This window comes from Scomber japonicus, chromosome 8 (genome assembly GCF_027409825.1).
Source record: "Scomber japonicus isolate fScoJap1 chromosome 8, fScoJap1.pri, whole genome shotgun sequence".
Taxonomy (NCBI): domain Eukaryota; kingdom Metazoa; phylum Chordata; class Actinopteri; order Scombriformes; family Scombridae; genus Scomber; species Scomber japonicus.
The window spans coordinates 27,845,089-27,917,177 of NC_070585.1; the positions used below are offsets into that span (position 1 = coordinate 27,845,089).

Genomic DNA, 72,089 nt, shown 5'->3' on the forward strand with positions numbered 1-72,089 from the left:
ACTAGCTTGTGAACATAGTGCATTTAGCAGCTAAAGACACAGATATTTCCCTCAGGAGCTGATAAAGAGCAAAAGTGAAGCTTTCGTAGAGTGAATATTTGAGTTACATTCATCAGGTGGACAGAAACACAATCCTAAGTAAATAGATAATGTTACTGCTGGATGTGGAAATAAGCTTGCTAACAAGGTCAAAATATCAACATAATGATTATTATTTGTTTATTGTTCTGATAAGTTTTTTTTCACAACTTGTTTCTGCTGCTAAACAAGCAATTAATGTGGGTTTAAGAAACAAATGTAATTTATTTGAATGTTTACTTGCTTTAATGCTGTCTAATATATGTCTTTGTGTAATCCATTAGTATAAGCGAATGAGCACTTTGATCATTTGTTCATATGTATTAATACTTTTTAATCCGCAGGAAAGAAAAGTATGAAGTTATTACAGCAGTATTTCTGATGTTTCATTGCAGGTCTATGAGGGTTTAAGGGATATAGCAGCAGGCTAGCAGCTGCAGTTTCTCGTGACAGGATTAACTCCAATGTCCAAAGTGGTAGGAGACCCTGAGGCAGACCCTGAACACACTGGAGGGACTATATATCTCTTATGGTCTGGGAATGCCATGGGATCCCCCCGGACAAGCTGGAGGACTTTGCTGGGATGAAGGATGTCTGGGTTTTCTTTCTCAATCTGATGCCACCTGTATAAGCATCAGAAAATGGATAGATGGACTATGTTTTAGGTGTGGAGGTGGATATGCATGTGGATGTCAGGGAATAGGGTCTTATTATGTTGATCATGGACAATCTTTAAGGAGCCTGAGTTTAATAGTTCTGTTTTGATTTTGGACTGAAGTGCATGATAATCAACACATTGTGGTTATGTGGCTTGTAGTATTTAGTCATTTGTAATTAGTGGGTAAAAAAGGCCTCCTGATATGTGCATAGTTATTCATTTGATGGTACATGTTATTACTTTCTGAGAACAAAGGCTCGTGCTCATGAGTTGTCAAAACTTTTTGCACTTATGCCTTCTCGACTCTATATTGCTCTCAGATGATAGTGCCATCTGTAGTTGTTAGAAGATTTGTGACTTTGCTGCACAGCCCTTTACAGAAACATATCTTTGACCCATTCAATTTCCGACCTTATGAATCAATTCAATATATTAGTCTCGTTTCTAGCTCCAGCTCCACACTGACACATCTGTTGGGCGACTTTGTAGAGAGCGTGTGTGTGTGTGGTGTGTGTGTGGTCAGTAAAAGTGATCCTCTGATTTTTTGAGTGAGGCTTTCAGATGTTGCTGCACACTTCATAGTCCCGTCTGTTTGCAAACTGATTACAGGCTTCAGATTGCTCTCTTTTTGTTTTTTAGTATTCTGGAGATTAAAGGCCATCACTGAGTGCATCCGTTCCTCTCATTTCACTTCCTCAGCCGTGAAATAAAACTTATTAAAAGTTTGATTTTTGCATACAAACTGTGACTGCTTGTGACAAGTGTTGTGAAGTTGTTTAAAAACCGGTTATTTTACGAAAGTTTTCACCTAACATTTATCTCTATGTATTATTGCTATAGTAATTCACCAAAACCCTTATTTACAGCATTATTATTAAACCATTATTAGTATTATATAACATATTTGGTATGCGCAGCCATGAAGTGAGCTAAACACACTTTCAATAAGGGTTTCATTCTAGAGCTGACCTTTGTATTATTAATGTGAGACTGTAAAAACAGGATTGAATCAACCACAGTAGGTTCAATAATACAATTGGATAGAGGTGAAATATCAATGAGATATAGACCAATTGTACTTTAACAATTACTGGGAGAGTAACAAGTAATTATATCAAGAAGTATAGGTTAACTGTCAACTAAATTAATTACATTGCCCCTCTGCAATAGCACATAGAAGAAATGAACAAATGTCATCAGTGGAAAAACAACAACCAACTCCCTGAGTGTAATTCAAAAATGTGTTGTAAACTGTGTCGAGTACGGGAAAGAAATAACTGAAAAGGCTAACAGTGGCTCAGCAGTGTAAAGTTACCTTGAGTACATTAGCCTCAAACAGCTAATGGCGTGCTTGGATATACTTCTAAAGTGATCCCAAACATACGAATAAGTGTGTTTACATGAACATGAGTATCCAGGTTTTTAGTCTTATCTAGATTTCAATCTTGTTTGGTATATGTTATTCATCTCAGTTCACTCTCTGTCTGAAATGGGCTGTTGTAGCTCCTGTTTCTTTAAGATAGCACTCTGTTGTGATATGCCAGCTTCTGAAAGTGGATCTCTGGCTTTTGACTTACAATGGAACGTATTTACATATGTACACCTTAAGTTTTGGACCTTTGACCATGGGCGTCTGACAACATAATAGTATGAAAATGACAGAACATCACAAAAAGCATGATTTATCCCCTCACAATCTAGTGTTGAGTCTTATTATCCAACACAGTCTTTGAGTATTTTCATTTCAAAGTTGTTGTGTTTTTAAAATATATTTCTTACATAACTGAGTTCATTCAATGCATCGACTTAATAATTCAGTTTTCAAGGTTTGTGTCTATGCAAGGCCTACTTATAGGTATCTTTTTAAAAATGTATTCAGGGATATTACTGAGTCCAAACCTGAGACCCGAGTGCTTTTGCTTTTAATCCTGATAATCTCAGGTCAGGTGTGAATGACTTTAAGTGATTCTCACCTTTAAATACAGGACAATAAAAGTGTTGCTCTTCTTCACAAGAATCAGCAGTAACATAATTTATAAAAACCTATGAAATGCATCACTGGAATTAAACGAGATATATCATTTAACAGGATGCAGATGCGAGCGATTAACTGTCTCAGTACAGCATCGTTAATGGACAGTTGTGCACACAGATGGGGGGTGATGTGTGCTGTGATGACCTCCTACTGTTGTACAAGGCCAGCTGAATGTCGTCTTCATCTCAAAGGAAGTGCCATAACCCACTCTTCTTGTTGTTATGTCTGACCTACATACACCCACTACTGCCAGCATACTTCATGCCGGGACACACAATGGTGAAGGTGCAATGAATCAAGCAAGGACACGCTGTGTGACAGACATGAAGCTTCTACACAGGTCATTGAGTAGAATAAATGAGGTGAGTGAGTAATCCTGGTCCAGTGGGTCTTCTGTGGACAATGCAGTGGCTCTTCACAGATACTACAGCCAATGAAAGACTACAAATGAATCGCTATCCACAAGTTACTTAAGCAGACGTTCAGTGAGTTACATGTTTGAAAAAATAACAGACAACACAAATGGTGTATGAATATGAATAATCAGAACAAAAATGTAGTGTAGGAGTTTCATTTAGTTCATATTTTCCATTTTAAAGGTGTAAAGAGTGGAATTACAATTGTAATTTAGAGCTTTTTTCACCTCTATTCATTGTCCACTTTTGACATTTCAATGACCCATGTCTCATTAAAAATTCTCTGTCTTTCAGCATTCATTCGCCCTCCATGCAGGCTGAGCAGTAAATTGCTGCAGAGGCGTTGATGTGCAAGAAGAGCCGGCCATCTTAATGGGGGACATGAGTGGGTGGTCTGCTCTCTGAGGGCCTTCTGTAGCCCCTTACCTTGCTATTATGACTCATTCAGCTCAGCTCAGTCACACTGTTCTCTGCTGGGTTTTTTTGCATGGCATTGAAACATGTTGCAGAATTGCCCAAATGGGCTTTTAGCCTCTTTTCTATGCCTTTTATCATGAACTGAAAAGTCGTTATTAACCATCAGCCTGTGAGATGACCATCGTCAAGATGTTCTCGTAGCTTTTTGGTACAATTACACCAGATTTTTTGAGGATGAAGGATATGATTTTGATTATGGTCAATGGCCCTTAATCTATGTGTAAGGGTCCTATTCAACAGAGCAGCTGGGGAATAACATCTTCTTGTCTTGCCATGTTTAAGTAATTTCCTCCAATTTCCAATCTGTCTCTTGACTTCTGTTGTTGCCAGCTCTGCTCATATGCTGTCAGGCTGTTGCTGTGTGATTATGACAGCGTTCAGTCCATGAACCTTGTAAAGTTTAACCTATAATTAAAAAAAAAAAAATCTTGCTTGTAAAAAGTTAATGTTTTAAAACTTTTAAACCTGCTTACAGTGTTTGCACCTGCAATTTTCAGCATTAGCAAGCACATGACTCTTCTAAAAATGTTGCCTTTTCTAGTCCCATAATGCTTGCTCTGAGTCATGTTCATTTTACAGTCCTATTTTTTGTGAGGTCACGCTATCCTTCAACTTTGTAAAGTACTTATTGTGTTTCTGTGTCACATGCTGCTGGTCTGTGCGTGCACCAGGAAACCAAGACAGACAGATATTACATTTGGCAAATAAATTCTTTCTGGTTTTAAATTAGATTATGAACAATCGGATACCCCCTTATTTTACTTTAACACATAACGTGACATTGTGCAGCTCTTCTAAACATTGTTTACTCGGGCAAGTGCGATGATGAAAATAGCAACAGCTCTTTTGGTGTAACATGCAATTATACAGTGATTTTGTTGGATATGCTGATTGTTTACTGCACTCACTGCATGTGTGAAGGCTACAGCAAACACAGGATTAGCGAGGCTTTGCAGAGCACCAGTCAAGGAATCGTCCTTGGTTGAGGAACAGGAGTTTGCAAGTTTAAAAGCTGTTGTTGAAGCAATCTAATTTGCACTGTAAAGCATGGTCACCTCATCCATTTATTTCACTAAGCATGTAAATAATGTTTGTACAATAAGTGTTATAATAATACACTATTAGAGTAACATGTATCCGTAAGGCAAAGTCATTTCTCTTTGCCCAAAGAAAATCCATTAAGAAGACTGTTTTCCAGAGATATAGATTTTAATATTTCATAACTGATGTAAATCACTCTTACACTGGAGACTCTTTTGGAGTGAGTGTGTATTCATCTCCCTCACTTACATAATATTCTGAATGCCAAACCTCAGTTTAATGAAATGAACATCGACCACAACTTCAGCTTGTAGAGTTTATTGAAGGATTAATCCTCGAGCTATTTGATAAAGCCATGCAGTATATTAATTACAGGTTTGTTTTTCGCCGACGTAGAGCTCAGAGCTATTTTTAGTGACCGAGTAAAAATCAACTAAATATGCTCTGCTTGACTTGACTTGGGAACACAAGAAACAATACGCACAATTGAATGTGTTAGACATTTCCATTGTGGTTTGAAATAGTATGAATGTATCCTCTTGCAAGTAGAAATGTTTTCAGGCTGTTCATTTTGAGCATCCTTCAGTTTTTGGACATTGTTCTCCACTATCGGTGATACCTAGGCTTGACTTCCATTCCCTGAGACACCTGATTGTCCCCTCCTCCAAACCTCCCTGACTGCAGATCATTGGCATAAACAGATAGGAAATGAAGGGCAGGATCTCGCCTGTAGTTTCATTTATATGTTAATCTATCTGTGGACCTTGGTTGGAATTTGAGTGATTCCAGCATTTGGTAATGCATTCAGCTGGACATATTCTGACAACAGTGGAAAGCCTATACATCCTTGTAGCTTAGAAGCAATCTATCATTTGTGGGGTTTGGCACCACGTCGGGCCATCCAGACTCCATTACTGTTCCATTTATTTAGAAGACTACATGTAACATATTTGTTGAATATAGAACAGCCGTGTATCTGTGGTTAACTTTCCTCATAAATCCACAGGACAAAATAGGAATTTTTCTTCATATGATTTACTATACTTTCTTTCCATTCAATTGCGTACTGCAAACTCTTAATGGCAAGTGTGGGGAGGAAAGAAAGAAGAGATTTTTCACCAGCCACTAATTCAAATGCAAGTCTGTTGAAAGCCACTGAAGGAGTAGTGTGATGGATGGAAGCTACTGCCTGACAGGAAAGGGGGAAAAAAGCTTTGGACTGCTTTAAAAATGTAGCATATTTTAAAAGGCGTTCAGCACTAAACAAAAAGTGGAGCTTGAATGCTGTCTATTCATTAATCTATGAAACACAATGTAACAATGTGGTATTGAACATTAAAATGTCACTGCATGTCATTATTACAATACATGTGCATGAGTCATTCCTGAGTTACATTTTGCATGTCTCTATTATAATATGTTTGACATGCTGTCGTGCTCACAGTGACTGATGTTTAACAGGTACAGTATAATGCCCACTATTAAATATCTATGTTTAGTATGCTAACATTTGCTAACTAGCACTAAACATATAGTATAGGTAAATGAGGATGTCATTACTTTTTCAAGTATTTAGTAACAAACCAAAGTATTAGACAAATTGAAATTCTGATCTGATGGTGGCGCTGGAGGAAAAGTTCAAGTATCACCAAAGTTACTGCAGTTTATCCAGAGGGGGACATGGAGGTCTAAACCTAATAGTTATGGAAATCCAACCAACAGTTTTGACACATTTAACTCAAAACCATAAATATCAACCTCATGGTGGCACTAGAGGAAAAATTTTGTCGAGTGATTATCCGGGAATCATGTTGCATTGCATTATGCCATGCTGCTTGTTGATGTTGAGATAGCTATGTCAAGGACAAGTGAAAACTGCAGGTGGCACTAAATGGAAATTCAGGGGATCATCAAAGTCATTAGGATTTATCATCTGGGGACCTTAAATATCTGCACCAAATTTTGTTGCAATCCATTCAGTAGCTGTTGTGATAATTCAATCTGGACCAAAGGGGTGGAAATAAATAGGAGGAAAGCGAACATAAAAAGACAAAAATTACATTTGTTTCCACTGTTGATGCAGTCCTCTACATTGCTCGTCTGGACCAATTTCAAAAAAGTACGGTGCAAAGTTTTGACCTGCATCACTCCCTCACCTTGTATCAAAATATCACACATATACCGGAACTATCTACTGTGAGGAGTGAACACAATTAAAAAAGAATCCATAGTCCACCCGCACATTTTCAAGGACAGCTGAACTTAAAAAGTTGTCTGTATGAAAGCTTTCTAGCTCTTTACCACAATTGGAAGGACAGATCTGCCGCTCTGCAGATAGTCCATCCTGCTCCCTCACTGGCTCCTCTTGGTCATTCATCGACAGACTCTCCCCTGGCTGGCTGCCATATTTCCTAATGAGGTCAGACTCCTGCTTGCTCTGCTGCCCTGATCAGCAATATGTGTGTCATTGTGTGTGTGTGTGTGTGTGTGTGTGTGTGTGTGTGTGTGTGTGTGTGTGTGTGTGTGTGTGTTTGTGGAGGGGAGTGAGAGGAATAAAGCAAGCAAGACAAAGAGAGACTCACAGAAAGACAGAGTGAATGTGTGTGTGACTTAGGAGGAAGAGAAACTAGGGGAAGAAAGAAAGTGTGTAGCATACTGTGTGTGTGCGAGCGCATTTGTGTGTGTGTGTGTGTGTGTGTGTAGGGGGTGTTCTCTCTGCGTTGTAGGTATTGACCTGGAATAGGGTTCGTGCTAATGAGGAGGGAGAGAGGGTGACAGAGGGATGTGAGAAAAAGTTCAGGGTTGCCAGGTCAGGCCTAATTCACATTTAGGGGAGTCCTGATTTGAAAAGTCATGCACTGGTTGTGCTGAATAGCAGCTACTTTCAGGGTTTGGTGTCACACACAATAGCTTGGCCAGTGATTTGAATGGTGGTAAGTGAATGTCTACAGCATGAATAGACACCCCAGCCAGCAACCATTACTAACTAATACTGTAGCAACTGTGTGGCAGTGTGGAGTTTCAACTATACAAATGTGACTCATTACACACCTGAAAAGAAAACCGTTGGATGGATGAAAAAGGGGGACAAAATGTAGCTATACTGTAGCTCTTTACCACAAGTGGTTGGAAAAATAAAAAGATTGGCTTACAGGTGGCACAAGAGAAAGACAAAAAAAAGGAAAAGTTGCTAACATAAATGCCATTTTAGGACTTCTCAGTCTTCACTTGTCAGATTCAGCTCTACAACTTTTTAAAGCTGTTTTTCTGGGCTTTGAAGTTGAATTTTAACACAGATAAACGTTAGCATGTAAACATAACAGTAAGCAAGCAGGGTGTTGGCTAACGATTTCCTATTTACACATTCAGTAAATGAGGAGTAGTATTAACATCTTGGTCTCCATCAACTTCAGAAGGAAATATCAGGCTCTTAAGTAGCTAAATGCTTCCTCTGTTAACAAGCTAGTTCCTCATTTTGTCTGCTGGTTAGCGGTGAGTTTATCAGAGCTCCACTGTTAACTATGATTACAACAGCTTTAATATTACCATTTAAAATAGGCCTAGGCTATGTTAACACACTAACATAGATAGATAGATACTTTATTGATCCTTCACAGGAAATTGCTTGGTTTCCAGTAGCTACATCCACACTTAAGACAGCAACATGTAACATCACATTGAAACATATCACTAACTATACAATGGAGAAAAAAACTAAAAATACCCCAAAGTTGTCCAAATAAAACAAATATATTTATATATTTAAATGTGATAAATAATAATAAAACACTCGGTGTGCATTTAGCAACATTTAGTAACATTTAGCGTGCTAGCATGTCAATATTACAGTGTTAGTATCAATCTGTAAGTCCAGCTCAGGCTTAAGAGAATTTGGTAATTAGCTGTTGATATATGTATGTATATTATTTGTTCTTTGAAAAAAATGTGTGTAATTTTTAATTTGTGCAAAATAAATTAAACTAAATTAAACTAAACTAAACTATATATATATATATATATATATATATATATATATATATATATATATACTGTCATGAAGTGTTGCACAAGTTGACATTTTGCACAGTTGAAATGTTAGTCATTGGCATTCATCCTCTGAGGACCAAAATAGAGCTGGTGACTATAACAGTATTTCATGGTAATTCATCCAAGAGTTGTGGAGATATTTCACATTAGTGTTGGACCAATAATGGATAGAACAGCTTTACTACCCCTGGAGACAAGCTGCGGATAATGCAATTGGAGTTAAATCATCTTAGAGCAATATTCTCTTTTATCTTATTGCATCTTTGTAGTTTTAGATGAAGAAAATTGATAAAGTTACATCTCAGTTTGGAGTTTTGTTGTGCTGTATGTAATGTGAAAACAGATCCAGTGAGGTATGGGACTGCTGATTAACATCTGCTGCAAAAGTCAAATCAGGTCAAATCTGTTAAGCACTCTTGTCAAAACTAATTTAAATACTGGCAGAAAGCAAGACAGAGCAAACAGATCACAAAAATTGAAGCCAAGAGGGCAGAGTCTGTGCCAGTTTTTTTTCTTTCTTTGTGTATGTATGTGTGTGTGTGTGTGTGTGTGTGTTCATGTGCACCATTGAACAGCATCCATTTGTGACATGTGACATCCTAGTCTTAGCCTGCTTTGTCATTTCAACATTTCTACCCCTGCTCTGTGCGCCAGTGAAACTCAGAGAATGTTTTTGTTTCGTGTTCACTGTTCTCCATCTGTCCCCGGGCCCCGTTACACCCAAGACTTTGATTTAGTCGACAAACGGTGTGTGTGCAACAGCAGCAGTGGCAGCAGCAGCAGCAGCCGAGCAGGGTTTTGTCCTGAGATGAACTCTGCAGCAGCCGTGCTGAGGGCTGCTCGCTGCTGACGGAGGGAAGAAAGGAGCGGGAGGGAGAGCAAAAGGCAGGGGAGGGCGAAAAACAGACAAAGAGGGAGCGCGAAAGACAGAGAAGAGGGGCATGACAAATAAGAGAAGGAGGGGGGGGGGGGGAAGACAGACTGAAAAATGAGAAGAAGAAGAAGAAGAAGAGGAGGAGAAAGATTTCCCAACAGAATAAACAACACATAAGTGACTGATATGGAGAGACACAACGAGCCCCAAAGAAGCAGAGCAACAGGAAAGCAGCATGAAAGACAAAAAGAAAGACAGGAAAAACAGGCGAAAAGTGACTAAAAGGGTCAAAGAGAGAACGACAAAGCCAAGAAAACAGACGGTGACAGGAAAAGCAAGAGAAGGGGGAAAAGGCAAACGGCAAAACATGAAGAATCACAGATGGTGATGGGGGTGGAAAAGCAAAAACAGAGGGAAGGACAGAGACCAGGAAAGACACATAAATCAAAATCAATTGATAGAGGGTAAGAGGAAAAACAAGACGGACAGTGAAAAACAAAGACAAATGTATTGAGTGGGAGAAACAGAGTGACACGAACAAACACAAAGAGACTGAGAGCAAGAAAGAAAGACAGAGCCAGGAAGAGAGAGAGAGAGAGAGAGAGAGAGAGAGAGAGAGAGAGAGAGAGAGAGAGCCAGGTAGTGAGAGGCTGTGTGAGAGAGAGCGAACCTTTGCCAACACTGTGAAATTTCCTCAACTCCTGGCGATAATAGCTCTGCATAATAAGCCGATTTAGCAGCTCAGTACCAATAAAACACCCAGGTGGTGCTCACTTTTCTCAGCTTGATGGGCAAACTCTGTGTTTCAAGCGAATCTGCTTCTCATTGTTTTGTTTGTGCTGTACTCATAATTTTCACCTACAGTAAAAAAAAAAAAAAGAAAAAGAAAGAAAGGAAGGGCTGTGGGGATGTTCACATGGTGTCTGTGTTAATTCCTGCTGAGATCAAAATGAACATAGTGATGCTGTTTTATTGATCTGTCTAACGGGTTTGTAAGATTGACTCTGGCTGGTTGAGAAATTAGCCGTAAAACAGATTTTTGTGGCTGATGCACTTCTTTATAAAAATAGAGGAGTTGCTCAAGGTTATATCTTGGGTCCCGTCCTTTTTAAAGAGTACTCGATTTAGCATTAAGCATTAAGATAAGAGAGATGCTTTCTTCTTCCTTGTCAAAATGTGGCACCTGCATCACCCATGATACAGCTCAACTGCTGAAACCTTAGATGGAGATTTGGGTGTAGGGCTGCAACTAACTATTATTTACATTATTGATTAACCCTCCTGTTGTCCTAGGAAAGGGAAGGAAGGGAGGAAGGGAAGAAAGAAGGAAGGAAGGAAGGGAGGAAGAAGGAAGGAAAGGAGGAAGAAGGAAGGAAAGAAGGAGTGAGGGGACAGGAAGGACAGAAGGAAGGAAGAAAGGGTCAATTTGACCCGGGAGGACGATACGAGGGTTAATCGGTCAGTTATTTTCTTGATAAGTTTACTAGATGTAAAAAAAAAAATGTGGATCACCGTTTTCCAAAGCCATCCACAAGTGTCTTATTTTCTCCCAACTATAAGATTCAGTTAACTGTCATAGAAGAAACCACAACATATTCACACATGAGAAGATTGAATTAGAGATGTTTTCCTTTTTTTCCCCTCTTTCTTAAAAAATGATTTAATAGCAGGCAGCTAATTGATTATTCGACTATTATTGCAGCTGCATTTGGGTGTCCAATGCTATTAGTAGCTAATGAAGCATCCAGCTGCTGGCTTCAAAAGTAGAGATGAAGAATGTGCTTCAGAAATCTGTTAAACTCACTTCTTCTTCTTTCTAACTCCACAACTGCAGACGTCTTTCATTTTTGGGGGGAAATTTGTAGTTTTTAGCCTTGACTGACTCAGGTGATGTCACTTGAGGCGTTAAATTATTTTGCACAGCTCCATCTGGAGACACAAAAGGCTTCATGGAATTCCTTTCACTTTGCAGTACTACTACCCCAAGACCTGTAAACAAGACTTTGATGTTTAAAATCAGTGGAGTTCCCCTTTCGCCGTGGCTGTTGTCGATTAAACTTGCACGCACAAGTGAATGAACGCTAGCTTAATATACTGCATTGTGGTTCTTAATTAAAGGTTTTGATGAAAAGATCTGTCAACTTAAAACTTACTATATAATAAACAAAAACATGTTCTTCCATTCTTCTACAGTGCTCTTTTTTCAATACTAGTGACAGCTGTGGTATTCATCATCATCATCATCACTGTACATAAACAAAAGTATAAAATGTATGATACTTTAGCTTTAGCTCATTTGGTGCAAATAAGACTGCCTTTCATTCATAAAAGTCTCCAAAGACAAAAAAGTATAACCACTGTACATATTTTACCAGACTTACCGGTTCTAAATTTCTCTCTGGCTCACCACGCTCAGTGCTGTCCTCGTTTGGAAATCTCTAGGATTAAGACAAAACCTTGGAAAATCATCCGTTTGTGACTTTTAGCTCAGAGATGGAATAACATCATAACATAGCTTTAACATAGCTTATTCACCATGTGCCTTGGTCACTGAAATATTGCCACAAGCATGTCTGTTCTTCAGTTCTATGCCTCAGTCGTCAATTTTACATCATCATCTTTTAAAATTCTATTTTTTGTGACTACATTTTATTTTACCCATTATTATTTGATATAATCCTGTAAACTGGACACTGCTGAAAAGGAGAGCTTGCTTTCTGTATGTATATAAATAAAGCTTTCAATTTGCAGCTGCTTCTCCCAGATTCCACTCTTCCACTCTCACAGATCATCGCTGTCAGGTGCAAACCTTGTAACTCCAATAGAAGTGAATTGGAGGATTATATGCTTCATGGGTTGGTAAAATTCTCTGACCTCCTGGGTGTACCAATCCTTTACTGAGTGGTGTGAAATCTGGATTTTCTTTATGTTGTAAACAAAACCATTTTTCTTACTTCCTCAAAAGCTGACATTTTTGGAGATACAAGGTTTGCATCTGAAAGGGACTGTGATGGAAAGAAAGCAAGCAGCTATGAAATACTGAGCTCTGGTTTACAGGCAGCTGCTTTTGTCTCACACCAGAATATCTCAGTCTGTGGAGCTACAGGCATTTCTTTGTGTGGAGCTTTGGTCCATTTATTGTCCTTGGCTTCAGCCGTAATGATTAACGATGCATAGTGTGACGGTGCACTAAAGCCAACTAACCCACGCTCAAAAGACCGGTGTGTTCAGTGTTTTGTCTCCCCACAGACAGACATTTTGACTTTAGATTTCACTGTCAGGTGGGTTACTTATCTTACACAGTGTTTAGTGAAAGTGGAACACCTGTGTGCATGTTGGGCCACTGTGTTGATATTCAAAGAAACAAAAAAAGGTTTTCCACAGAGGGCTGATGAAAGCTTTTCATCCACGTTCCTTGATGAGAGACTGTAGGGATTATGTAAACAGGAAACAAAGAGGAATACAGTATGCATAATCTCTCATTCTCCAGCTTTGTTGGCCATGAGTTGCTGCATTGTTGTTGAGCGGACACAGTTTTCAAAGCCGTCTGTTTTTTAAAGCACACGCTTGTCTCCAGATTTTGTATTCAACTTTTGAGTTGATGCTGCACTGCAATAGATAGGAAGGTCCCATTAAAGTCTTTTTGAAATGCCTCCTTTTGTAAAATTTGCATTCCTAAAAGTGCATTCAGGCCTTTTTGATAGATCTAAGAGCTGCTTATGAAAACACATGAGCAAAAGCAGGTCTGTTAAGCCACGTTTTAAATGCTCAGTTTGTGAAAGGCTGATGAACACCCCTGTCCCCACCTGCTGTACTACACTGACACAAATCCACACTACAATGTCCTTGTTCAACTCAAACTCTGCATGTTTGAACCGTTGCCAGTAAAGAGTGTAAAATTCAGCTGGTTGGCTGTCACAACAGCATCTGAAACCAACTTTGTGATTACCGTTTGTTGGCATTGTGGGAGTCAAAAACTTTATAGGAGCAATAACAAGGATTTATATTGCCCCGTAGCACAAAGTGATCATAATGTATCTGCAGGAGGATGATGCGGTTTTTTTGATCAATACCAATGACTCACTGACTACTTCAGGAGGTTTACAGATTTCTGGCTTTCAAACACACTTTCGGGGTTGTTGGGTTTAAAGCGCAAGTTACAAATGTAACTGTGGTGCTATGAATTATGGCTGATGAGAAGAAAGAGGGGTGGAAAACGGGCTCACATGGTCTCACAGACAAGAATAGATTCACCAAGCGGAGACTACCAGCAGCAGTTGTTGCAGGATATATTTGGATTTTTTCAAATTTATCTTATGACAGTACACAAATCATATCAAGTATGTTGTGAGACTACTGGTTTAATTATTTCTTGTCTCCATACTCACTGTGAAGTAACATTTAGAAAGCAACTACCTCCGTTCCCTAATTTCCTGTCAGTTCCTATGCTGTCAGCTGGCAGATAAAAGTACAAGAACAAAAAAAAACGTGTTAAAAAGAAAGAAGAAAGAAATTAGGCTTGGAATTTACAGCCCTTGTTAGATGCAAACATGCATTCAGAAGTCTAAGTTACAATAATCATGGTATTTTTAGTAGAAAGTCCCCCCCTTTCATCAGAGCCACAGTGGAGGAATATGTTGTGGTAGTGACATGCCGGTTCATTGCCAAGACAGAATGCATGCAATAAACCAGCATGCAACTGCCATAACAAAGCTACCCATTCAACTTGGCTAACTCAGACCAAGTGGAAGCTACCATGACTGAACCCAGTGCGGAAGTACCTTAACGTGCAATGCCAGTGGCAGCTGCTAGATGCTGGATCCAAAAAATCTCTGGCTCCAACTGACTCCCACTCCAACAGTGTCAACTTCTCTCCAGAAATAAAAAAAAAAGTCAATAAGGCTCCAAACAAGAGATTAATTACCAACATTTTGCAGTTAATTCACTCATTACCATCTTTAATCATTGCAGTTTTCTGATGTCTTTAGCTAGCTTACACTCCTCACTGTTGCTGCAGGTTTTAACTTCATTGTCTGTTCGCTGCAGGTCAGAGAAACTGTGCCAGAAAGCTGCTAATGTTGCAATTCCTGGATCATTAAAACAGGTAAGTAACAATGTGTAATCTTTTGAAAGATCTGTGTTGGTAATCTCTAGACACACTGCTGATGTTCTTTTGGGAAACACCCTCTCTTTAAGCGATCTTATGTAACATTTGTTGTTGAACAGCAGCCAAGGAAGTGAGGCAACAAAGTAAGGATGTTCCAGCAAAATCTCAGTATTATGAATTAAGCAAGGATGTGATTTATTCCTTTTGAATTCAAGTTTATATTTATGAGAGAACCAGTATGATGCATCTTCCTATATATCTGATATAATCTCACTTTGAGGGCAATTGCATGGTCCAAATTTTTGTCAATTTATAATTCAAAAGAGTGAATCATTAAAATAAAGGAAGTAAAAGATCGACAAACTGTAATTGACCCTGACTTGTTAATCATGTGAAAACAACATAACACTTAGTAAATGTAGCAGTGAATATACTTAATACCCCTCACTCAAGGTCACTGGACCTCCAACAACAGCAAGAATTTCCATGTAAAATACTTAAATTGCAGCAATTTCCTCTTCTTGATTGCCATGTAATTGATGTGCCTTTGGAAAAAATGCACCTTTTTTTAGTTCACAGTTTGAACACTGCTTCTACACCGGCAACTCAAGTCAATCTAATTTGAAACCTGGTATGATGAACGGCTCTGCATGGCTGCACTTGTGTCATTATAAAAATGGTTGGACAGATTTAAATACCCCTTTGTAAAATTTCTCCAAGAGTCTGCCACTTGGCTGCCTCCACACCAAATCACTGCTGGCATTGATCCACTGAAGTTGACTATTTATGCTTGTACAGATGCCAGTTTCCCAGAACAGCAATTAACATTTGGAGAATAAAAATGATCTGACAGGATGTACTCTTTAACTGTATCACTCCTGTACGTTTGTAGTGGGAGTTGCAGGATGAATCAATTTAGCAAATGCATTTTATAATCGTATGTGCAGTTGAAAGTTCTGTCACAAGACAGATGTGTTCGTCTGACTTAATTGATGTCTACATTACATGAAATTGAGCCTGTACTGGTGTTTCCGTTCTACAGTTAATGTATAATCAGGAATCTGACACAAAAAGCAAAAATGTACATGAAACTCCTGCTGAAGGATGTTTTTGTTGTTATGCTGCAATGCTTTATGATAACCTAAATTCTAGACTATGATCACAAAACTTAGCACACATTAAGTTATGCTTCTTTATTTGTTCATTTTGTCTAATTGATCTGGCATTTTCAATGACTCTTTAAAGTGGATTACTTAGAAAATCAAGGTCTGACCCTGTAGTTGTATTATGCACACACACGTTTTGGAAGAGGTTGATATATAACTGTCTTGTGACATCTGTACTGTAATACGTTACACTGAAGCACAACATGTGATCGCAGAGGGAGTTGGAAGCGAGGTGCACATGCCTGCCAAAAGGCAAAGAAATCTTTTCAGTGTTTGCATTCTTGTGAAGTTCTCTTTCCCAGGAAGAGCTACGAGAATGTTCCACACAAGGTCACAAGAATCAACAGCATTTGATTTGATAATTACCTTGAGCCTGTTTAGAGCCATGTATATGCTGGTTTCCAGTAAAACAAAACTAATTTCACTCAGTAGTTCCAGCCAGTTTGCACTAAAAACTGCTAATCAGAGAAATCAACCCCTAAAGTGTTTTTCTGGAATGAAAACTTGCACGCACATTGCTCTGGATGCCACATAGATGAAGGCCATCGGGTTTAAAGTTGCTTCTGAAATGAGTTGGCCACAACTGTCGCCATGTTGTGTACATTGCATGGGATCGTGTTAGCACTGTATCCAAAACAAGGGCATGGGTGGAGAAGAACCAGATGTGGCTATTGGCATATGGTTAGCGAGGAGATCCTCTAAACTTGGACAGTGCATACTACATGACATCAGTACCAGATGGTTTACTCATTAACACCCATCCTCTCAAAACATACAGAAAAGGCTGTGCTGGAAGTCAATAAGTGTCCATATTGACTTAGCTGCTCTATGGCACACTTTTCATGAAGTGTTGCATGATGGCAAGTTAACCTAATTAGTCAGTGTAACAATTGAATCCAATCCTCACTGTTTGGGCCACGAGCAAGATATACATTTCTAAAGTACTGTGCATGTACAGTTACACTATCTGAGGTATCTAATTTTCATAAAATGTGTATTAAAACTTGAAAATAATGCTCACTGCTTTGCAATCTGTGTTTGATCTCTCTCGCAGCTTGCATTTGACCGACATGAACTGAGCGAACTGGAGGGAAGGGGGGAGGGGGGGGTAGGGGGCAGTGATAGCCACTTGGCACACTTGTCTGTTCCACTTCAGCTTGATCCATGTGTTGTGATGCCTGCAGTGTCCTGGTTTGGCCCTCCACCATCAAGTGACCAACAGCGAAGTAGGTATTAACAGCATAGCATGTGGTTTTTTGCGGCCTCAATACAGGGGGAAAAAACACTCGAGTGAAAAAAAAAGGCATCTGGATTAAAAGAAAACACGAGGTAACCAAGACAGGAATGCATAGATCTGAGCATAAATAATCACTGTCAATGTAGATTTGTCAACATCTGGTAGTTGCCGTTTCCCCCTCAGTCACTAAAGTTGCGTTTTGCTGGCTATTTCATTATTCATCCTCAAAAAATGCAAACTTTGTCAGAGTTAATGGAGCATCAGTGCTTACACAAGCTTTTCTGTATCCTACCAGATATTTCAATCAGCCTTTGTTTTAGTATAGGAACATTTTTGCACTTCTGATCGACTAAAACTGGAAGTGAGAAATCATGTTCAATGACTTCAGATACCAGACATTAACTTATATTTCATCATACCTCTGCAATATGTTTTATTAATATTCAGTCATAATTATGAATAAATGCAATTGCAAAAGATTTAGTTTTCAGCAGTAAAGCAAATATGTTTATTAAGCACTTTAATATACAGAAGAAAATTCCACTTCATATAATACAGGAATTCTTTTTAAATGAAAGTTGAATGTACATTGTAAGCTATTTACAATCCAATCACTGACAGTCAAATCAAAGATGACAGACAAAACAGTCAAGACAAACAAGATAACTGCTTAATAAGACTATACATTATGTTTTCCAACACTGTTTGTAGACCAGATCCTGCCTTGAATCCTTCTATTGACCCTTCATGGCATACTTTTGAGCTAATGTTGTACTGAAGAGCTGAGAGCTTTCACTAGGGCTTATAAGTGTTTGTGCATGCGATAGGTTTCTACTCCCCCCGATCCCAGTTCTTGGCAAAAAATAGCTCACTGTTAACATTATGAAAAGCCTGCAAAAATATGACACAGCCTGTAAACGCTAACGCAGCTCCACACAGTTCATGAGAAACAGATGTTTCGGTTCCCTCAGAGTCACAGTCAAGCACCTCCTTCCCTCCATCTCCCGCGGGGGTTAAGTCCTGTTGAGCTGATATTCAGCTTATCACAGGGAGGAGGTGGGACAGTTGTTTCAACTTTGGCTTTACAACTCTGCATTTCAAACAACATCATCCACAGCTATGAGTTGTCTTAATGGCTGAACCCTTTTTGAGCCGTTTTGTGTCATGCCCCTGAAAAATCCAGCAGGAATTACTGAAAATTAACCACATGACAATAAGGAGACAAAGCTTGGATTTTGTTTCTTGCATTGCAGTAGGTTATACATGTAACTCTGCAGACAAATGCATTTTTTTAAATCACTGCTTTTACTTGAAATCGCTGCGCTTAGCACCAAACTTTTGCTGACGGTACACAATGAGTTATTTAAATATTTTTATGCACACACACAAAAACATAACACACGAACAACTGAAAAAATCCCATAGGGATAAAATGAACTCTCTCTTTTTTTTTGTTTGTTTGTTTTTTTTTTTACATTTTCAGTGAACCTCCCTCTTAGATATTTGTAATAATACACAACGCACAAAGCCAACAAAATTGGGAGTCCAAAAATAACTGCAGGCAACTTCTGAACACAGCACCATGGTAGAGCGTAATGCAACACAAAATACAGCAAAAGTGGCTTTTTTCCAAAAATAAATATGCTTGTATATACTTGTGAAGTAAATTGCCATAGCTATTAACATATTACACACAACAAAGGTTTAGCACACTGGTCAAGGTTAACACAGATTATTTGGGGTCTCTAGGAAGGCAGACTATCAATGCGTTTAAATTCATACCATGGCATCAGTTAATTACTGTTATGTCCTCTGGTTTGTGACAATGTACTCAGTGGTACATTGCTGTCAGTGTGAAAAAAGTAGACAGAACAAACATAATATAAAATAATAAAAAAGCATTGGTATGTTTCTCTCAAACAGTTACTTTGATAAAACATGGATGGGATACAAAGTAAATAGAACAAATGCATGTCTGTCATTTTACTCTTTTAAAAGTGCATACACTGTTTATTAAATAGCATTACATTAAATTAAAATGATAGTTTGCATGAATACATGAAGAAGGCTGTAACAGATGTAGGCACATCGAAGTATCAGTTCACATAAGCCTTAGGCAGCAATCAACAATCTTCCCTAGGTTTGAGGTCTCCCACTGATGAAAAAATAATCTAGTATTTTTTTTTTATGTAGATGAAAACTGTTGCTTTGGCACATTCCCTCCAATGTCTGCATGATGAATGGCATTCAAGACATCTGAAACAGTATAGGAACGATTTGGGCTAATGTTTTGTTTGGGAGGAAAAAAGTCTGCTTATCCAGATTGAGGCATTCTTCATGCAAGCCTGATTAAATCCAACTAATGACGGTTCTGTTGAGTGCAATCCAGTAACAACTAAAAGTCCTTTATTAGCCTCTATATTAGCCACTGTCAATGAACAGAAAAAACAAAGTATTGCCTGTGTGTTGTCACCCTGACCTCAATTTCAACTTTGAGACAAATTCTTAATGTACTTCAACAACAGCACATAGGAGGATTATTTTCAAAAGTATCTCTTACCAGCTATAACGGAGTCTCCTTTTTGTAGTTAAACCCGGGGTCTGATCCTTCAATCTGCAGTTTCAGGGCTTGTTTAAGGCTTAACTCAGTTTCCCCTATAGGATAGTTCTCTAGAACATCCTGATGGCCTCTGTTCTGCAGTGTCCGAGGAACTGATACCCTACCCAGAAAAACCTGATTACCCTGTAGATGATAGTTGGGGTTGGTCATGATGCCATTCCTCTTTTTCTCAGCAAGGCTCTGCTGCTGGATAAAGAACTGATCTTGGCTTTGCCCCCTTTCCTGCTGAATTGAACCACCAATCATTATCTTACAGTGAGGATCCTTCACTGAAATGTTCGGCACTGATTTGTTGAGGGCAATCCTCTTGTCAAACTGGGTCATCTCGTACTCCAGAACCTGACCTTGGGTTGATCCACTGTTCTTGATTTTTTTCTTGTCTCCCAGTCCTCCTTTGCTATTTGATGTCCCGTTTCCAGGCTTCGTTCCCTTTGTTGACTTGAGACCAGGTTTTAACTGAGACCAGTCAAAGTCACTGGATGGAGATGGAGGCTGATGACCGATAGACTTAGTCGTGGAGGAAGGTGACACAATAGACTGTCTGCTCCGGCTGCGAGGCAGTGAGTGCTGTTGGATTTGTTCTGTGAACGTCAGTCCATGAAAGCTATCGATAGGCACAGTCTGTGCTGTGGCTGTGGATGAGGTGGTTCTCAAGGAAGAGTTCTTTGAACTCTTGAGGGAATTGTTTGAAAGGGAGGATTTCTGTCTATCTACTGTGGAATCAGGAGATTCTGATGGCGAACTAAAAGCGTGGACGGGTCCATTGGGTAGACCACGCCCAGACGACTGCATATCTCCTGCCCCAGTGCTGCCTGAACTACTTGATTTGATGGTGAGGGACTGCATTTTACCAGTCACAGACAGTGGTGTTTTCTCTTCCATGGTGTGCACTGGTGAGGGGTTGCAGCCATTTAGAGTTGATGCCCCGTACTTTTCCAGAAGTTTTATGATCATTGAATGGCCACCTTTTGCTGCTACTCTAATTGCTGTCCGTCCAAACTGGTCAGCATGGTTGGGGTCAGCACCATTTTCAAGCAGTATTTGCACAACGTCGATGTGGCCCTCCTGAGCAGCTATGCCTAGTGCTGTTGCTCCCTGGTTGCATGTATGATCTACATGTGTGCCATTCTCTATCAAAAACTGCACAACTTTTGTGTGGCCTTGCCATGCAGCAGACTGGAGGGCAGATCGCTTCTCATTGTCACAGGCGTTCACATCAGCATGATAGTTAATCAGCAGCCTCACCATTTCAACATGCCCTTGCCAGCAGGACACATGGAGGGCTGTTCTACCCTCAGTGTCACAGGCTTCCACGTTTGCTCCGTTTTCAAGGAAATACTCTGTCATGGCCAGCTGATTTTCAAGTGCCAATATGTAGAGTGTTGGGCGCCCGTCTGCATCTTTGTAATCTATATCAGCACCGTGGCTCAGCAGCAGTTCAACAATGTCCCTGTGGCCTTCTAGTGCAGCCACCCTGAGAGCGTTCCTTCCATCATATCCCCTCTGGTCAATGCATGACTTGTTTTCCAGAAGAATTTGCACACAGTCGTAATGTCCCTCTTGTGCAGCTAATATCACCGGTATTCTACCATCATTATCTACCTCTGTGCAACGAGCGCCTTGCTCGATAAGGGCATCACAAACTTGGCGGTGGCCCTCAAATGAAGCCATGTGCAGAGGGGTCCAGCCTGCATCATCCCTGTGATTCTCATCCAGACCTCTGTCCAGCAGAGTTCTGACAACCTCCACGTTACCCTGAGCAGATGCAATGCTCAGCACAGTCCTTCCCTCACTGTCGATGCTATCAACAGCAGCCCCCCAGAAAAGTAAGGTGTTGACAACGGAGGCATGGCCCATTGATGCAGCAGCAAGAAGAGGGGTGCGACCATTGTTGTCTGTGTGATCCACATCGGCCCCGCCTTCCAAAAGCAGATCGACTACATCCACATGTCCTTCATAGCCAGCCACAAGGAGAGGGGTCATGCAGTCTTTGTCACAGTGGTCAACCTCTGCTCCCCTGTCGATCAGAAGGCTCACAACAGAAGCATGGCCTTTACTCGCAGGAACACAGAGAGCAGCAACTGAGAGGGCAGTTCTACCATCAACATCTTCATGATTAACTTCGGCTCCGTGGTCCAAGAGATGCTCAACAATCTCTCTGTGTCCCATGTATGCTGCTGCAATGAGAGCTGTTCTTCCTTCATTGTCTGCCTTGTTAACTTCAGCTCCGTGCTGAAGAAGGTTCAACACTATGTCTTCATGACCTCCCCAAGCAGCAGCCCTCAAAGCAGTTCTTCCATCAGCATCAGCACAGTCCACTTTGGCACCAGCATAAAGCAGAGCGGATACAACCTCTGAATGCCCGCCCCATGCTGCTGAGCGCAGGGCAGTCCATCCATCATGATCTGTGTGGTTTATGTTGGCCTCACAGCCAATTAGACAGTTGACCACTTTGGTATGGCCCTGCCTTGCAGCAAGAGTAAGTGCCGTTTGTCCGTGGTTGTCTTCTAGCTCCATGTTTGCTCCTCTAGATATGAGCAAATTGACCACATCAAGGTTCCCACTGTATGCAGCATTGGCCAGCAGAGTTCTCCCACTGGAATCACACTGGTTCACAGATGCCCCATTGTCTAGTAATGTCCGTATTGAGTCCTCTCTTTCCAGGGCCTGTTGTACAATACATGAGGCATGGTCATCTTCATTGTTTACATGAGCTCCAGCTTTGACCAAAAGTTGCAGAACCTCCTGTTCTCTTGGTATTGAAGTGGTCAGTGAGTCTTTAGCAGGAGTTCCATTCCAGACCATCCAAAGAGCCAGATTAAATGGCTCAATCTGCAGATTGGAGTTGACAAGGTGCAGTGCAAACTCCTGCACTTCGAGTGGTTTGAGCTGTTTTGCCCGGCATGTGTAACTCATTGCCAGCATTCGATGTCCCTCTGCTGCATTGCACAAGTACTTCTGTGTGCAGTGCTTCACATCCAGTAGCCACTCTGCAAAACTGTAGTGAAACAGGATTTTAGTACTCCCAAGGCCATCAACCAACAACTTGGAGAGAATGTCCATCTTTTTTTGAAACTCTTCCATAGTCAGTGTCATGTTTTTGGTCCAGACTGCATGATACAGTTCCTTGACCGTGAGTGGCCTGCAAGTTGCCAGGATTACATTGAGGATGGGCTGGACTTTGGCAAACTGTTTTCTGACAAATAGTCTCTGGCAGAGCCACAAGTAGAGGCCATTGAGAGTGCCAGGGATGTCACGGATCTCGCGGAGCATGATAAAGTTCTCAACCACGCCGTCTAGCACACGCTCCAGGTAGAGGAAGCAGCCACTGCTTTTGATGTGGAGTTGGTTGAGCATCTCAGCTGTCTCCTTGGTCAGGTGCTGCCTCAGGGCCTCCTCCTGATCCAGCCTGTGGAGGATGTACTGCTGAACATCCTTGACGATGTAGGCCTTGCGCAGATCATCAAGGCTGATTTTGCGGAATCCTGAAAGAAAACAAATGAACATAAGCTGAGTTTGATGTCAGATGCACACCATGTAGTAAAGATCTACAATATTTAAAAAAAAGGAAATTCAAAAATAACTTCAGTCAGTATATATGAAAAGATGTAAAGTATGAACTTGAAAATGGATAGCTGTAGTTGTAAAAATCCTAGTTGATGATGAGCAATGTTAATTTTCCCACAGTTCCCCAAAGGCATTATCTTAAGTTCGACCTTGAGACCATACCCGGTATTTATCCACTGATCTTGTACCTTTGGATAATTAGGTTAAGCCAACCTTTAATTTCCTTAGGCATAGGATAATTAACAGTAAAGCCATGTTGTTAAAATAAAACCTTTCAGAGGAATTGAGAGCATAACCCTTCTGGGTGTTGGCGGCAGACATGATCAGCAGGCGTTTGCTATGAATTCAGCCTCTTAAGGACTAAGGAAAACAAATCAAGGCAATTAGCGCACTACATTGTGTCTTACACAAATAACAAGAAAAGAAGAAAGAACAAATACTTCAAAAAGAACACAGCTTATATAATGAATACATTTTAATATATTGCACATATGTATGCGCTGCTGTTTATCCATATCTTTCCTATAAATACATGACAAGTGTGAAAACTCACAAAACGAACCTCAAGAAGAAATAAAAGCAGTATTCCCCTTAGAGAAATAAAAGGTCTAAAAGACCTTAATACCTTGAGGGGGAAAAAATAGCATGTCATTTAACTTAACACCCACTCATGTTATCAGTCAACCTGTTAATTTACTGTAGAGGCTATAAAGCTTCATCAGCAGAGGCAAAGCTGAAGATGTACAAGAATCAACATGGAGGATAGCAAGGGAGACATAATTTCCATGCCTGTAGCATATCAATGGTCTGTAAAACATCTCTCCAGTGCCCCACTCATTGACATGCTACATGCTCCCGGCAAAGACCTTTAGAAATCCCTCTGACAGAAGAAATTATCGCAGTAGGTCTTAATGAATGATCTTTATTGTGAATTCCTCTCCAAGACATGGAAAAATGGCTCCGTAATGGCCTCTGCTAATGGGCATAAAGTGAACTTTCCTCCATGTTAAAACAATCTGTTCATGGTCTGTGCAGCCTGCAGCCTGTGGGCGAAGAGAGCATTTTTGCATACTTTTATTTACAGTTCCCATGGTTCTCGGGGTGACTGGGACATAAAAAAGTCACCAGAGGTTTACTCAGTGTTATTGACATACTGTATTTCTCAATGACTAACAGACCTCCTACTATGGGATAAGCAATTACATTTTTCTCCCTAACAAAAGGTGCAGTTATATACGTCATGCCAGACTGAACATGGAGTAAATAACATTACAAGCATTTTTAAAGTACGGTTTTAATTAATGTTTTTCCTCATTGACTGTATGTTTATGTGCTGAATGAAAAAGAAAAATCTATAGAATTCAGCACCAGTCAGTAACCATCAACTATGCCTGCTTTGATTATATAATTTGATTTGATTATACAACTTTTCCCTGTGCACAAAATGAATCAGAGTCTGTCACCAAGCCTGAGGCGGTCCTCTGTTCATCTGACTGCTATTGTGTGGGTAGAAAAGGCTGTGAAATCTTACACCACACAAGGTCATTGGTAACCACACCTGGAAGCCAGATAACAAACCTGATGATGAATTTAACAAGAGTTCCCAAGCAGGTACTGACAGTTGGACAACGGACTGCGGTAAACAGAAGGAGCGATGGCTTTTCGTTATCATCTGCTTCTGAGTTTGTCTAAGATAAGCACACCTCCCCTAACGCTGCCTCACAATAATGTGTGAAAATAAGGCATCCACACTTCAGAATCTGTTTGTTTCATTATATCCTTTAATACATAGCTGAAACTGACTGATCAGAGAAACCTGATTTTATCATAATTATTTTAAAGCACTTAAATTACCTAGCATAAAATATGACAGGAACTGCTGATATTGGGAAAGCAGTGAGTCAATTTTGATGTTTAATAACCTTATTGTAACAGGGATTATATGGAGAATTTAAACTACAGCAAAACCTAAGATATAATGTAAGAACAATAACATTATTTTTTAAACAATCCATATTTTACTTATTCTGAATATTCATGTCTATAGTTGTAATTGAATGTATGGCGAAGGAGCAGCTGTGCAAATGGTTTAAATTAATAAAGCTCTTAAGTATCACTCTCCATCATTATACTGTATAATTGCCCTATCATTACAACAACTCAGTGACCCTAACCCACTTTCAGTCTGTCATTGTTTCACCACTCTGTGTGCTTTTTCCACCCTCCCTTCACCCCATTTTCTCCGGCTCCATGACTTCTTGTTCCAACTCCCACTCCAGTCCTGGAGGAGTCAATCACATCGCAAGAGCCAGACACAAAGTGAGATGCAGCTTAGTAACTGTAACTCAAGCACTTCTACCTTTAAGTACTAAAAACCATTAAAGATTTTGTGTACGTTTCAAACCTTAACTCCAAAACAAAGACCGATTTCTCATTTTGACAGGATCCCAGGGAAAGCTGTAATAAGCTGTTATGGGGATTGTTCCTTTCAGGTTTATATCAAAAGATGCAGAAACACTTGAAGGTACTACATGATCCTAATGTGCATTCCTGTTCTCTGTGTACTCACTCCTCCTCCGGCTCATACTTCAAGCATTTAAGATCAAATTTCAACCTATCACGCTATCATGAAAGGCCTTCTCACTTTTTCTCTACTAGCTTAATGTTCTTTTGTTTAGCTTGAATGTCTGACTAGATGGGTGTACGGGTTTCCTTCCCCTTTTCTTTGTATTTTTCTTTTTTTTTTAAAACTCTCAGTGAACGCATCATAAAAGTATCAAATTTAATTTACAATTTTATGTTTAAACACAGACACTGTATGCTTGATGTGGTCCCAAGTCTGTGTGTGACTTTCTGATGCTCTGATGTCACTGACTGTTCCTCCTACTCCTTCTGGACCCAATCCTTCTTTGGACAGTCTGGGTTTGCTCCAGCTGGGACAGGAAACCCTCTAGCTTAGAAGGGGAAGAGGCCATTAAAGGGGAAAAACAAGGACCTTAAAAAACTTCAGTGGGCCGAAAAAGAAAAAAAAAAAAGACAAAAATCCAGCCAATGACTTCAGCTGTGTGACATCTAATATTTTGTCTCGATGCTGATTTTGATTTGTTCTATTCGCTGAGGGAAAAAGGAAAAACAGAGTGTGCATTATAGCCCAATTCTGGAGATGTTTCTCTATCATGAATATTTTCTCTGGGGAACAAAAGAAAAAATACTTCTGTGCTGTAGTTTATGATAAACAGTTTCTCCTACATTCCACGGTTGCTGACACACCAATTATGAAGATACAGTGACTTGGAAAAGCCGGAGGAGGGAGGGAGGAGACAAGAATTTGACTGCAGCCACCATGAAATAAAGCACTTGCCTGAATAATTTTCTTAAATCAATTTCGATTTCTATGAGCCAGAAAAAAAAGGAGAATAGAACAAGTAAGTCTAGTCAGAGCAGAACACACCAAAAAAAAAAAAAAAAAAAAAAGAGCTTTTCCTTTCAGTTGCTGCACATGGTGGAAGATGACCTACAATTTCCACTTTAGTCATCGGCAGACATCACTTCATGAGGCTTGGATGTCAATTGTGAAGTCATGGCATTATTACTGCCCTACTCCTGCAGATAAAGCACTAAAAACAACCACAGGGGGAGAGACATCCAACCTGTATTTGATGACTGTGGTGTAACAGGAACTACTATTAAGTACTATACAAGAATGCAAGAACTCTGGTTGGCTACAAATGTTTAAATACTTTCCAAGAACAATATTCTGTCTTTCCAGAAAGCCAACAGTCATGGAGGCCTCGTTTCTTTTTTTGCAACCTTATGAGCGGACTACACAAACTTTGGCTGGATAATATTGTGTATGTTCAGGCTATTTATGTGTGTGAATGTGAGGGGATGATTTAGGGCCTGAACAATAGCGACTGCTAAACAAGCAACAAATGACACATTCATCAGGGTGAGGGATGCGGCTCCCGAGTACAGGCCTCTGAGCCAGCTGCTGCTCGTTATGGAACTGGATACCAGCCACTAGAGACAGAGCCCTACATACAAAAGAGGGACTGTTTGCCTTCTAGATTAATTTTTCAGATGACAAACGAGGCAGCGGAGTGTGTGTGTGTGTGTAGAGGAACTACGAGGTCCGAGCTCATCAACCCTGGGATTTCATGAGTGGCAGCATCTCAGATTCGACGAGTTCTTCGCGAGACACCATCTTAGGTCATCGGATCCATAAAGAAAACAGAAACCCAAGACTTGCTTGCCCTCTCCTCGCGCTCTCCAGTAAACCCGCGCTCTACAAACGTCTGTTCGACAGCTGCAGCGTTCCCGGGTTCCAAAAAACATGAGAGCGCCAACCTCCTAAACGCAAGTATGTGGGTGAGAGTCAGCTCCAATGGTCTGCAAACAACAGGCCTTTGAAAAACGGTGCTGATATTTAATCTCTGAAAAATACTGTCAAGCTTCTTGTTTGATTACATACACTATAATTTCTACTTTAAGAGAAGAACAGAGGTAACGCTTTCTATTTCGTCTTGGATTCATACGACTTATTCACAAAAAACAGACTTTGACTCTATTAGAGAACTAATTCAACTGTGCAATGATAACGGCTACGAGAGAAAAAATCATTTCAGCTTAGCGACTACATTTTATATGTACTGTATATTTCCTGCCATACTAAACGACCACCAAGCGAGGCACTGAAATTATTACACCTTAACAATTAATTTATGTTACGCTTGAGGCAAAGCACATGAAAACACTCCTGCCCAAACACGCCTCATGCTGAATTTCAAACAGGATGTGAAAGGGCTTCCAGTCAAACCTGTTGTGGTGCAACTGAGCAGGGCTGATGAGATAGGGGGGGTGGGGTGGGGCAAGCAAGAATACATTCAACACAACTATAGCAATGGCTCAGCTTTTTTTTTTAAATGTGCATTTCGATATAGCTATAAAAATCACCTGCATAAAAAAAATGAAAGATACATCTATCATATGATAACTGATCTGTGCATTGCAGAAATGAAAATAAACCAAATCTCATTCTAACAATAAAAAGGGGAAAAAGTGAAAGGTACATATGCTTTTGAATGACAGAGGCTCATTAACATGGTGACAAGAGGCTGAGTCATGAGGGAGTGCACCTGGTCACAAGTGTATGCCTTCACTCAGTGGCTCCTCTAATGGAGATCTACTCTAAGAGAGTTGTCACTATATATCATGGAGCTTCTTGCAGCTGCACAGAGAACTGGAAATTTCATCCAAGTGAAAAAATTCAAACAGAGAACTGAAATAACAGAGTGTTAAGATTTTCCACCCGTACTAGGAATACACAGATTGAACAGGACCAACATAAATAGTATTAACTTCAAACTGTTGTTGTAATCGGAGGAAAAAGTAGGACTTGTACAGCCAATGAAATGATAAATTAAAGGAAAAGCCGGTACATGCTAAAAATGCTTGACCCCTACAGTGAGGGGATCCGGTGGTTCTGTTATACTGTAGGGGGCATTTTTTGCTGGCGTGGTTTGGATCCAGATGTTCCCTTTAGAGTTAGGAGTCACTGCAAATCAATGCAAAGTTTTTCTGAGTGATCACCTTTATCCTGTGATGAAACATTTCTATCCAGATGGGAGTGGTTTCTTCCAAGATGAATTAAAGCCCCCATCTACAGGACACAAGAGGTCACTGAATGGTTTGATGAGTATGAAAATGATGTGATATCATATGTTATGGCCTTCACAGTCCCCATATCTCAACCCAGCTGAACACCTGTGAGAGATTTTGGACTGACATGTTAGACAGTGCTCTACGCCACCATCATCATCAAAACACCAAATGAGGTAACATCTTTTGGAAGAATGGTGTTCATCCCTGTAGTCGAGTTCAGAGAGTGTAGAATCAATACCAAGAAGCATTGAAGCTGTTCTGGTGACACGTGATGGACCTTATAAAAGACACTTTATACTAGCTTTTCCTTTCATTTGTCACCTGTCTGTATACAACACTTTAGGTCTTCAGGGTGGCGATAAGCTCTTGTACTCCTGGGAGTTCCTGCCCCACACAGGATCACATTTCCTCAATTTCGGTTCATGTTTTTGTTCATCATTACACTGGCTGACCTCCAAGTGACCTTTTTTTTTAAGCCGTGCCGCCACATGTTTCCATTCAACTGCACAAGAAACTACTCAGTCTAGCATGTCAGTCATGTTTTATTAGCCATCAATTCAAACAAGCCATTATCTGCTATCAACATGCAGTGCTGGGAAGGTCTGGAACTGTTTTGGCCTAGCAGGGAAACGTCCAGACAGCAGATTCAGTGTGAGGAAAGCTGCGGCAGCCAACTGTGCTCTGGAATCAGGTACTTGCAAAGTCATCCTTGGCATGCAGGTCAGAGTGGTATAAAAAAAAACTCCCGTCTTTACTTTGGAGCCCTTTACCCCTGCAGCCAAACCAGGTGAAAACGTTCCAGGAATTCCACTGCATTTATTCTAACTGAAGTCAAATTAAGACTTGATTAAAATACCCTTCAATTAAAGCAAAAACTGACATGTCTTGCTCTGTACCCACAGCCTTGAAAAAAAAAAAAAAAATCTCAAATCTATAAAAATTTGGCAGGGGCATGCCACATACCAAAGGGCATCACCTCAGAAGGAAAGAGGCCAGCCGGTTCGTCCGCCATGTTCAGAATCATGTTACTGCAGTGCAGCACCCAAGGTGTTATAGATACAGACACAGTAGACCTGTAATTTGCCCGGCTGTCAGACTGCACGGTGGTAAATTACAGTATTCAGCGAGGATTATGGTCTTCAACTCATCCAAAGTGAGGCTCAACATGCAGCCTCACAGACGACATCTCGTACATGAATATGGACATAAATCAGCTTGTCTCTGTAAGCCAATTTCAGGACAGGGGGGGTAAGCTAATTAAATATGTCGTCCTTTGCTCCCTTTACCCGGGCATTAAGACTCAGAGACAATCAATAACGAAACCTCTAAAAAGAGAAGACAGAGAGAGAGAGGGCTTTTATTGTGTTTTGGTAGCAAGATATTTGTTGAATGTGCTTCTTGTGGTTTAATCTTGTGCAATTTAGTCTTTTTTCTCCCAAATATAGAAACTGGTTCTGGTTTTTAAATCCTTCAAAACAACAAAATAAAAGACCTTTTAATTTTCTGCTTCAAAAGGTACCTTAGATCTCCTTGTCTCTTTAGTACCAAAAACAGTTTTGGCATCTAATCCCTCATAAAATGATTCCCTTTGTTTCATTGTTGAATTGCAAATTTCATCTGTCGCAATCAGACATTGCGATCGTCTTAAAAGATGCCGCGAAATGTCATTTACTGGTGGAGTCAGTAAGCAGAGAGCTCTTTGTCTCTCTTCGGGGAGCATTCCGTGGCCGAGAAGAAATAAACCGTCCTCGCTGCTTTACGACTGTGTTTGTGTTGTAAGCGGACCAGAAAATCTCGCGGTCCTGCCAGTGAGGTCTCGCATTTGCCCAAAAAGAAACCATACAGTGAAAAAAAAAAACACATACAAGAAGATGTTAAGAGTTTTGTTGACCTTTTGCGGAGGAAACGACCGTGCCCTGTGTCAGATTCACCCGCGGGGGCCTCAGGGACAAAGGGCTGCTCTGAGAGGTGGAGGAGGCCGCACGCTTTATACAGGCCTGCTCTTTTCATTTTGTGATCATCGGTGGTAAATCAGTTCTGTCTCTTGGCGGGCTTGGGTAAAGAAAGCTCCATTCACAGTGGGCACAGTGGAGGTGGAAGATGTGGTTCAGATCCTTTTTCCTAGGGTGGCCTAACTCACCCTCCAAAGAGCAGGAAACAAAAACACAGACCCACCCCAGAGTCACACAATTTCCTGAAAGTGTAGCTTTTATTATACAATAGCTGAGGAATTTGTAATGACTTATCTATAAACTATGGAGTATGCAAGCCCACCAACTGATTACTTTTGGGTTAAAAAAAAGAAAGAAGAAAAGAAGACTACAAACATGAGCAAATGTGTCATCTTGGGAAGGAAATGAGTAAACCTTCCCCATCAAAATGCCTCACAGGATAAATGTCTTCTTAAAGTGGCCACATGCTCCTGTAACATTCCTCAGACTGAGCCAGGAATATAACCATCTTAATTACAGCTGTGATTCATAAATAAGAGGGGCTTTTATGTGTGGTTTTGTGTGTGTGTGTGTATGTGTGGCTATTTTCCAAGTTTTTGGCTGGTATAACACCCCCCACCCCCCCACACACACACACCCCCTCCCAATGTCTGCCCATTGCCCCCTGTGACCAAGTGAAAGAACTAAGGATGAAATAAGGAAAAGAATGCAAATAATAATGTATTTTATGATAGTGGAAAGTGGAAATCAATCTAATTGAACTTGCTGTAACACTGCAGAGCAGGAATGTGGTTGTTTAAGGGAGCTATTATCTTTCACGGCTCCAGCAGCATGCTGATACTATATTATTATAACTACTGGCACTGCAGTTGACAAATCCATGCCTTCTCCATCCTTCCTCATCCCTCGCTCATGTTGGCTTTTCTCTCAAAATCTTAAGTACAGCTTGCACGCGGTTTTGTTTTGTGTTTCCTTTATACTGGGCTGTATCATTGTCATCTACCTCCTCCTATGTTTGCGGATTAGTCACGAGATGCTTCCACAGAGGAGGAGAGATTTGAGAGGCAATACTCTGCTCACTCTGATGATCTCAGATCTTAACAAATGCCTTTTAACTCCCAGATTTGACAAAAGATAAAGATTCTGATCGAGTATTTTTTCCTCGCCTCTATTGTTTTAGGTTGTTATTCAGCTAACTAGTGAGAGAGAGATCTGGCTGATAAGACTAGATTTATTTTCAAAAACATAATTATTTTTGGAAGACTTTTATGTCTTAACTTTAGACGACAGTGCAGAGATAATAGGAAATGTGGAGAGACAGAGACGGGGAACTAGATGCAACAAAGAACTTCCATGAGACGCTAACCGGCTAAGTTGCAGTTCATGGTCATTGTGCTTTTACTCCTCCAAGAAAGCAACCCAAAAGAGTTTCTGCTACTTGAATGTCAACATTTTCATAACTTAGCTCACGTAATTATAAAAGCAGATTTGTAGCTGTATTCAGATTCAGTTAAATGCTGTTAATCCCAAACCTTATTTCTTTCTTGACATGGAACCAGGTGACGAACTTGAGGTGACGACAACTACACTTATTACATTACTGTAAGAGCAATTAAAGCTTCCTGAGTAAAAACCCAAGGAGAGTAATTTAATCTGTGGAAAGGATGGATAGACATTGCGTGGGTGGGTGGGTGTGTGTGTGGGGGGGGAGAGAACAGACTAACTATTTATTCATTGAATTAAAATGTGGAAGGATTGGTTTCATTATGGAGACATGAGATGTCGATCATATCACCCAGCTCTAAGTTCAAGGGCTAAGAAATAAATCAAGGTGAACACTGAAGGCAATGTGTATTGTAATTAGCAAAGCACAAGAAGTAGACATTTTTACTCCTGCTAATATCATTATATTCAGTATATATATCAGTGTTGAGCTAAGTCAGGCCACCCGGTGCTTCAAGCTTTGCAGCATCTAATTTGTTTCTGGTGCTTTAAAAAGTCCAACCTCCTTTTTTTTCTCCAGACATCCTCTCATGTACCCCTCGCAGTACCCCCTGCCACCTCTAGGAGAACGCCCACATATACTTAATACTTGAGAAACTGTGACTTTGACAAGCATGCACCATAAACAAAATTGGGCAGATGGTAGCCATTACAGTTCAGTGATGCCTCCACACGATAAAAAGATCACACACTAGGCTGAATCAACTGCTATGAGGGGGATTATGATTGAAATAAGGCAGTATTTTTTAATGAGAACCAATGATGAGGCTAATTTAATAAAGCTACATTTTTGAAAAACAATACAAACCCACAAACAATAAATCAAATATCTGCTTTGTGTTATATTAAATTGGGCAGATTTTTGATATATGTCCAATTTTGAGAAATGATCACCTTTATCAGACATACAGTATACTAAAAATGATGAGACTGGGGTATACGCTGATGAAAAAAAAAGACATGTCTGAGAGGCTGTTTCTATTTAAATGCCCAACCCCCCCCCCCCCCCCCACACACACACACACATTTCTCCCACCTCCATCCCGCCCTCTCTTTCCCCTTTCCCTCGCTCTCCCCCTTCTGCCGGAGGCCTTGTTAAATTGGCACACATTCTACCCGGCTCCCAACCAAAATCGCTGCTGAAGTGTTTCCACTCCGCTACCCCTATCATAGCCTTACAGTAGCACAGCACACAGACGGGGGGAGCGCAGGAAAAGCAACATTTTCTTCATAAGTCTGCTGTCATTTGGGACATGAAGAAGAAGCAGCGCTGCTGCAGATAGACTCAACTTCAGTTTTCAGAGCAACCCCGGCGCTTATTTACATCTCAAGCATTTTTTGAATTGTTGAAGTCTGAGACAGTAGAGGAAGATACAGTTTAATCAAAACACACTGACCACATAAAGTGAGGGAGCCATAGGGATACTCTGCAAATGTCTTGTACTCCTCCAAACAGAACAGTCTTTGTTTGTGAGGCATTAGCTGAGCGGATGCGAATGAGGCATTCTGCTGCAGAAGTGAGAATGCTTCCTTCTTCCTGCTCGGTCTCAGAGGTGTTGAAAACTTCCCAAAGCACATTCCAGTGTGAGACAGACACAAGGAATAACAGTTGAGTAAGGAAAGAGTAATTCAGAGTTTTGTTTCTAGGGGAAAGTCATCTCTTTTAGAAAAAAAGAAAAGACATTACAAACATTCCAACTGATGCAGATAGTATGCGTCATACTCTGGGGGATTAAGCACAAATCAAAGACAACAGAAACTAAGTTTTTCTCTTCAAAGGGGATCCTGACTTATTTTTTAAAAAAATCTTGAAAGCATCAAAGCAGACTTCTGGTCCAGTGACTTCTCTGCCAAATGGCCCTCTGGTTAAAGGTTGTTCCTCAAACTTTATCGACACTATATTCACAAAACCACAAAGTTCCCATCACCACAGACCAGAGTATACTGGGAAACCCACACAACCTCCACCCCAGACGAAATAGGCCGCTCATATAAAATAGGAGTTGGCTTTGCACACAGCATGAAAGTGGAGTCTTTTGGCAGGTCACTGCCATCTCTGACTTGTAAACAATATGGAGGGTATTTTTAGGGGACACTTGGCCTCAATATGATACTCTGAAAGCCTTTGGTCTATTTTAGGTGTGGTGCTGCATGAATAAGGAGTATTTGCACTGCTGTATTCATAATACATTGCACAACCTAATGGAGGACACAGTAAGTGGGTGGCTGTGTTTGTTTTAGAGATCGACCATCTATCAGTCCGGCTGATTATTGGATCTTATGTTTAATATTTTTCCAATTACTGGAATTTTTTGTTTTTTAAATCGGATTACCGGTGAAATAAATTCATTCAAAAATGTGCTACTTTGGCTCTGATGCAGCCGCTGTGTGGTCTCGAGCAATGTCCCGCCCTCAGCACTATCTGATTGGTTACACGTCATGAGCAGGCCAATAGGCTATCAACACTGAAGGCTACTGTGCTGCAGGCGGGCAGAGAGGAACACATTTGCAGAATGGAGCAGCTCTGGTGAGTGAGCGGAGATATCCAAGATAAAGTTGAAATAAACATCACGGTCCTCTAACACTGAAGTATCAAAAACACTACAATCTTCTCATCTATGTCTATGATAACAAGCATGTCCAGTTTCCCATTTACACCACTGAAATGACTGAATAATGCACAACAATTATTTATGTAGCAATATATAGCTTTGAATAATGTCGGTGCCAGTGCAACAGAGATAACTTGAATGCCATAATGAAGACTGTCAAGTTAATTTGTCGATCCATAATTTATCAAAAAAAAAAAGGCTACGATATTATTTGTTGACACTTACCAGAGCCAATCACACTCTCAGTCTCAACCCACGACTGTACATAATGTTACTGAGCTGCAAGATACTGTTGTGGAGACTTCAGATGTAATGGAACAGCATCTGAGGTCTGAGTTAATCTCCACATGGACCGCATAAATGGTGCACGGCTGTCAGAGTTGAACTGTCACTTCTCTTTCTCTGCTCACCACCCTCGTCTGTTCCGTGTGAGCACATCTTCAGTGAAGTCTGCAATTTATGAAAGGAAGAGAAGCCGACTAACTGGAGAGCGCAGCGCTGCTTTCTGCACCACAGTGTGGTGTTGCTGAACTGGGACTACTAATTGAGACTGAGTTTTAGTAGTTTAGTTTTTTTTTTTTTTTTTACTTCATAAAACTTCAGGGAGCTATTTTGTTTATTTAGTAAAACTTTCACTTCATAAAATGCTGCTGGGAGCAACCTGTACTTTTTGTTTTCTCTTTTAATTAAGTATTGGCTTGAAGGCATTTCAATGAAGTTTTGTGTTGGAGTTTGTGTTCTAAATGATGACACGAAGATTTTCATCTTTACTGCAAATGTCCAAAATATATCCAAATATCAGTTATCATCCTTGATTACTAATAGTAAGTATCAGCCCTGAAAAGCAATAGTAGTTGACCTCTAGTGTGCATGTCTACAGCTGTCTGTGGGGGAGGAGAAAAAAAAAAAAAAAAGCTAGTCTTGCAGAAGAATTTCCAGTGCTGAACTAAAAGCGGAAGACTGAATCTAGACAAAACAAAGACGCTGCTAAAAGCATCAGTAAAAGGAGAAAGGCTCAGGCCCATTGTAGGTCTGTAGGAGCATCTCAATGCTCAAACTAAATAGGACCCAACTATACAAAGCACCAAATCTAGCACAGGATGTTCACACAAACGCGGGCAACTGTACAAAAAAAGAAAATCATATATGCCCATCCCTCCTTTCAAATAGGGGCATCATATCTGATGTGTGAGTCTGGCTCTGTTCCTCTGTTCAAAAGGAGACTTGCTTTTTAAAACAATTTACTGGGCAACTGGAATATGAGCCTGATAAAAGCTTGGACATCATCAAGGAAGCAATGAGAGCCAGTTGAGCGAGTGCATTTGCAAGAAAGAAAGAAAGAAAGGAAAAAGAAAGAAAATAACTGCTGCTGATCAGATTGTTCCAAGATGAATTTCCTTTCAATCTATATCAAAAACAAAAAGAACAGACAGCTCATCAGCTGGCGACACGAGAAAAGGCAAATGGGCAATCACCAAACTCTCTGAGAGACTCTGAAGTAAGTTGCAGATAAAAATTTCCCATTAGCATTTACATCCATGTCTTACATGGCTATATATTCCACTGGTGAATTCACTGTCAACTTTATGTGCAACCCTAATAAAATGTGATGATTCAAATCTTTGCTTCAACCCAGTCAAAGCAGACAGCCCACACACCACACACTAAACCAGAAAATACTATTTAATGCAAATTGCTTTTGAAAGGAAATCAAATGTAAAACTTTATTCTGCATCAGTGTTGTCTTTGGGCTCAAAGTTTTTTGGAAAATGCTGTGAAGACGCTATGAGCTACACTCTCTGAATCTCATCTACCACAGGCACCTACAGTACATGAAAGCTTTGATGTTAGAGGAAAGTGTGGAATGGCATGTCTTTGCGATTACGAAGTGGGCAGCTTGTAACACAGTTGGTTTGTTGAATTAGATGCACGACGCCCACCGAAAACTCAAAGTGAATTTTGGCGTCCTAAAAACCCAACCCTCCTCCCACCCCCCCCCCCTCCCTGCTACTGTCAACACTAATCAGATCTACGCTCGTATAAAGCTACACTTACAGCACTCTGACACCTACACTTTAACATTTCACTTAATCCCCCATCACTGCACCCATTCATCTACGAGCTACTTTCAAACTGTATTGTTCAGGTGTGAACAGATGACAATCATTCTAATGGGAGACAGGTGGCTTAGATAATGGCTACACTGACGCACAGTATAAAATCATACCCAATCAATACACAAAAGATACACCCATTAAAAGAAGAAGAGCTCTGATGGTGGCCCGCTATTTCCATCTTTATGTCCATCTAGACCAAAGTGGTTTGAACCGAGTGACCGAGCAACCAACTGACCATCTCTGCCTTCCACAGGGCTGCAACCGCTCTATTTCAGTACTTGTATGTAGTGGAAGTATTTTCAGTACTGAAGTATCTTACTATTTAGGAACAGACATTGGCAACAGTATAAAAATACCTACTGTAATTAGTTTAAAACAAATCATGCTCTTAAAAAACATCATATACCACGATGGCGTAATTTATGAAGTAAGAATTTAAGAGTTTGGATTTATAGGTTCATTTAGAGCAAAAATGCAGAACGTTTCCAGTTACTCAAATATAATATGACAGCAACTTTGAAGATGTAATCTGATTTCTTAGAATGTCAAATTAAATAAATAATTCTCAGACATCCATGGTGAAAATAATTGTTAGTTAATCAGTTGTTTCATAATACTGTAAATGGAAAATGCAGCTTTACAAAAAAGGTACTTTGTAGCATTCAAAGTGATGTTTTCATGAACAGATTTGCCTCCATTTACATTTGTTAAAAGCCAGCTGGTATAAATATGCCTACGCACCTCGCCATCAAGCTTCTAGTACACCTGCAAAACATCATGGCAAACTACTGAACATATGCAGGAGTGTGAGATTACCACCCACTTAAAGCCAAACGCTGGTCAAGCTTGTTGTTAGTGTTAGAAAAATGTGCTAGTCTTACCGGTAACACTATGAGACAGTATCATCTGAAACCTTTATATGTATATATTTTTATCTTTACCTTTATCTTAATGAGCACTGGATCCTCTCTAAATCAGAGTCAAACAGCATCATGCCTGCTTGACACAAAACACAACAGCTTCCACACTTCAAGAAATGTAATGCTGTGTCATCTATGTGGTGACACAGCAAGAGCAACTCCACCAAGAAGAAATATGAAGACCAACCTGATAATTAAACCCTGCTTTTGACTCAATGCTGAAATGTCACAGTTCCTGTGCTCTAAGCAGTAAAAAGCTGTGGTGCAAAATTATGTTATAGTCCCGAATTAATATTGATATTGCAATAAATTTGGGATGCTCTACTACACCAGTGTGGGCCCTGCATCATTTATGAGGTGCAAAGAGACAAATACGTCATTCAGCCTTGAACCTGACATCATGCATTTCCTGAATGGGGAGCAGCACAGAAACGACTGCTTGGACTGCTGCGATATTACATAACGGTTTAAGAGGAAAGCCGAGGGCATGAGAAGCTCCCACATTCTGGGGCTTCAGAAAGGTAGAGGTACACACACACACACATACACACACACATACACACACACACACACGGCAGTGCGAGCCTGCGGAGGAGACTTCCTCCCACACAGTCAGGTTCTTGATTAATGTTATGCCAGCTCATCACCACAGAGTAGGCTGCTGGAGATAATAGCAGCTGGTATGGCACAGTGTCAAAGGACATAAAGGAAGCGCTGCAACTCTTACAGAGGTCTGCAGTGATGACCCTAATCTCTTTGGGCATGTCGTGATGTTAGAAAGCCTTTTTGCATCTGTAGTATTCAAACAGCGTTGGCAGAAAAGGAACCACGCTGCGGGCTTTGTTTGTACCCGTATTTTAAAAGGTGAAATGTATCGCATTAAGACGGAAAAATAACCGCCATCAAGTGGAACAAAAACGGAGCTCAACTGACAAGCGCATATATTATCTCATACATCATATTGTCTCTTTACATCGTCTGAGTTCAGCTGTGATTAAGGTTTTACTTTTCATTTTGACGCTTGATTGACAAACACTGTAATTTGAATTCAAAAGCGACGCCGGATATTTACCTGTGAAAAGTTTGGTGATGGCCTTGTTCTGCCTGCGTGCCGAGCAGATGAGCAGCAGCCAGGGAGGGAGAAACTCATGATGGCTGGCCAGGAGCTCCGCGATGGTCCTGGGGGAGCCGGGGGACGACCGCTGCTCCCCTTCGCCCAGCTGACAGCCTTCGTCGATGGAGTCCACCAGCAGGAAGAGAGCCTGCTGAGGAGGCTTCACACTCAGGAGAGGCAAAAGGACGCATCTGAAGAGAGAGAAAAGGATGAGAGGGAAAAAAAAAGTTTGAGGAATTTTAAGTTTTCAGTTTTTTGATCATTCATTCTTGAAAAAAAACAACACTTGTCTGAAAGCAGCATGTAATCTGATTGGCTGAGATGATTCCCACGGGCAGTGCGAGTGAACATTCGCAGAGTAGAAACTTAAAAGGGGAACAAGAAACTGCAATTCCATTCTAAATCAAACTGACAAATAATTATTTTTTTCATGCGGGGCTCTTGTTTCTTTAGTGATTAATCATTTATTGTTCACTCGTTGTGAAATACATCAACAGTACATATCCATAACTAAAGAAAAACAACCAAATCTAATGGGAACTTCGCTGTTGTATGCATTATGTATACAAGGAATAAATCACCAAAATTATGAAGAAAAAAAAAGGAGTTCATTTTTTGGCTGCCACACCAGTGAGCACATACAAGGGACCAGTAAAACTCTGATCTACTGGCCGAGTGGGGAAAAATGATACATTGAACACCGACTACTTCCCTTTTTTTTAAAACTTCCAAACAGCTATCAGCTTGCTATTTCACTTGTTAGTAATCTAGTTAGCTACCAAAGGGAGCAATATGTCAGCAGGCTCATTTGAAGTTGGCAGGTCGTTTACAACCACCTATGGAGCATCAGTGACATCGGCGAGGCGAGGTGAGGTGCCTGCACGGAGCCCAAAGGACACCTAAAAAGACAACACCCACCCCCAACCACAGCCTGTTCACCCTGCTGCCGTCTGGCAAGAGATACAGAAGTAACCACTGTCATACCACCAGACTACAGAGCAGCAGCAGCTTCTTTCATCAGGCTGAGAGACTCCTCAGTTCATCCTCCGCACTCCAATATAAAAGGTTATTTTTATGACTTATTATTTATTAATCCATTTATATAATTTCTCTTTTTGTGGGTAGCATGAAGGGACTACAAACTACATTTCGTTATACAACCCTGTGTTATAAAAGGATGATAATAAATGAATTTTGAATCATTTAAGCTAACAGGCTAACCTTTTTATGTTAATTGCATCAACTTATTTCATAATACTGGTACTTTATGCACTACATTTAAGCATTTCCTGCACCTAAAACAACTTTGGCATCCTCCTGAGTGGATGTTATAAAATAATGATCCAGTTTACATTGTTATTGTTCTTTGCATGGCTCAGGTTTAAACTTCAGGATAAATGTGTTCCCAGCGGGTTCGTTCGGTATGATGCAACAGTGCCGTTACAATGACAAACAGCCACAGTGAACAACACAGTGATTTTCTTGAGGCGTACCAATCTTCAGTTCATCAGTCTCAATTGGGAGAAAGAGTAGGCGTTTAAATATGTCTCAATCCAACCCAAACTGCATCCATTAAGAGGCCCACAGCAGATGATCTGAGCTCACGGAAACAGTCATTTATAATTGAGCGCGCCTTTTTAGTTCATCAAAAAAAAAATTTGCCCGTGAGCTAAATATTCAGCCTTGAGATTATATCAAAAGTTGTAGAGAAAATAAGAGTTTTGCAACTATTGTGACAAATAAACATGTAATATTTCTTCCCCCCCCGATGTCACCAACCTCCCTGCAACATTAATATTGATGTCTGAAATATGAACACCCATTAAAAGCAGCCCTGTAGCATCCTGTGATAAAGCAAACATGTGGCACGGCGTTCTGTAGCGAGCATGGCATCAACACTCAGCTGACTGCACTGCACTAGTCTAACAGTTTAAATGCTACATTAACCTTTTATCAACGCAAAACTGCAAAGCCAGACATGTAATCTACTTGCTCCAGTGCTAATGTGTAACATTACATCTAAAAAACCTCAGTGAGGCAGTGGAGCCGTGTTTGTGCTGGCGGGATCTCTGTTCCGCTGCGACTGCCACCAACAGTTTGAAGCCAACCGTGAGACGTCCGTTTGGGGAAAATGTCATTCCCCCAACTTGACTTATAAAATTACTTCCAGCTCGACTGGCCGTGATAAAGGATCTGAGGATTTCATGTTAGTGACATTTTAATCTGGGTCTAGGTTAATTAAACATTTAAAAAGGGGTTCAACAAATCAATTAATAAAACTTGATTCAAGACTGGAGACGGCTTCAGGCCATCTGAGGCTTTTCACGGGTAGCTGTCACGCCGATAAAATTGGTCACCTTCCGGATGATGGGACGCTCTCTTTAACTACCACTTTTCCTTAATGGAACTGACATTGCTTGTAAGCTTTGTCATAAAACACTAAAATACTGTTTTAATGAGACTTCCTCTGGATGCTCAACAGCCTTTCACTAACCCTGTGGCTCCAAAAGCCATTCCATTTTTTTTTTTTTAAACATCTTCCATTTTAAGCTTCAATTTTACCCCTAGTTCATTATCGTCAAGCACATGGGAGCAGAAATGGCTTGGGTGATGGTATGTGTGCTTTCTGTCCAAGTACTGGGACACACAGAAGAGGCCTTTTGGTTTCCTCTTGATTACAAATGCATACAGACACAAATTCCCTGTTTTTACATGACATCATTTTCCCAAAATATGTCACGTAACATCAGGCAGCCATGTGATGCCACAATTATTACCTCTTTGTACAACATACACAGTGCGTCAAAGTTAAAAAGAAAAAAAGACGTATTTCCCAAAGAAGGAAAACTAAACTAGAGTTAAAAGGTCTAGACGGATGATTCACAGCTGCCTACATGATTAAGGTGATTTGCAAGTGTACAGCTAACCTTTATTAAACATTTGAAGGGGCATTTCCTAAGTGGCCACCAATCTGGAATTAAATGATTTAAAATCACTTCCAGAAATTAAGCTATCAACTGCTTTATTCCTCATAACTTCATGACTGTTTATTGTGTAAAATGTCAGAAAATAGTGAAGACAGTTCCCCAAACCCTGAGGTTAAGTCTTCAAACAAAAACAAAAAGGAAAAACATTCAACTTGTAAATGATAAAAACAAACTCACATTGGAGAAGCTGAAATCTTGCTCATCACCTAGTCTCAACTAGTCATTCTGGGACTAAATGAAACCGTTCAGTGTAACGTCAACCCTGGTAGATGTGTTCTTTGCAAAGCTTTGACAATCTGAAGTTTCTATTTAAACTCTCTCCGAGCAGTTTGATCTCTCAACAGGAGAGTAAAGAAAGGTAGCGAGGGGTTCTCCAAACGTCACGCTCCGCAGTGATGTTGCTCGGCCTTTCAGAAGACACAGTCAATCACTTCTTCTGATGGCTGCAGCCCACAGAGAACCTGCAGTACCATCTGGGAGCTTTGCCAAAAGGAATGTCCATCCACAGGGGTAACTGTGTGTGAATGGTTGTGTCTGAGGCTGGGTTGCCTACTGAGACAATCAAATCCACAGTGACAGCAAGTGGGCAAAACAAAGAGCCATTCTTCTCTCACAATTCAGCTACTTTCAGGCTGTCAAAGAGTCAAAAGACAAGGGGTGCAGACAAAGACAACTCCATGGGACGCTGGAGATGGAGAGAAAATGAGTGCAGGCAAAGCTGATTTAGTTTTCCACAGGAACCTGAAGCCTACCTGAGCCAGAGAATTAAAAGTAACTCGGCAACACGCTGTGGTCTTGGACATTTGTACTGACTAACTGATTTTCTCTCAAGTTCTCAACATATGCCCAAGTTGATGCCAATTGCTATTTAAGACAAGAGGAAAAAAAATAGAAAGGGGTGGGTGGGATGTGAAATGCACCTAATGCACTCACCATCTGTCATGTCGTGTTCTCGGCTGCGGCGGCCGTCGCTTCCACCACAATGTGCAAAGTGAAGCTTTCAGTGTGACGTTTAGTGAAGATGTCTGGGGCCGACAGGGCAGCACTGGGCACCGAGCCAGCGCCTTACAAATTTACACAGTTCATTTTATAGAGCGGGCGCAGAGCCTGAAATCCGTGCCACATAACCAAACAACACAAACACACACACACACACTCACACAACATGTACACACTGGCCACCAGGATATAGCGTAAGTTCAAACAACACGAAAAAGCTTGAAATATGGGATTCGTGCACGGCCTTGACACCGCTCTATTAATGGAAGAGAAGGACCAGTATGGTGGTGCTCTCAGCTTCAAACAGATCGCCACACAAAGTGATACTGACAAAGCTTTCCACCACAGTCAGAAGAAAACCAGAGAGGTCTTTTCATTAGAAGAACCCCCCCCCCGCCCCTACCTCCACACCCCCCATCACTTCATTTAGCATCGAGTCAATTGTTAAGAAGCCTGCTCAGCGTCTTTGTGTAGTCGGGATAGAGCTAAGCGACAACAGCTGACTCATGCACCGGCTCATCCAGAGTGAGAGAGACAACTACCTCGCAGGTTCTTTCCTATGCGATTTATACATTATGCATATGCAACCATCTTGTTCGAAATTAATCACCCTGATGAGGACAATAAGAGCGAGTGGTGATGAGACCGAATGAGCTGAACATCCAGGCTCAAGCACTTTAACTGTATTCTTCCTGTTACGTCGGCCATATGCTCTTACTTCCTCCTCAATCTGTTATCATCTCACTTCGGCTTTTATCTGATTGGACATAAACTCCAAATGTGAGGCTTCATTACAGCTACTGTAAAGCTCTGAATAAAGTGTATTTTTTTAAAGCTTTTTACAAGTCAAAAAGGTTTGATTCAGAGTGGTTACACAGGAGCTGAACTGTGGTTATGTAAGCTGTGGACAGACATATTTACATTAATTTGTGCTGAGAGCCTGTCATTAGATAGATAACCCTTTGAGGATATCAACCTTGTAAAGCAGTAAAGTAGTTACTTTTTTAGAAAAACAGTGAAATTGGCCATTATAAGCATTTGTTCAAAATGACTGAGTGGAGCATTGGGCAGCATTTTAAAAAGTTGTCGTTAAGCTTCAATTGCTGCATTGTGTCTGGTAAGAAATTACCATAAAACCACGTCTGTCGTTTCTTCATCCCCTGACATGAAGCTCATCTGCCCACATTTCATATATCACTGAGTTTTTTGGCTCCCTGTGTAGGGTTGGGAGCTGATTCCAGTTAGGATCCAGTTTTAAGTTGGTAAGCTCCATATCTGATCAAGATCCTCAAATATCTTTATCTCCTCCTTTTTTTTTTATTGGCACTGAGCATAACGTATAAATCATTATGGCAAATGTGAAATTCACCTGAAAATAACTCTGGTTTCAGTTTATAATAACCTTAGTTAATCAAAATTGTGAACAGCTGACTGAGTCCTGCTCGATATGTTGATTCTATATTGAATTCAGATTTGACAAAAATGCTATTAAACCCCAATCCTATGCACTTGGGGCAGGAAATTAGCTTCATTGCTCTCTATTAGGGCTGGTTATTCAATGTCCATATTTACTCAGTACTCACTAAAATGTGTACTTAGCGACAAGTGTTGATAACAAGTACCGAAGTACCATAATAAGCACCAAAAGTTAGCATTAAACACTTTAAAAGATTCTTAAGACTTGTTTCCTAATAGTATTTCCTGATTTAAATGATCATTTTGCCTTTTTTCTGACTATTTGTATGTTTATGAAGTCCCTGTGTGGATGTTTGTGTACAGGAAACATTTAACAAGTGTGGCTTAGTTTGTAACAAGAACTAAATAAACATATTTATCATTCTGGTATCTGTGTCTCAGTCAGTTAGTATGTCTCTTTATGAGCTGTAAGTGTCATGCATGCTCCACCACAGGCCACGCCTCGGTCAGTGATGAAAGCAGCTGTTTTCCACAAGCTGTCAAAGACAAGGATCGGCTCATATAATGACATCACACTGCCAAAAAACTCCTGTACACAGCTCCTGTAAGTGTTTAAAAAGAGCTCGTTTCTACCTCTTCTTAAACAGGCTGGACAAAGAGAGAATCTGATCTAGGCTTAATAGATTTGCACAATCAATTCTTTACTGGATACCAAAGCAGACAAAGCTGCCTCCAGCTGTCTGAGAAACAATGTCCTGCAGTCTGCTTGGTCAGGGGGAACTGAGGAGCGCGTGAGAGCCAAATCTGGGTGACACACAAAAAACGACTTTTTCAAAATGGTTCCCCATCATTGACCCTTACTAATGTCCTTAAAATTACACTCTGGTCATGAGACTGGTCACATACAGGGATCACATTGGGGCCTGTATCTGGAGTGTTGTCCATCTGAAATCTAACCCTACCCCCCACCCTCCACCCTTCAACTACATCACACCAGATTGCCGCTGTTAAAAAGTATGAAAAACTTGCAGTTGACATTTGGAGTCAGTGAAAAGGTTGTCACAATGCCAAATTCTTGTTGAAAACATCCAAATATGTCTCCTTGAATCACCGGTAATATTTGTTTACCCCGTATTATTCAACCCATTAATGATTTGCTAGAGTGTAAACATGCTGCACACTTTGTTTCTGTGCAGCACACATACCTCAGATAACTATTCCAAATCCCCCAAGCTCTTCCCAACCCAGACGAGGTGTGCATTCCTGGCCGGCTATCCAATACTGTCAAAGGAATCTGAAATTTCATCCTTTTTTCAACCCCCCTCCCCTCTACTCCCTCTTCTCCCCGCTGACACTGCTGCCACAGTTTGCCTCCAAAACACACACACACACACACACAGACACACACACTCTTCTCCTCTTGTTATTCTCACACTGCTGTCTATCTATGGGTGCACGAACCTCAAACAGTCACACGCACAGGTTATGCCAGACTTCCAACATGGACAGGTAAACCTAGAAGGTGTCTGTTCCCCTCTGAGTCAGGATTATGTACACAACTTAAATCCAATTCAACAGATTTCTGCTGACAAAACAGTGTAGCAGTGTGTGAGCTGTCTGGCACGAGGAAAGAAGAACTATTAGTTAATCGTCACAAATTGTAATTGATAACAACCTTAATAATTAATTGAATTCCCTGGGAATGTATTTACTCAATCTGCTTCATATTATGAGTGTTTGGTTCTCCAAAACGCTCCCAAACATATGGCAGCACAAGTTAGAAGAGTTTTGATTATATTACAGAAGAGATCTCTGGGTTTCTGTTCGTGCGCTCTCGCTTTTTCTAACCGCCGGCTTCAGTTGGAGAAAAGGTGTTAAGAGTTAATTAGTATCTGAATCAAAGTGTGATGACAGCTGTGGGGTTGCTGCTTATTTTACCATGCAAATGGAAAATTAAATGTGATCAACTCTTAATGAATAAATATTCAATGTTATCTAGAAAAAGCTACACTTTGAAAATCAAGCGTTCAGGGAACTAGTGTTTGTAAATGGCACTGATGCTAGCTTCAGACTGCCGGTCAGGTTGACCACATGAAAGCTAAATAAATTAACTAGACTTCTAGAGACACATGACGGCAATTTTATATATACATCTCATAGACCAAATTATTATTATTCTCAATGTGTAACTCCTGAATGAGTCAAAACTTTCAGCGACTCTTTTTCTACAAGGTTGGGCACCCCCATGCATTTATTGCGTGGGATAACAATAATATTAATGAGTTGTGCACCCGCATAAGCATATAGGCTCATCACCACACACACACACACACACACACACACACACACACGCACACAAATAAACCCCTGCATAAAGACATCCACTGCTCGTCGGCGGTAGTGGAGACAGAGAGTGGCCTCAGATTGCTGAGTCATCGTTGCAGCCGCACCAGTGCTGCTGCTGTTTCTCCTCATCTGGTCGACTGGAGTTGATGCGTCACACTGGGAGCCTTTTTTTTTTTTTTTTTTTTGTTTCTAAAAACGTGGCCCTAATCTGCAGCGAGTTTTCCACAGCCGTGCACCACATGAAAGGCCCAGGCCGCTTTCATTTAACGTCCCTTAACCTCAATAAGTAGGGCAGCCCCATGTGCAACAGTCAAAAAATCAACACAAAAGGAAAAAAAAAAGAAAAGCCCAAAGCTCTGACGCCAGCCTAAGAAGAAAATGTCTTGGTTGGTTTTTAGATGAGATTAAAATGTGCTCGACACTGAATTCTGGTTCAAAAAAAAAAAAAAAAAATCAGACAGAGGCAGCAAACATGTGACGTCACGGGACAGTTTTCCCTTAATTTCACATTATTAGACGGGTTCTCTCTCCTTTTTTTAAGTACCTGTTAGATCACAGGACGGCAAAACATTTTGACGTCATTTTTATTTACATATGTGGTTTTGCAACTCACAATTTCCCTACATCACCCGGGAGCCAATAACTGCAACTCGCTGTCATAATGTTCTAAAAAAAGGAAGGAGTGAGCCAGTAATGCCATATTGTCTCGTAGAATTACAATTTTTTGTAAAAGCCAAGCAATAATCATGTTCTCTGGAGACTACCAGACTAGATCTAATCATGCTTCTGTTTTGATTAATGTCACTACTCTAAATTACCAACAGTGATTTGGAACAAAGCAGCGGGCAAACTTTTACAAAGAAATACTTGATTTAACTGCCAGAAAACTAAAAAAAATAAAATAAATAAAAAAGCGTTTTTCCTCGTAGAAAATATCCAGTGAAGGAATCAAACACTGCCAAGGAACTTCAAATCTTGTTCACAAATTTAAGCCACAGCCACTCATCATTCCTGAAGTCTGTGCCCTTTACAAAGAAATACAAACTTGTCCAGCTGCAATTGAAGTCTAATTCATGCTCAATGGAGAACAGCCCAACAACAGATCAACATGAAGCTACACCTAGACTAAAAGGGCAGTTTTGTCCCATCAGCAAAAAAAAAAAAAAAAACACACAAAAAAAAGGTTGCCTTTAGTTTGACCCACATGACCGAGTTAATTCCACCTATTTGAAGCCAGCAGCTCTTTTGTCCTGAAAGGAGAAAGTGAGGTATGTTGGAGGCCAGGAGGCTGGCTGCTGAAAACACATTGACTCATTAAAAGTGGAGGACTCCAGTCAAAACATGGCAGTGGCCTTTGATAGAGCCAAGACAGAGACTAATGCAGATGTGATAAAGGAGGAGGAATGTGCTCTGGCTTTGTCTACAAAAAAAAAAAAAATCCTCGATGATACACTACAACCCAAGAGTCAAACCCTTTAGATAACACTGATGCCAATGGATTTGACCCATCCAGGCAAGTCACACGTATCAAGTTTGTTGTGTGAACAAGACTTCAGCTTCAGACTGGCGAGCTGAAAGATGAAACTGCCTTTTATCTGAGGAACTGTGGCACATGACCTTTGCTGCCCTGCTAATTACTTTTAGTAATGCATGAAATGAGAGCATTTTATCAGGACTGGGCTATATGGCTGGATTGGATACTGGCCTTTCAATGTGAATTAATATTTTTCAGACATTTGTACTGTAGGAGACACTACCATTGTATAAACAGAAGTTGTGTCCTTTGTAATATTTACAAGAGTTTGTGAGTTTTAATAGCAAGAGAGAGTTTACATTCTATGATGTTGTTAACGGTTCATTTCAGTCCAAAAACTCACAATAAGATCTCACAACTCACAACTCACAACTGTTTTGGAAGGATGTGGGGAAAAAAGCTGCAGCAGTGTGAAAGTGGCCCATCTCAGCTTGATCGAAGCTGGCTGATTTTAGATTTTAGTAAGGCACGTCGCCTGTTTCAACAGCCAATCAGCTGGTCAAGTCAGCAAACTTGACCAACTTGGACAAAGGGAAATAGAGCCTTGTCCGTCTCATTTTTTCATCACTATTAAAAAATGCAACAGTAGCAAGTAACTCACTATCAATGTTCTTATGTATACTTTCAAAAGCTACAAATTGTTCTCCAGGTACAAAAGAGCTGAAATACAGAGAGTCGTTGCTATGGGAGACGATACACCATTTCGTCTAATCGCACTGGTGTAAACTGGAAGGTTTTGCAAGCAGCTGCGAGTTTCAACTCGTCTTGTGGTTAATCTTTGGTCTGAACCGGGCTTTAGATTCAAATAACCCAATATTTGACAAGATTTCCACACCTGTAAAAACGTGTAGAGATGGCTTTTAGAAATATATATCAGAACAGCTTGTTGTGTTGTGTGCTGAGTGTGTTCCATGGCTAATCAACTATTTCTTAGACGGGTGCGATTCGGTCGGAGGAAAAGAGATTCACAACCTTAGAATTTCTAAAATCCTCAGAGTCGTCTTGTTTGTGTTATCATTTTGTGCTATTTCACTACTTTTCAGAGGTAAACACTGTACTCTTCTCTCCTCTACATTTACAGCTGCAGCTACTCTGCAGATTCATATTTATACATGAAACATATGGTCGGCTTGTAAAAATGGATGCTCTGTTACAGATTAAACTATGCAAACATTTAACAGTAAATTATGCAGATCAAACAAAACTCCACTTCAACGTTAGAATACTGATACCACTAAATAAAATATAATGAAGAACATATTTAGAGCAGCTTAGTTTAAGGAGCACTTTTACATTGACTACTAACCTCAGTTATATTTCAAATGGCCCCAGCCGAGGTGATTAAAAATGGGGGCACGGTGTAAGTGGAGGGGATTTATTGATACGCAATAATGATCGAAAATGTCAAAAGCCTGGCTGCAGATGCACAGATGGGGGACAGCACTGATCAAGTTGTACGGAGTGGACGTAAACCCATGTCTGAACCAGTTTCAGTGTATTAACACACAACCGGTGATTACTATCAACAAACAGACTTGTTTGTCTTTGACTAGGCTAAAGAATTTGGCAGGGCCTCTTGCATTCACCCACTAGCTAACGTTTAAAATCACAGCTGGAAGGGGGTTGGTGGGGGTTAAAAAAAAAATCTGTGTTAAACGAGACCCTGAACTAAATGAAACCTATATAACTTTTAAAGAGTAAGAGTACAGCCCTGGTTCTGTTCAATCAAAAACAAGTGCACCCCTCTGTGAGTTTTTATTCCTGATGTAAATTTGGGGCTATAATGCTGGAATAATAATAAAAGTTTTACACCCCTTTCATTTCTTACCCTGTTTTTTTTTTTTAATGTTTTTATTGTCAATGCCAGCTGACAATCTTGGCTTCCTGAAGCAAGATAGCATCTAGAACACCCGGGGGGGCCGTTAAGATTATTTGTGTACAACGGAGCCCGGGACACTTTTACACCTGAGATGGCGATAAGGCATTCATTCACCCAAGTGCGCATTTGGCTCCGAAACAACACAGGCTCTTGATGATAAGCCTGGTGTCTTTGTCACTCCTAGATTTAGGGCCCGTGGGGTTTTTAAGTGCTACAGAATATTTCCCTCATGAGGCAAAGTTGAGCTAATGCGACTGTCCGCTAACGGGCCTCGACATCCGCTGTGACACAGAGCAGAGCTGAAAGTGAGAAGTCCTTCCCTGCTGGGTTCAGTCTCTGTTTATGTCCCTATGATAACCTGCCTTTTATCTGAGAGGGTCAAACTGAAGTCAGAGTCATCGGTAGAGGTAGAGGTAGAGGCGGCGTGATTAGGAGCAGATGACAAGAGGAGCGTTAGTTTCCTTGAGAATGAGTGTGGGTAGACCAAAAAAAAAAAAAAAAAAAAATTAAGCGTAGGTTTGAGCTGTTGACTCTGGTGAACATTTAAAAAATGATTTACCTTGCTGAACGTTTGACCTACTTTTTCCCCCCCTCTGTGTGTGTGTGTGTGTGTGTGTGTGTGATGTCGAGGTGGTGCAATAAGCGTCACCAGATGGCCAGACGAGAAACGTGAGTGTATGTTCAGTGCTGCATTCCAGCCTGTGTTGCACAGACTGCCTGACCTATACTGTGTAGACAAGTCGTGCAAGTAACCCACATGCACACACGCTCATGCGCAGCTCCTTTTAAAGCCTCTGCCTACAATAACAGTCCATCTTGATCGTGTTACATGCCCGGGCAGGGCGCTGGAAGTCCACAAGCCTACTGTACTTCAGTTTCACATGTGCGCTTCACCGTCAGTCGCTCAGGTCAGACGGGTAAGTCGCTCAGTGAGTCAGTGGCAGTTCAAAGCTCCTTTTCCTCATGAGCGTCTGGCCACCTGAGCTCGACTGCCGGCTTAAAAATATCTGACCTTTCTTGAATCAGAAGCCAAGCAGGGACAGTCCCACCCAGCATGCCACACCGGGGGGGAAAACCAACAAAACCATGACATCAAATAAGTTGAGTGGCTGCTGAGGCGGAGCTATGCGATGAGTGTGAGCAGCAGTAAAAAAAAAAAAAAAAAAAAGGGAGGGGAGGGGGTGCATCGGGGTCAGGAGGTGGAGAGGGAGGTAGGGGGAGGGGTTGGTTTTGCATTTTACATTTCTAGGCAAACCAGATTCCTAGATTTCCAACAGTACCTGGAAACACTAGAGAGGTGTAAGAGGGTCAGTGCATGTTTTTAGAGAAGATGTTACAATGTAGGTGGAAGAATATGCATTTATCCCAATAAAAAAACTGCAGGTTATTCCATGTAGAGCTGCAACTAGCAGTTCTTTTCATTTATGATGTCTTTTTTTAAAATAATTGTTTAGTCTATAAGATAAAAATATCAAACATGACATCTTCAAATAACTTCTTTTATCCAAACAACAGCCCAAAACTTATAAACATTCAATGACTAATGATATAAAACTGGAGAAACACAGCAAATCCTCATATTTGAGAAGCAGGAACCGGTGAATGTTTGGTATTTCTGCTTGAAACAATGGATTGTTAATCCTCTGTTGATCAACTAATCACTTACATTCACAGATTAATTCCTCCTTTGTCTGAAAGTGTGCCAATCAGTGAAATCCTCTGTTTATAGTTGATTTAAAGGACAAGGTAAAGAGGAATAATATATGATGTACGTGTGTGTGTCCTCACCTTTTGAAAGCCTCTGTAGGGTTCCTCTCACACTCTCCAGGCTGCAAAGTGATCTGCACAGCTGGGTCCCGAACCTTCTCCTCGTATCCCGGCACCAGCCCGCTGCGGCAGATCTGAGCCACCAGACCTCGGATGAACCCGCCGACACACAGCGTGTCCGAGTCGTCCGCCCGGCAGAAGTGGAAAGCCAGGCTCTGCTGGTGCAGACCCCGGTGGGATCCCTGGGTCGACGTGGGCCATAACAGCTCTGTGCAAAGTGCAGTTTTCCCGCTTCCTGGACCTCCTACCAGCAACACCCCCCACGAGCTACCTGTTTTGGCAGAACCTGCTGTCAGGCTGCCGGGGTTAGACGCACCCCCGCCGGGTGTCAGTGGGGGCTGCTTGTTGGGAGTGCTGGTCACTCCACTGAGGCTGTTGGTTTTCTCCTGGAGGCAATGCTGGATCTTATGGAAGACCCACTCCCGGCAGTAAAAGCGCTTCCCCTGCAGCAAACTGGTTTGGGCCATTTTGATCTTGTGCTGCTGTTCCACCTATTCCTCCTCTTCATAGGGGTCCCTTCATTCTGCCCCTCACATTTTCAACTCCAACAAAGGCTGGCTGTAAAGTCGAACATCCATTACGTCGGCTGCAAAAGTGCCTCTCAGAAAGCAGCTTGCACTTTAGTCGTCCTTGGTGGTTACGCTGAGAAGAAGCCAAAATGAATGCAACTTGAGTGAAAGTAGAGAGGAGCCGCTGCAGATGGCAGGAAAAGCAGCAGAGCTATGGTGCGTTACAGAATATCTAGGTCAAAATAAAAAAAGGAAATCAAAATCAAGGCTCAAACCATAGATTTTCCACCAACTTTTTCCACAGCTTTCCCACTGGTTGTACTGAGTGCTCCTTGTTATTATGAGTGTGTTGCTTTAGCATGGCGCTGGGCATGGCAGGGCACCCGGCTCTTGAGTGCATCCACTAGCAAACTCAAGCCACCGCTTGATACAATTAGCCATGGGAGTTGCTGATATATTTCCGCTGATGCATTTCAGATGTTACCGGGGGTAACCAAAGCACGTTTCCATTACATTAACATGGATGAGACTGCCAGTGCAGAGTCAATTTCTCCAATAACATTCTAAGCCTGGCTTTTCCCCTGGAAAACAGAGACAGAAATGAGGGCTAAATTAGGACAGAAATCATATACAACTTTATGCTGCATGTGAATTAGTCACCTAAATGATTCAAGTACAGTGAGTGTTGCGAGATACAGTTTTGAGGTAAATACAAAAATAGGCACACGACAAAACACATGCACATGCACAATGCAACAGTTTGATGCCACCCTTTTATGATGCATGCTACTATTTGACATTTTTTTCCAACCTACAACGAAGGGTTAACGCTCTTCCACCACTTACAAAAAAAAAGGTGGGTAAGTTGGTGCTTTTATCCTCCACTACCCACATCACTGCCTGCCCTGCAACTAAATTCTTGGCAGGGGATCGTCCAGTTTCTCTAGTCGATCCACTGATCCCCCCTTCCTTCCTATGTGGCTTTAAATCCCAAACAGTCCACATCCGTCCTGAGCTCTAGGGGGGGAAAAGTCCAAATGAGAGGACCCCCTTTTCCTGCACTTACAGGGGCCAGTTACATGAGTGGAAGTGGAAGGTAACCCCACCTAAAAAAAATCAGTTAAAAAGGCCTTTTTTTTTCAGGCTGACAAAAATCTAGCAGAATTCAAATCCAGAGCATAGCCTCTATGATAGTCAGTGATTAGGAAATGATGTTAAGTGCCATGATGATGGATCTTTAAAAAAGGAGAGGAAAGGTATTACATCTGAGCTTCTCTTGATGAAATGTCTGTTGCTTTCCCTTCTTTTTTTTGATGAACTGCAGTTTAACCACCTTTTTTTATTTTGCTCTTCATCACTGCTTACTACTGCTTCTCAATACTGTAGCAAATGCACAGCCTCTCCAGCCAAGAAAATACACACACACACACACACAAACACACACTCACTCACGCACACTGTTTCTGGTTACTTTGTAACGCTGCCAAATAACAAGGTTTCACACAGACTGCGATACATTTCCACCTTTCTGTCTTCCAAAAGAAAGAAGGCGCTCTCCATGCATTCTCCCTTTCACCTCCAACACTAAGCTTTTTTTTTTTTTTTTTTTTTTTGTGTGCAAAATACACGTAAAATCTATCAAGGGTCAGCTGTGTTTTGAGGCGGGGGGCGACGAATAATCTATCAGCGCAAACGACACACGAATTGACTCCAGTGACTGAAAAGGCAGCACAAGTCTTTTGTATGGGCAGACAAACCTCACCCATTTCACATTGGATACAATTTACACCTATGAGGGCTTTAAAGAAAAAAAACACACTAGCTAACAATTGCATGCATTTTTTAACGGAAGAAAACCCCACACATACATACAATGTTGAATGCAGCTTGTCCTGTTACTGCACACAACCCCAAACTGTTCCTTAAACTTCAATTAAGCCAATTGTGGAGCGTTTCACTATTTTTGCTACAGTTTCAAATGTCTCTCTCTCTCTCTCTCTCAACCCCAAACGGTTTTCCTCTCACCTCTTGCCGATTCCTCTTGGTGTATGTATGTTTTTTTTTATGGTGTTGCTGTGTCTGTAGTCTTGTCTGTCCACGTTAAAAAAAAACAACGCTTCGTATGAACCACTCCACCGTTGTGATTCAAAAGCTCAAATTTGTGCATTTGAGCAACCCTTCGTGTCTTTCTTTGAATCGGTCTTTTTTTTTTCAGTCGGTGTCGGCTCCTCCTGCTGCCCGACACAGCTCCACAGTGAGCCCAGCCGACTGACTCTCCGCCTCCAAAACACTCCACATCTCTCTCCCCACTGCATGCAGAGCACACACCAGTGAGTGGCGCAAGGTCTTCTGGGAGTTGGTGTTTTACTCTTCTCTTGTCGCCATTATTTAAATATTGTGAGTGTGGCATTACTTTTGACATTGTAGGCTATTTTATTATCTTATTTAGTATGCTTCTTATTCAGTAGTTAACAATAATGAAGTCATATTTCTTAATAATTATAATTTTAAAGTTAGAAAAAAATAAATTAGCTAAATAAAAAATAAAAAAAACATTAAATCAAAAAAAAATGTCAGAAAATGATGAAAAAATGTGGATCACAAATATATCATTTAGGCTACTAGACTAAAGAAAATAGTCAAGAAGTATTTTTCTTACAGGATGTCTTACAGGCGTTACAATTTACTATTGTTACAAGTTAAATTAATTTTAAATTTAGTAGTTCTCTACAAAAACACAGCAGCAGCAGCAGCTAAGGTTTCATGTCTATAAAACACAGCAGGTTCGGTAGTGAAACTGCTCTAGGCTACATGTTGCATTATTGTCCTTTTTATCTTGATTGATTTAATTGATTGTTTATTGATACAGGCTATAGAAACTGATTTGATAAACTGTGGCATTTATTTCTATCTTTCTAACAATCTGGTAACACAGTTCAGTTTGGTAATAAAAAAGTCATGTTAAATATATACGCTAAAAAGAAAAAAAAATCAAATTGGATTCTTATATCGGAACAGATCTTATTTATCCTTTCGAAAAAGAAATAAAAAGGCATAATACGATCCACCACACTGTCTGCGTTAGATTATGGAGACGTCTTGTATAAATGCTTTTTACCACAGTGCCATTTGATTCATTACAGCAGACTGCTATCGAGCTAACACACTCACCACTGTTATATTATATATTTATATTGAAAAGTCAGATAGTCATCACTGACATCTAAAACATCTAAAACAGCAACAGCAGACATGTTTCTTCATTTAATGCCTTAATGTGAGTTTCTGAGATATTTAACATCCTTAGGTGAGCTCAGAGCTAATGACCATGAGACAAGATCACACCTCATATAAAATCTGAACTGGGATAGACTGGTTTCCAGTATGACGCACCCTGATACTGAATACACTGCGACACAGCTGGAATCCAGAAACATTAATTCCCCTGGGGGACTTTAAAGTTATACAAGCTGATATTTGTATGTGACTGTTTTGTTTTGTGTGTTGGTGAGTGGATGATGATTGTTTAGTGTGAATGGAATATACGTATCCTGGGTATTCTAGGTTATTTGCCAGCTTGAATTATTTATTCATTTTTTCAAAAACAGGCTCCCTAACAGGTTGTTCAACCTGCCTGCATTTGTGCAATCATGCAAAATATATGTGGTGTAAACAGACCTGGAGACCTGTGTTTTCCCTCCTCGTTTCAAAATGACAAATACATATTATTAGTCAGTTCAGCCTGTAAAAAATGTTACAATTAACGCTACACGTGGAAAACAAGCAGTGTCATACTGTCTTTAATACCAACAACAACCAGGATTTGAGAAGTAGGTCTACTTGGATTAAATCCAAATCCCCACCGTTGCCACCAAAACAACCATCTGATTCTGTTTTTTTCTTTTTAATTTATTTTGATTTCTTTTCTGTCATTGTGATCTTCCTAAATGTTGATTCAAACCCTGCCAAACTCCACAATACAGCTCTTGGGGGAGTGATTCAAAACTATTCACTATATCTTGGAAGTTTTAACCACTTAACACACGCCCCTGTTTTTTATGCTGTTAGCCTAAACGACATGCCCAAGTTGTGAGCAGCACAGATCCCACATAGTTTGAGACTCAGAGATGTGTCTGGTATCATTGGAAAGGAAACACTCTCAGGATTCTTGTAAAAGTGTCTGTGTGATTCTGTGACTTACTGACAAAGAGTGGCACAGGGCGCACGCCGGTTACGCTTGGAGTTTGTTTATGGACAGCCAAACTAATAGCTTAGTGTCATACACCGTTGGAAACCTCTGACTATTGGCTAAAAGGTTATCAACTTCATTTCACCGAATATTTCCATAGGCTGCAACAGCTGTCAATCAAAGCCATGTCGTCATTGTTGTCGGTCACATGTCCTCATTGGCTTTGGAGACATGTACTGCCTACTCCTAAACACCGATTGGCTTGTGTGTGGTGTCGTCAGAAGCAGAAGAGGCTCACGGTCGTAAACATCTAGTCACGTGTACTCTGAGATGAACGTGCAGGTCAGGAAATGACGTAAACGGACCGTATATGATTTGTTATTTGTGTTATTACGTTACGTGTTGGACTAAATACATGGACATATTGAGGAAAATATTCCGGTTTTATGGAAACGGATTTCATATTTCACAAGAATGGATATTTGGCGAGCTGTACAGAAAGTCCTGAGTCATAAGATGATCGTTGTGGATAAAGGGAAGACTTTGAAGGTATGTAGCATTATAGCTTTTCTTACTTAGCTCAGGGGCTAGCCGAGCTAATCGCTAATACTATTACGGCTGTGAGCAACCATATAAGTCGTGAGTGGTCTTGAATGAATCAGGACAATCTAAGCTTTCCAACGATGTACGGCATGAACATATATGTTTAAGGGTTGGTGTTTAAAACATCCAGAAGAACTTGTGGCTACCTCCTAACATCCGTCCCGTCCCGTAGACGGAACAGCGTGCGTTAAGTGGTTAAGATATTTAGTCTAATTCATATCAATATGTGATCATATATGTAACCTGTTATATGTATCTGAACTCAATCAATTTAATTAATTTGGTTCAGTTTTGCTTTACCTTAAAATTAGGCTCAAACTAAATAATGTACTGAGTCAGAGTCAAACAATGGTCTCTCTGTCCATATATACAATATATCTATAATATATTTCTGCTTCCTGTTCTATTTGCTTTAGGTAATATGCCATTTAAAAGCAAAGTTATCAGGTGTGACTTTCTGTTACACCACAACACAATAAAAGCAAACTAAACTTAAGCTTCTGCCCCTCTCCCTCCCTCCCTCCCTCCCTCCCTCCACAGACATTATCTCAACACCCAAAGAAAATCCTGCAGAAAAATAAATGATTTAAAACACAAGCGCAAACACACTTTCCTAAATCCCAAGACAAGACACAAAATAATGTACGATTAGTGAGATGATGATGTGTGTGTTTGTATCATGGTGCCTGGATGCTCACGCCTGAAATCTGCGGTTTGTTTTTCTCACACTCACAGGCATATTTTAAGATCTACCACACACACACACACACACACACACACACACACACACACACACACACACATACACACACAGGTCTGTTGTAACTGCCAGCATCAAACTAGTAGATGCACAACTTGATTTGCATGTTTCTCCATTTGTGAGAGTGTAGAAACCTCCTCGGGTTGAATGATGGCGATGCTGCTGCTTTAATAGTACGCTGCAACATGTCTTTTAGAGTAGGCGTGAGGCACAAAAGGTTTTGATCTTAAAAAACATTAAAACTGTAGAGAAAAATATTCTGCTCCCTTATAGTTTCATTCAATTCAAGGCTTTTCATTTTAGTAAATTATGTGTATTTGTAAAATCTTCCCAAGTCTGTTGATGAATGATGAATGGATTTTGACAGATTTTAGGCAGGAGGATATTGATAGTACACTACAGAAAAAAATTGAGAATCTTCTACTCATCAAAACATCATGTTGCTTATGAAACATCCAGGAAATGAACTCAACCGGACTTGAACTCTTGAGGTTTACTGAGGTCACATGTGGGTCATTAGTCCACTTAGTTGTCATGTGAGAGTCATATAAGTCAAACTTTATTGGTTACGGTACGCCACAACTGTGTCCACTCATTGATGAAAAAATGAGAGAAGTATCTGTAGTATAGTGAAGAGGCATTTATACAGAAATATCCCTTAATACAGTTAATTATCTATATATCAGTTAATTACTGCCTCAATTTTTTTGTAATGTTTATCAGTCTTTAAGCAGAGGTGAAATAAGTACTCAGATCTTTTACTTCAGTACCAATATGCAAAAATATTCAGCTCCACTACAAGTAAAAGCATGAAAATCAGGGCCGGAGATGATTAATGAGAGAGGAAAGGAGAAAAAAACAAACTCCAGATATACAAATCTGTTTTCATTTTGTGAATTTTTTTCTCTAATCTTTGATTTTTGGGGAAATATTGGATCATTTCAACATTTATTGAAATGAAACCATGTTAGATGTTTACATAGAAAATCACTATTTGGTGGAGCTGTTAACAACTCAGACATCTGAAATGTAACCCCGACTACACTGATTTCTGTTAGACGTCAAAACGCCAAAAAAGGTTGGAAACAACTAAAGCTTTCCAATAAATGTAGTGGAATAGAAATACATCTGAAGCTGAGTGGAAGTTTAAAGTACAGGTTCCTAAAATTGTACTCTGTAAATGTATTTGGTATTTTCCATCACTGGTCTTTTGGCAAGTAAAGAACAAAAATCTAATTGGAAATAAAAAACATTCCCTGGTTGGTCCTTCCATGATTAAACTCTTAACTGTGATGTATTTGAAACATCACAGCAGACGTGCCAGATGTTGTCGTTGTTAATTAGAGCAGGAGGCAGGTGTGTGTTTTGGAATGAGGTTGTAAATTTGACTATAGTTTTGAGAAGGCGTTCCAGCATCTCACAGCTTGGATATGATGATGAAGACGTATCTGTGTTTTTATTTTTTTTTTACAATCTGTCCATTAAAAGAAGTATAGAAAGAAATAACCCCCACAGTGCACAGCTTTACCAGCATCTTTTACTTGGGCCAAGTCCACACGTACCAAAACGATATTTTCCCCCTCCGTTTTCCCTGGCATCGCTTCAAGAACATTTGCGTACGGATCCATCTCAACACGACTCAACACGCTACTTCATATTCCAGCCTATAGGTGGCGCTGTTTCAGTTTCAGAAATTCACCAAAAACGGAGAGGAAGAGGCGGAGCATGCGCATAAAGCTTGAGCGCTGTTTACAAATCGGCAGTAGAAGAAACCAAACTCAAGGAGAAGAAGACGACGACGATGGCTCGCGGGATATAAGAGGTGGAAGGCTAAGCTCCAGGGGTGTGGCGATGACATCATCGAAACGCAGGTATGCGTTTTCACCATCCAAACGAACACTCAAGGGCTGCGTTTGCCAATTTTTTCACCCTGGGACCAGGTTTCAGAAAGCTTCGTTTTCAGGCAATGCGTTTACAGTATTCGTTTGGACGATCGGCCAAAATGATGCAAAACATCTACGTTTAAACCAAACCAAGCGTCTCCGTGTGGATGGCCCCTTGGTTTTCTGATTGAAACTAGAAAAAAAAAACAATGTCCAACCAGCCCATCACCAATCACCGCCCATCCTGACACAAAATGGCCTGCAGTGTGTTTTTTTTCCTTTTTAATTCACGTGCAATCCAGTCAAGATTGTACACTCTGACTTGTTGTTTACCATGTCTGTCAGCCACAACTGCAGAAAGAAAATGTCATTTTGTTACATAAGGCACTTTAAGAAATGAAATGCTGCAAGTGAACGAGTAGTAGCAGGAGTGCAGGAGATTTTCTGGAAGTGATTTCCCCAAGTTTTTCTTTTCTTCCTTGGAGCAGGGATGCACACGGGGTTTGCAGGTTGATGCGTTTTGATCTAACTGGAGGCTGCTGATCTTACAACTTATTTATCACTTCCTGGAGGAATCTCTTCAGGGACTTTTTTCTTTCAGGTGTAGCGGCAGAAGGTTGTAATAACTGACAGGATTGCTGATGCTGTCTGTGCTCACATGAAAATGATTCAGTCTTGTGTTGAAGTCTGTTTCCCCTTCCAATTGTATTTCCCGTACATGTATAGCACTGCCCCTCTATGTTTTGAGTCAAGGCCTAAATTTAGGTTCATGTGAGACTATGTTTAGGCTTCAAAGAGATGAATGGTTGGTTCAGGTGACCAACATCGGCGATCACATGAAGTCAAGCGTGATGGTCCAACCTGGGGGGTCTTTATTGTGGGTCTTCAAATGGCTGAAGAGGCTGATTGTGGAACCACAAACTTTTCTTGAAGTGTGGGTATTGATGTGAGGTGCTGGGAGAGGAATGTGGGTGAGCCTCTTGTGTGTGTGTGTGGACTCTCTCTTTTATTTGCTTGAACTGTGGCAGCCTGTCGGAAATTGTCTTCATGGAAAACAATCAATCCCAAAGTTTTGAAGACTAAAAGATTAAGAGAAAGCAAAATGTTACCATGCAAACTCTAACAAAACACCACTTATGGCTTTTGGGAGGAGGAAGGTAAAACCCTCAACTATCTCATCACTTAGTGGGTAAAACTGTCTCACTGAGAAGTGTGATGAGGCTGTTTGATGAAGCAGAATGATTGCAGACGTGACTCAGTGAAAAACATGACTGTGACTTAAACAAAGCCAGCATGTCAGGGTGGGTGTGCAGAAGAAAATGATGTTGGGAACTAAAGCGTTTGACTATAAGTGCCCAAAAACCGCATGTTAGTTGGAAATTTACTGAAGAATTGAACAAGAAAATATCCACAAAGAAGAGTTGTGAATTATTACCTTGTCTTTTTGCTCTGTCTTGTAGAAGATGAGATAGAGATGTTTGGATATCTAGTTGGAAAGAATACTGTTAGTGATTTTCTATATTTTTCTTCTTGTCAACAAATCTCATGTGCAGAGCCAAACTAACAATAAATGTATCTGCTCACTAGTGTTTCAATGTCTATTCCTCTGTGCTGCAGACTGCCATTGTTGTCCAAAAAACTATTAAAAACATGTCATTGAACCACATGGATGACATGTTCCTTCAGCATGAAGATAGCTCCGAAGACTAATAACAGTGATCATGTTTTCAGTCTCAGGAGATAAGTCCTGTGTAAGGCAGAAGCTATACTGGAACTATACTGCAGGGACACAGTTCAGTTTACAGAGCTTTGCTAACTTGTTGCGCAACATATCACAACCTCTTGACTTTGTACTACATTGTTAATTTCTCAAAGAACTTCAGTGCAAAGTCAAGAGGTTGTGATATGTAGCACAATAAACAAGCAAAGTCTACTAAGCACACACAATACTTATTAGATAAATTCATTGTTGATTTGGCCTTGCGCATGAGATTACTTCATGTGATGCAGTTTCCAAAAATAAAGGGGTCAACTTTTGGCCCCTGAACAGATTAATCTGGCCATGACATACAGTACACAAGCATACCATGTAAGTCAAGTATAGTGGATGTTGCCTAAAACACATTTGCACAGGGGTGTCAAACATGTGGCCCGTGGGCCAGAACCGGCCTGCCCAGGGGTCCAATTCGGCCCACTTTCCATCCTGTCTTTTTTTCCTTCCTGTCTTTTTTTCCTTCCTGTCTTTTTTTCATTCATTCCTTCCTTCCTTCCTTCCTTCCTTCCTTCCTTCCATCTGTCCTTCCTCCCATCCTTCCATCTTTCTTCCTTCATTCCTTTCTCCCTTTCATCTTTCCTTCCTTCTCCTTCTCTTTCCTTCCCACCTTCCTTCCATGTGTCCTTCCTCCCTTTCTGCCTTCCTTCTTTTTCTTCCTTCCTTCCTTCCTTCCTTCCTTGCTTCCTTCCTTCTTTCCTGCCTTCCTTCCTTCCTTCCTTTTGTCCTTCTTCCCTCCCTCCCTCCCTCCCTTCCTTCCTTCCTTCCTTCCTTTTAATGGTCCGGCCCACATTAGATCAAATTCAGCTGTTTGTGGCCCTTGAATGAAAATGAGTTTGACACCCCTGCATTAGAAGGTATAGCTGTAATCCAAACAGTAACATTATAGGAGACTAATCCAAAGTCTGACAAGATACCTGTAAACACACTCATTACTGAGTTACACATATTATAACCTCCTATTGGAATATTATTGGAAAAATACAGTGATCTCTTTGTTAGATTTATCGAAGAGCAAAATAAGCACTGAGCCGAGATAATTAATGTGTTGGAAAAAAAACAGTATTACAACAGTAGGAAGCTGGGCTGATTGTGGAAAACAAAACACTCTCTCTATACTTAGCAGCTGTCTACTGTCAATTCTGTAATAAATCAAGCTTGATTCCCTGCAGAGCTTTTAAAACAGCAAATAGTACATCAAGGACCCGCGTTATCGAGCTTTGTGTGAACTTCCTTTACTGAGAGCATCCAGAGGTTAGCGTTCGCTCAGTTTCTGTTCTGTTGCATGCGTAACCTGTTGTGTTGATGTTGACATGCTGAGCGGGGAGCATAGAGGTGCCCCCTGCGGATGTATAGAGGAGATAAACAAATCCATATATTGAACTACTCCCTAGAGTAATCACAACAACACTGATCGACCTTACATGATACTTCATCTGCTGGTGCCTGCTCCTCCCCGAGCAAGTAAATCTCTCTCTAGGAAATTACAGGGTTTAATCAATTATTTTCATCTTCGATTGATCTAGGATTTACTTTTTTATTTATTGTATTAACTTTAAAAATGAATTGTATAAAAATGTTTATAGCAAATAAAACCCACCATGAATTGCAGAGTTCAAGGTGATGTTTCAGATTGCTTATTTATTTCGGACTGACAGTTGAAAACCAATTCATTTGATTAACCCTCCTGTTGTCCTCGAGGAAGGGAGGGAAGGATGGAAGGGAGGAAGAAGGAAGGAAAGGAGGAAGGAAAGGAAAGGAAAGGAAAGGAAAGGAAAAGAAAGGAAAGGAGGGATGAAAGATGTAAGGGAGGAATAAGGAAGGAAAGGAGGAAGAATGACGGAAAGGAGGGAGGGAGGGAGGAAGGAAGCGAGGAAGGAAGGAATGATGGAAGGAAGGAAGGAAAGGAGGGAGGAAGGAAGGGAGGAAAGGAAAGGAAAGAAGGAAGGAAGGAATGAAGGAAAGCAAGGAAGGAAGGAGGGAGGGAGGGAGGGAGGGAGAAAGGAAAGAAGGAAGGACAGAAGCAAGGTAGAAAGGGGAATGGAGGAAGGAAAGAAGGAAGGGAGGAAAGACAGAGGAAGGAAAGAAAGAGAAGGAGGGAGGGAGGAAGGACAGATGGAAGGAAGGAAGGAAGGAAGGGAGGAAAGAAGGAACAGTCAAAACAGACGGGGTCAATTTGACCCGGGAGGATGACATGAAAGTTAATCACTGACATATTGTTGTCAATTAGTTTTGGTTGCAGTTGCTATAAGGCCAAAAGTTCCATAGTTACATAGAGCTAGTTGATTAAACAACAACATAAACACCAACTTACTAAATATTCGAATCACCTCCTTGCTGGAAACACGTCTCCATTATAAAGTCTGTTTGAGGATATTTCTTAAAGGAAGAGTTTGTTTTAGGGGATTTACGTGAGTTGCATGTCTCTGAAATCTGTCTATTAAGCCAGCAGGCAGTTAGCAGCAGGGAAACTGCTACTCCATTCAGACTGACACTCATGCAAGTTTAACCTAAGTTGGGGGTCTATCAATCCGCATCAGCCGGCCCTCCTCTCGACCAGGGTCGGACGTGGGTCAGAAACTGCATGGCTTTCGAATACCTGGTGTTTCTGTCAGGAAAAGAAATAAATTCAACAATACCAACATTAGAAAAAAGAAATAAATCCTGTGTGTATGTATGCAATCAAGAGAAAGACAGTGTGCTTATGAACAGACAGAGACGGTTTAACTTTTATCTGCTAATTATTTGATGCAATTTGGTGTAATTCTCAGGTTTGTGGGAGAAGTGTATGAACTACACAGCAGACTGGAGTCTCTGCTAACAGTGAGAAGCAGGGTGACAGCTGCCTCATGAATGTGTCCAACGTGGGTTATAGAACTGCGTCATACACGTGTCTGCTGTCTGAACGTTGCATCAACCTCAATCATTTACACTTCCTGAACGTATAAATGATCACTGTAACAGGAGTTGTGTCACAGTTAGCGGAGACTCCAAAAAAAGACTTCTTCACAAAGTATTGTTAGAAATATTGCTACAGTGTTAATTAATTTGCCTCAGCCATCATTATGTTGCGCAATACCTTTCAGGCTTAACCCTCCTGTTGTCCTCGAGTCAAAGAAGGAAGGAAAGAAAGAGAGAAGGAGGGAGGAAGGAAAGAAAGAGAGAAGGAGGGAGGAAGGACGGAAGGAAGGAACGAAGGGAGGAAAGAAGGAAGGAAGGTAGGACAGAGGGAAGGAGGAAAAAAGGAAGGAGGGAGGGAGGGAGAAAGGAAAAGAGGGAGGAAGGAAGAAAGGAAGGTAGGAGGGAAGGAAAGAAGGAGGGAGGAAGGAAGGAGGGAAGGAAAGAAGGAAGGAAGAAAGGGGGATTGAGGAAGGAAAGAAGTACAGAGGAAAGAAGGAAGGGAGGAAGGAAGAAAGGGGGATTGAGGAAGGGAGGAAGGCAGGAAGGAAGGCAGGAGGGAAGGAAAGATGGAAGGAAAAAAGGGGGATTGAGGGAGGAAGGAAGGAAGAAAGGAAGGAAGGAAGGAAGGAAGGAAGGAAAAGAGGAAGGGAGGAAAGAAGGAACAGTCAATTTGACCCGTGAAGACGACACAAAGCTTCTGTAAACTCCTAACAAACATGGACCCAGTCACATGATCACATTTAGTTTGATTAGTGACTTACTGTAGACATGAATAATATCTATTGTAGTGTTTGTCTACAGTAGTATAAACACATTATTTCCTTATTCCACACCGTACACACACATTGTACACATTGTTGCCAGTTCTTAAAGTGCTCAGCAAAACACAAGTACTCTCCAATCTGCCTTCCATTCCAATATCAGCAGGAGCCAAGTTACAAGCTCCCTCCTCCCCACAGGAAAACTGCAAAGCTGAACGTTGCTGTTTATTCCATTTTTTTTTTTTTTCACACACCGGGGCTCGACGTTGTATATCCACTCACGGCCTCGCTCACCAATCTGCCGCATACACATAATTACGGCAATTTTTTTTGTCTTTGTGCCGACTAAATACCAACTGGTCCGAGTCATAGTCCTCAGGAGGCTGGATCAGCATGAGTCGCGATGATTATTCCCTCTTTTGTGAATATTCAGAAATATTCTTCACCTTGTTATTAAGAGCATGATGACGCACATTTGGTGATTGAGGTTTGGCTTGGGAATATTAGGTTTGCTTTAGAAAATTGAGTTGGACTGGTCCATGTCTTCTCTGCTTTGTGTCTCTTTTTTCTCTCTCAGTTGGCTGCTGCTCCACAGTGTTGTAACAAGGAAGCCACGGATGGTAGATGTTGTTGATTTATTATAGAGGGTGCTGCAATGTAACTGTATATGTCAGTGTTGACTCTTTGTAGTGTGTACTTAGATTTGGGAAACATTTCTATATTCATTGCTCAAGCAGTATTCCCGCACACAAATCTTGGAAGTCGTGTCGGGTTCGATATCTTGAAGCTCATAACATCATAGGCTTGTTGACTGTAGCTTGCTAAGTGGAACGTTTTCTTCATAAATGAGGGTTCATGTGAGGTACTGCACGGTGTTTACAGTAACAGTGTTCTCTAAATAGAGGCGACAGAAGCAGAAAGAGAGAAAAGAGCTGAGAGAGCTAAAGGAAGAGATTCATTGTAAGTTTTCCAACAAAGCTGGCAGCAGCTGAGTAATTATTACTGGAACGTCCAGCAACAAGTTCTTACACACGCTTGTGTCTGTGTTTGTTGTTATTGAAGTAAGCCTGTTTTATAATGTGTACTATTTGATCAGTTTAAGCCAGTTTATAGCCATGGATATAGCATATTTTGTACATTTGATGTGTTTTTTTGGAATAACAGAGTGGATAGGGAGCCAAGCATGAACCTCAACATCCTCAGTTAATGTCATTCTCTCTCTCTCTCTCTCTCTCTCTCTCTCTCTCTCTCTCTCTCTCTCTCTCTCTCTCTCTCCTCTCTCTCTCTCTCTCTCTCTCTCTCTCTCTCTCTCTCTCTCTCTCTCTCTCTCTCTCTTCTCTCTCTCTCTCTCTCTCTCTCTCTCTCTCTCTCTGTGTCTCTCTGTCTCTCTCTCTCTCTGTGTCTCTCTCTCTCTCTCACTCTCTCTGTGTCTCTCTCTCTCTCTCTCTGTGTCTCTCTATCTGTGTCTCTCTCTCTCTGTCTCTCTCTCTCTCTGTGTCTCTCTCTCTCTCTGTCTCTCTCCATCTCTCTCTCTCTCTCTCTATAAATAAATAAAGGCATAAAATATCCAAAAATATGAGGACAATGCAAAGGTATACACATAAAATGGTTAGAAGTTCAGACATAAGCAGTCACACAAGAACTTTATTGGCATTAAATACATTCTAAAATTATGATTTAGTCAGGAAGTCTCAGAAGTCATATTTGTGTTTATGTAAAACATCATTGTCTGTGTGCAAAATGTCCCATCACCCAGTCAGGAATGAGACACAGATATACTCCATAATAAATCAATACCATCTTTCACCATTAAACAGTTTAAAATATTCTGTGCTATATATCAGAAAGATGTTCTTGACTCATTCAGTAAAGGAAAGAAACACAGTATCTGAACATTTGATCGGAGCTCCGAGACTTTACTAGGCTTAACAAGCAATATCTCCACTTTTGGACCTTGTTGACTAAAATGAGAAATGGTGAAGTACATATAAGAGACAATTTTACACCACAGCAAATAAAAAGGGCTACCAATCAAGAAAATACAATTATACACTTTAAGTAAGTCACCCTGAATCATCAAACTAATGAATAATTGCTAAAACTGTGAAACTGTTAACAAATAAATCACAATAAATGATACAAAGAAATATTAAAAAGATCTTTACAACATAATTCATTCTACTACATAACAATACAATATTTAAAAGAAAATAATGTTATAAGAAAAACCAACTAATGCATTTATGGGATAACAAAACATCAAATAAATCCCTAACCAGTCAATAAAGAGTGTTATTGTGCGTGTGTGTGTGCATATATATGAGAGATGAGTGTGTATACGCCCTGATGTGGCATTTCATGTGATGTAGTGTGCCGACACTAGAATGAGGTGAAGGAGACAATACAATCGGGGGAGGGGGGTTCCTTTTTTAAAATTCAGCCAACGCCCCTCAACATGTTCGCACACATCCCTGCAGAACAAATAGTGCGACGTATTGTAGGAATTACTTCTACACAATGACAAGAAAAAATCAATATTTCTCCACCCAGACTGATAATGTGGTAATAATGAACAAAGAGGATGCTGACTGTGATAACTCAGCCAACAGCTTTTCACTCAGTCTCTGAATAGAAGCTGAGTAAAACATAATTGGCAATCATGGCACCCAAAGCCACAGGCCTGTAAGCATTAATTTGCAATCACAGGACGGGTGGGTGGGGGGGTGGGGGGGGGACAACGCTTACACTCCAAGAGTTTTCTTTGAGTGTAAGTGCGTGCCCCCCAATTGTGCATATACTGTACATGTGACAATGTCCTGCATGTGAGCGTGTGTGTGCGTGTTCATGAGTCCCAAAGTGCAGAAATAATTCAGTTGCATGATCAGTTTCTGTTACTATGGGTGACGATAAGCTGTGCAGAAGCAGATGAAACCTGGCATGAACCTTGGTAGCGTTCGAAGCTGATTAGTAAATCCATTTATTTCTCAAAGAATCTTTCATTGAAGTGATTTGTGGTAGCACGCTCTCCATTCATAAACCCATGTTCAGCTCTGCTTAAATGCAATGCATTGAACATGACCTTGCAAAAGCAACTACGATGAAAAAAATGTCTCTTATCAAACATTTAAATAAGTGAATAAAAAAAAAAGCTGTCAGTAGACTATATAACTCAAATTCAAGTTTTGGTTCATTTTTCTTGATTTTCATGCAGCACGTAGCCTCAGTCTGTCTTGTTTCAAGGTACGAACACTCATGCTAAAATAAGAAATAAGTAAACAAGCTTAATAAAATTATATAGTGATAGAAATGCAAGACTTTATCAGATTATTTTATTTGTGTGCAGAAATGAGTAATTCAAATTTAAACACGTTAAAATGTTAGCAATTGTCAATCATCATGCTAATTAAGATGCACATTTAACTTAATTTGAGATCATACATGACTAACTTGTGATTTCAGATTCATTTGTGCTTTGAAACTATTGTTTTATTTCATCCATGACACCAGCTGGATACTGTATATTTCTGCTGAATCACCCAAATGAAGGTCTGGACAGAAATGTTGACACAGACCACATTAAGTGACCAACAGGGTGCAGATTTTTTTTCTCAGTATTAAAAGTTGATTAAAACATTCTGCCAGAGAGCTTAGGTAGCCGAGTGGTAGAAGTGCATACCACATAATCACAGCGTCCCTGGTTTGAATCTAGCGAGGGACCTTCGCTGCAGGTCATTCCTCTTTCTCCATGCTGCTTCATGTTGGCCTCTATGGAACTACTGCACTAACAAATAAAGACAGAAATATTCCCTGAAAATAAAAGAAAGCATTCTACTCATGATGGTCTTTTTGTACTTGTTTCAAGAAAATAATGTTTTTAGAGTTCAGTTCTAGACAGAAATGAATAAAATCAACATTTTTATAGTTTACAAAAACAAAAAACAGTGACTATACAGCATTATTAAATTCTGTGGCACATTATTTGGCACGCTGCTTATTAAACTGTGCTTATTTTGAAACATTTGTGATTATTTCAGTTAAGTTGCTTCATACAACAACAGTAGCTCTGACATGTTTTCAATAGATGAATTTCTCCCATAAAATGATGTCTCTATCATCAAAAACATATTTTTTTGTTTGCTTTTTCCTCGTTCATGTCAGTTTTCAAAATATTTTGCTTCTCCATGACGGCTGTGGAGCCCAAAGACCTTTTGGAGTAAATAAAGAATTTCTTTTTCCCCTGTCAGATTGGACAAGTCGTCCCTGCTCAGTATCCTCAGGCCCCATACAAACAGTTGACAGGCAAACCGCATGATTCAGATGAGTGACCCCTCGGAAAATGAGGGAGCACACTTGGCAGTTTCAAGGCTACTGAGCTGCACAGTGTTTGAAAGCAGAAAATGATGTTGTGTTTCACAGCACAGTTTTCCTCAGATCAGAGAGAGATGGTGATAAATGTCAGGCATTTGGGGAAGCATGCTTAGGTTTTGACTTTAGGGGAAAAACATGGTATCTCTTAAGAAGAGAAGAAAATTAAAATGTCACATTAAAGGATAGTTTGAAACCACTCAAATTAGATTACACCACTTTATGACTAATTGACGAATTGCAATGGCGAAACATCCATCTTCACATTCATTAATCTTATTTTTCTTAAAACATGTTTGACAGGTTGTTTGATAAAATTGTTTGACATGCATTATTTTTAATTGTACATGTCAACACTTGATTCAATGACATGAAACATGGCAACAACAACAACAACAACAACAACAAAAAGCCTAAACTTGCTGGGTTGGCTTCAAGTATTTGGTAAGATAGATTTGAATTGTTGTGTTGTAGCTGATCATACACTGATTCAATTAGTGGGAATTTCACGTTCCTGTTGTGACTGAACATGTGGTGTCTTCACGACGGTAATGAGGTTAATTGATTTGATGGGAGTCAAAGGTCAAACTGAAACAAGTCTGAGACTATTGCAGGGGTGAGGAGGGTGGGTGGTTGGGCATTCAAAGGGTCCAACTTTGACACAGGAGGGTGTAATGTGCATTCCTTCTCCTATAGGAACACAAACACAACATTTACATATAGTCACCTTGTTAAATTGCTTTTTAGCTTGCAGTTTCTTTCAGTTGCTGTAGAGCAATCATTGAATGAAAACCCTGATATCAATAACACTGTGTGAAGTTAAGTTGCCATGGATGAGCAAATATTTACCCATACATCAAGTCCACACAAAGCAACATTATTGTGTGTTTCAGCCTAGTATGCACTCTACTTTCATCTCTGTTTTTGGCCTCCACCAACTCCAAATCAAAAAGTCTGTCTCTTTAGCAGCTAAATGCTACATATACTTGTTGCTATTAACTTCTTTGTCTGTCTTTTGGTGTTGGCAGGGAGCACATGGTGGGTTTATTAGAACTTTTTGCTGAAGACTGTTACCTGCCTGTGTTGCACATGATGTTCATGAGAGCGATGAGAATGAACCAAAACAGCAAAGTCGGGTTGTAAAACCAAAGCATAGAGCTGAAAGACACTAAAACGCCCTGTAGAGCTCAGGGTGATGCAGAGTTGGGTAATAATTCACAGTGGGTTCATCACAATGTGGGACCCCTTTCACATTATACTAAGTCATTTGATATATTGTTAAACTTTAACCAAACCTGAACTGTTAAAGTGACAGATCAGAAAACACTTATATGGGTCATTATTGTAACACTCATATTTGCACTGAAAAAGTGAAATAATTAAGAAATAAAAAACAATTAAAAAACTTCACATTTAACATACATTGTGTTTTAATAGAATCAACCCACTGGGATAGCTACATGTTTTAAGATTTAAAAAAAAAAGAGATGATGTTAAGGCAAATAAACAAATAAATAAGTTTCAAGGACAAATGAAGCTGCTGTGATTGAACATCTGGCATCTGATTTGTGATTGATCTGAGGCAAATTGATTTAATGAGAGTCAAAGGTCAAGCTGAAGCCAATATGAGACAGTCCACTCTCTGTGCAGATTCAATAAGAAAAAAAAAATTCAAAAAGAAGATATCAAAGAAAGAAAACCAACCTATCTTGCTCCCTTGAACTTTTTATTTATTTATTTTCTAAATTTTAATCCACCCCTCAAGACTTCTTCTGCACACAGCAAGCTATAAAATCATTAAGTCAGATTGCTTTTATTGACTTTATTTTGTCTATATGGGTCATGAACTCATGTCTGTCTACTCTACAAACTGGTGTTTGCTCCTTCGCTACGGGCTTGTCCAGCCCAGCAGACTGGAACTAACAACAACTCTCTGAAATATTTATGTCCCTTGTGAGTGTGAGTGTGTGAGTGTGTGTGTGTGTGTGTGTGGGTGTGCGTGGAAAAGTGGCACAACATAACATCCAAGCTAACCATGTGTGTGCTGCATTAAAGCAACAGTTCCTCCCCGTGTGCCTCCAGGCTGTTTTCTCTATCTGTCACTGTCGATGATACCTCCACTTCCCTTATCTACTAAGTTTGTTGTGCACAAAATGG

General features: G+C 40.5%; 1 protein-coding gene across 1 annotated transcript; it reads right to left on the reverse strand.

The window, feature by feature from the left end:
* Window positions 1–17,615: 17,615 nt before the first annotated feature.
* ankrd50 (ankyrin repeat domain 50) lies at window positions 17,616–54,945 on the reverse strand. Its single transcript, XM_053323831.1, has 4 exons — window positions 54,725–54,945; window positions 52,152–53,280; window positions 39,161–39,393; window positions 17,616–23,241 (listed from the first exon to the last, which is right to left on the reverse strand). Exons 2-4 carry the CDS (start codon window positions 52,655–52,657, stop codon window positions 19,700–19,702), a joined length of 4,281 nt encoding a protein of 1,426 aa, XP_053179806.1. The 5' UTR covers window positions 52,658–53,280; window positions 54,725–54,945; the 3' UTR covers window positions 17,616–19,699.
* Window positions 54,946–72,089: the final 17,144 nt, after the last annotated feature.

Bases quoted from the DNA above. Each gene is read 5' to 3' on its own strand.
- ankrd50 (XM_053323831.1), bottom strand. From the start codon at position 52,657: ATGGCCCAAACCAGTTTGCTGCAGGGGAAGCGCTTTTACTGCCGGGAG. The intron at 39,394-52,151 runs GTGAGGACACAC...CTCTCTCTTCAG, and splicing joins CCTACAGAGGCTTTCAAAAG to ATGCGTCCTTTTGCCTCTCC. The intron at 23,242-39,160 runs GTAAATATCCGG...GTTTTCTTTCAG, and splicing joins CATCACCAAACTTTTCACAG to GATTCCGCAAAATCAGCCTT.